Genomic DNA, 72089 nt, shown 5'->3' with positions numbered 1-72089 from the left:
GGAGGGATCCGGGACAGAGCGGTGCAGATCTGGGGGTGGCGTTTGGTTGGACGCGCGGGTGGATCTGATCCCGATCCGGATCGGATCTGCACGTGGATCGAGGTTCGTCGGGAAACTTCACCGGAGAAGAGCAACGAGACCGGCGGGGAGGCGCGGTCGCCGGGCCGGCGACGGGCGACGAGCGGCAGCGTGGAGGCGGCGGCGAGCTCCGGCGTCGAGCTGGGCGCCTCAGGGCGGCGAACGGCGGCGTGGAACGGCGCAGCAGGGCGGCCGGACCGCGTCGAGGTGGCGGCGGCGCGGCGAACTCCGGCGCCGGCGTCGGGGAAGAGGAGGTCGGGCGCGGGCGGCCGAACGAGGGAGCCGGGCGGCGCCGGTTCTGGCCCGTGGGGGCGAGGGCGGGCCTCCCGCGGGCCGGCGGGCTTCGGCGGTGCGGCGAAGTGGGCGCGGCCCACGTGGCGGCGCGGCGTGGTCGGGGGCGCCGGCGGACGTGTCCGGTCAGGCGGCGGACATGTCCGTCGGTGGCTGGGACCTGTTTTTTTTAGCTAGGGTTTGAGACGAGGGGATTCGGGATTTGGAGGAGGGGGTCTATAAATAGACATAAGTGGAGCTAGGAGAGTCCAAATGAGGTACGGTTTTCGCCCACACGATCGTGATCGAACGCTCTAGGACATGGAGCAGAGTTTGGTGGGTTTTGGGCCAAATTTGGGGGGTGTTGGGCTGCAACACACACGAGGCCTTTCCGGTCCCTCGGTTAACCGTTGGAGTATCAAACGAAGTCCAAATGACCCGAAACTTGACAGGCGGTCTACCGGTAGTAAACCAAGGCCGCTTGGCAAGTCTCGGTCCAATCCGGAAATGTTTAAACCCCACACACGAAAGAAGACTAGAAATGACCACCGGAGGAGAACGAAGCGCCGGAATGCAAAACGGACAACGGGGAAAAGCTCGAATGCATGAGATGAACATGTATGCAAATGCAATGCACGTGATGACATGATAAGAGATGCACGAAAAAGAAAAACAACACACGGAGACAAAGACCCAAACCCGAGAAATAAATATAACTTAGCGCCGGAGACGGCAAGAGTTGGATACAAATATGGAAAGTATATCTGGGGCGTTACAACACTCCACCACTACGAAAAGATCTCGTCCCGAGATCTAGGACTGAAAGAACTCCGGGTACTCAGAACGGAGGTGATCCTCGCGTTCCCAGGTGGCTTCACGGTCGGAATGGTGAGACCACTTAACTTTGAGAAATTTGATTGACTTGTTGCGAGTCTTGCGTTCAGTCTCTTCAAGAATAGCAACTGGGTGCTCACGATAAGAGAGATCTTCTTGGAGCTCAATGTCCTCGAAGTTGACGGTGCGGTCAGGAGTCTTGAAGCACTTTCGAAGCTGAGAGACATGGAACACATCATGAACATTTGCAAAGTTTGAAGGAAGCTCGAGTTGATAGGCGAGGTCGCCTCTCTTGCTGACAATCTTGAAAGGTCCCACGTATCTAGGGGCAAGCTTCCCTTTGATACCGAAGCGACGAGTACCTTTCATAGGAGAGACGCGGAGGTAAACATGATCTCCGATCTCGAAAGTCAAATCACGGTGCTTACTATCATAGTAGCACTTCTGGCGGGACTGAGCTGCTTTGAGGTTATCACGAATGACTTTGCACATTTCTTCTGCTTCTGTGATTAAGTCATTACCCAGCAGCTGACGTTCACCGGTTTCAGACCAGTTGAGAGGGGTACGGCACTTCCTGCCATATAGAATTTCAAAGGGGGCCTTGCCCGAACTTGCTTGAAAGCTGTTGTTGTAAGAGAATTCAGCATAAGGAAGACAATCCTCCCACTTCATGCCGAAGGAGATCACACAAGCCCTGAGCATATCTTCAAGAATTTGGTTGACACGCTCGACTTGACCGCTCGTTTGAGGATGGAAAGCTGTGCTGAAGCGGATGTTGGTGCCCATGGCCTTCTGAAAAGAATCCCAAAACTTGGAGGTAAAGATGCTGCCACGGTCTGAAGATATCACTTGAGGAATACCGTGCAGAGAGACAATGCGAGAGGTATAGAGTTCCGCCAATTGAGCTGCAGTGATCGACTCTTTGATAGGCAGAAAGTGAGCCACTTTGGTGAGCTTGTCGATGACAACAAATATAGCATCATTGCCACGCTTGGACTTTGGAAACCCAGTCACGAAGTCCATTTCAATGTGGTCAAACTTCCATTCTGGAATGGCAAGAGGTTGGAGGAGACCTGCTGGCCTTTGGTGTTCTGCCTTCACTCTTCTGCAGACATCACACTCGTTCACGAATTGAGCGATCTCGCGCTTCATTCGAGTCCACCAATAAGTTTGCTTGAGATCCTGATACATCTTCGTACTACCAGGGTGGATGGAGAGGAGAGAGTTGTGAGCCTCGTTCATGATCACCTTACGAAGTTCACCTTTGGGCACAACAATTCGATCCTCGAAGAAGAGAGTGTCCTTGTCATCAAGTCGGTAGCACTTGTACTTGGACTGACTCTTTGCAATACCAATCTTCACCTTTTTCACCATAGCATCAAGAAGTTGGGCTTGGCGAATCTGGTCTTCTAAGGTAGGAGAGACTTGAAGGTTGGCGAGGAAACCTTGAGGAACAACTTGCAGATTAAGTTTGCGGAAAGCTTCACAAAGCTCGGGTTGATAAGGCTTGAGAATCAGACTGTTGCAATATGCTTTTCTGCTCAAAGCGTCAGCAATCACATTAGCCTTGCCTGGAGTATACTCGATACTCGGATTGTACTCTTGAATCATTTCGACCCATCGAGTCTGCCTGAGGTTGAGATTAGGCTGAGTGAAGATGTACTTGAGACTCTTGTGATCAGTGAAAATATCCACTTTCCTTCCCAATAGAAGATGTCTCCAAGTCAACAAAGCATGCACAACTGCCGCCAACTCGAGATCATGAGTGGGGTAGTTCTTCTCATTAGGTTTCAACTGGCGAGAGGTATAAGCAACAACTTTCTTCTCTTGCATCAGTACAGCACCGAGACCTTGGAGAGAGGCATCACAAAAGACCTCGTACGGCTTGGTTTCATCAGGCGGAGTCAGAACTGGAGCAGTGATCAATTTCTCTTTCAAAGTGTTGAAAGCCATATCACACTCCGGAGACCAAACGTACTTGACGTGCTTCTGAAGAAGATTTGAGAGAGGCTTGGCGATCTTAGAAAAGTTTTCAACGAATCTTCTGCAATAGCTTGCGAGACCGAGGAAACTGCGGAGTTGCTTCACGTTCTGAGGAGGTTCCCAATTCACAATTGCAGACACCTTCTCAGGATTCACGGAAATGCCCTTGGCAGAGATGATATGACCAAGATAAAGAACCTCATCGAGCCAAAATTCACACTTGGAGAACTTGGCGTAGAACTGATGTTCTCTGAGCTTGTCAAGAACCAAACGCAAGTGCTTAGCATGATCTTCCTTGTTCTTCGAGAAAACCAGAATGTCGTCGAGATAGACCAAAACGAATTCATTGGTGTAGGGGTTGAAGATGAAGTTCATCATGCGAGAGAACGTCGGAGGAGCGTTTGCGAGGCCAAAAGACATGACGGTGTATTCATATGAACCAAAGCTTGTTCTGAACGCCGTCTTGGGAATATCTTGCTCACGAATACGAATCTGATGATAACCCATACGGAGATCAAGCTTGGAGAATACTTGAGCACCCTTGAGTTGTTCGAACAGCTCATTGATGTTGGGAAGTGGGTATTTGTTCTTGATGGTCTTCTTGTTTACTGGACGGTAATCAACACAAAGTCGACTCGATCCATCCTTCTTCTTCACAAAAAGAACACCACAACCCCACGGAGAAGTACTAGGCCGAATGAGACCCAATCTTTCTTGCTCATCGAGTTGTTTCTTCAGCTCCTTCAACTCTTCAGGTCCGAGCTTGTAAGGACGTTTGCACACAGGTTCCGTGCCAGGCTCAAGTTCAATAACGAATTCAACTGGCCGGTGCGGAGGCATTCCTGGGAGCTCTTCTGGAAAGACGTCTTGATACTCACAAACAACCGGAATCTGCGAAATAGCATCCAATTCACCCTTCTCATTGAGAGAAAACAACCGGATGGTATTATCCCGAGCGGCAAAGACAATGACATCCTCAGACGAATGAGTCAGTTGAATCTGCCTGGCTGCACAATCAAGCTGAGCTTTATGCTTAGAGAGCCAGTCCATCCCGAGAATAAGATCGATATCCGAGTTGCCAAGAACCGTAGGAGAAGCCAAGAACTTGTAGTCACCCAGAGTGATAGAAACATCCGGAACGATGGAGTTAGCCTGCATGCGCTTACCGGGAGAGACAACTTCTAAAGGACTAGGTAAAACTTGTGAGACCAATTCATGCCTATTTGTAAACGGTCTCGAGATGAAGCAATGCGATGCACCAGTGTCAAAAAGAACTTTTGCAGGAATATCATTAACAGGAAGGTTACCCATGATCACATCTGACGAGTCCTCTGCCTGAGCTGCATTCATCAAGTTGACCTTGGCGGACTTGGGGTTATGCTTGACCACAGCTGTACTTGCCGATCTGACAGGAGGAGGAGGAGGAAGACGCCTCTGGTTGGTACACTTGTTGGCATAGTGACCCTTCTGTTGGCACTTGTTGCACGTGACCTCTGAAAGCGGACGGTGATACGGAGCACTCGATCTTGGCGCTTGAGACGAAGACTTGTTCTGAAAGCCTGGGTTGGGTGGGTGGGAGAAACCACTGCCACCTTTGCTCTTCTGCTGATACGGCTGACGGAACGGAGGAGGAGGAAGCCAATACTTCTGCTGCTTGACCACTTGAGTAGAGGAAGACGGAGTAACATCTCTGGCACGCTTCCTGGAAGCATCACACCTCATCTGAGCAGCCTCTTGCTTCAGTGCCATGTTGTAGAACTCATCGTATCTCAACGGCTCAAAGAGGACAAGAGCGAGCTGAATTTCCTCACGAAGACCACCCCTGAACTGATAGATCATGCTCTTCTCATCAGGAACATCCTGCTTGGCAAAACGGGCGAGCTTCTGGAACAACTTGTTGTAGTCATAGACAGACAAAGAGCCTTGCTTCAGATTGCGGAATTCCTGACGCTTACTCTCAACCACACTTTGAGGGATGTGATGAGCGCGGAAATCTTGACGAAAATCATTCCAAGTGATAACACGTCCACCTCTGGAATCCTTGTACTGCTGGAACCACTCTGCAGCCTGATCTTTGAGCTGGAAAGAAGCGAACTTGACGAAATCTTCAGGCCTGACGTTGCTGCATTCAAAATGCTTGCCCAGATCCACTAGCCAATCGTCAGCATCGGTAGCCTCAACACAACCGCTGAACGTCTTTGGGCCATTAGCAAGGAACTGGTTCAGTGTAGCAAAGTGGTGCTGATTATGGCCTTGATTCCCTTGACTGCCTTGATTGCGCTCTTGGAGAATTTGCATGATCAACTGTGTGTTTGCATTAGTAGCGGCCATCACAGCTTGCCATGCTTCCGGAGGAGGCGGAGGTGGAGGCGGATCAGGATTCGGAGTCGTGCGCGTTGGAGGAGCCATCCTGAACAGGTTGACCACCATTAGCACACTGATAGACAACAATATAGAAGCTGAATCCAACGGAATGAAAATTGCAACATATAGTCTTCACATCCGAACAGAATGAACGAATGCATTTCTCTTGAAGTGGTCACATATCCATAAATTGAGAAGCCACGAAGAATTAAGGTAGAGAAATAAATCAACAAGGTACGGATCAAGAACGAATAATCGGTAAGAAATCCCAATCTCAAACCAATATCCGTGGAAGAAGAACTAGAGCTACTAGAATTCCCACCTATGAAATTCCCGAACCTTTCTGGTTATGCAATCAGGTGTTGGGGATACAGGGGAAGCACAATATCTCACCCAAACTAGCAAATCCTACATCCAGCTGTATCCATCCTTCAACACATAACCAGGAAAACTTCGGAAACCATCTACCTCAACCTTCGAAAAGCATCCGTTATACAAGTTATGGCGATACTCCCGAACTCCCGCCCCAGTACTGGGTGGCGTCGAGGTTATCTCACCAACGAACTGCATAAAAGAGATTTCGATGTCGCGCACATATCTCAAGTATACCAGAATTGCAACGATAAAATTGTGACGACAACACCTCGGAGCTCAACTCCCCGGGACACTGCCACAACCCCTAAAGACAGGAGGCACCAAGAACAATGTTCTCGTCACAAAACCATCGGAACAAAACCAAGATACTCGCGTGATCCTAAAAATTTTTTAGTGAAATTTGAGAAGAGAAGAGTCAAAACTCTACGTCAGGATGCCTTACCAGAGCGATGAGGAGACTGGGAAGTAAAAGAATTCCTAAGCTCTCCGATATATAATTCCTAAGGACTCAAAACATTTTTCTAGACACAACTCGGCTGCTAAAAACGATCAAGCAATGGGGCTCCTAAGGTCGGGGATGGCTCTGATTACCAACTTGTAACGCCCTCGATGCGGCTATAGCTCCCACGTGTCGAGGCACGACTTAGAGGCATAACCGCATTGAAAGCAATGTCGCAAGTCAGGCAATCATTACAACATCCCATGTAATATATAATAAAAGGGGGAGATAACATAGTTGGCTTACACTCGCCACGTCACATCAGAGTGCATAAATAACATCCATCAAACAAACACTCATGGCCCGACTACGGCGCCAAAATAGAAAAGAACCCAACATGCGACAAGGTCCTGAATCGATAACCCCAACCAGGCACCACTACTGATCATCGGGAAAGGAAACATAATAACGCTGAGAGTCCTCGTCGAACTCCCACTTGAGCTCGTACTCGTCACCTGGAGCGGAATCACCTGGACCTGCATCTGGAGTTGTAGTATCTGTGAGCCACAAGGACTCAGCAATCTCACACCCACGCGATCAAAACTATTTAAGCTCATAGGAATGGATAAGGCAAATATATGTGGAGCTGCAGCAAGCGACTAGCATATGTGGTGGCTATCTATTCGCAAAAGAGAGCGAGAAGAGAAGGCGAAGCACGAGCGATACAAATATGATCAAGAAGTGATCCTATAGCAACCTACGTCAAGCATAACTCCAACACCGTGTTCACTTCCCGGACTCCGCCGAGAAGAGACCATCACGGTTACACACGCGGTTGATGTATTTTAAATAAGGTCAACTTCGGGTTTTCTACAACCGGACGTTAACAAATTCCCATCTGCCCATAACCGCGGGCACGGCTTTCGAAAGTTCAATCCCTGCAGGGGAGTCCCAACTTAGCCCATGACAAGCTCTCACGGTCAACGAAGGAATAGACCTCCACCCGAGACATTCCGATCAGACTCGGTATCCCGGTACAACAAGACATTTCGACAGGGTAAAACTAAACCAGCAACACCGCCCGAATGTGCCGACAAATCCCGATAGGAGCTGCACATATCTCTTTCTCAGGGCACACTCAGATTGTCCTAGGTACGGGTAGGCCAGCCCAGAGTTGCCCCTGGTAGCCACCGGTAGCTGACAGGTGGACCAACACTCAGAGGAGCACTGGCCCGGGGGGGGTAAAATAACGATGACCCTTGAGTCTGCAGAACCCAAGGGAAAGAAAAGGCTAGGTGGCAAATGGTAAACCAATGTTGGCATTGCTGGAAGAGCTTTACTTAAGACGAACTGTCAAGGGGTTCCCATAATAGCCCAACCGTGTAAGGAACGCAAAATCCGGGAACATAACACCGATATGACGGAAACTAGGGCGGCAAGAGTGGAACAAAACACCAGGCATAAGGCCGAGCCTTCCACCCTTTACCAAGTATATAGATGCATTAATTAAGTAAGGTATATTGTGATATCCCAACAAGTAAATAAAAGTTCCAACAAGGAACGGCTCCAATCTTCCACCTGCAACTAACAACGCTATAAGAAGGGCTGAGCAAAGCGGTAACATAGCCAATCAACGGTTTGCTAGGACAATGGTGGGTTAGGGGATCACATGGCAATTGGGAGGCTGACAAGCAAAAGGTAGGCATCGTAGCAGTGGCAAAGCAAAAGAGCGAGCAAACTAGCATAGCAAAGATAGTAGTGATTTCGAGGGTATGATCATCTTGCCTGCACAGTTGTCAGAGTTGACTGGATCCTCGCAAGCAAACTCAACGGGCTCCTCGGTAGCGAACTCGTCTCCCGGCTCTACCCAACAAGACAAACAAGCAACAAGGATACAATCAACCACGGCAAGACCAAGCAATATGATGAAATGACGATATGCTATGCGGGATGCGATGCGGGATGCAAAATGCAAGATATGACAGGAAATGCATGAACCTGGCATCAACTTGGAAAACCAAGTGTGCCACTGGATAGAGGGGATGAAATCGCTTGAAAACGATATAAAGATCATTGGAATCGGAGCTACGGTTTGGAAATGGCGAGCGTTTTAAGATATGACACCGGTCTGCGATTTACAGCAAGTAGGCATCTAAATGCAACGAAATGAACATGCTACAGCCACCAAACATGAAAACAAAATACATGGCAGTGATGTACACAAGATGGTTGACAAAACACTAGCACTGAGCCATAGGCAAATTCATCCATTAAGAGGTTCAAACAAGCATGGCTAAAACGCAAATGCAAAACAGATTTCAGACTTAGTGAAATTAACACTAGTCTGAAATTTCAGATCACGATGCTCTCTTCGGAGCAGCAAAACAACATGATAGAAAACCTGAACATGACAAGTAAGAACATGGCATGGAGCTACTCAACAAGCTTAAAAAACACCCAAAGTGACCTGGGGCCAAAAGGGTTCACAAAATACTCTACCGAGCTCACGAACATAGCTCGAACACAATCAGTTTTCAGACTTAGTGAAAACTGAGACATGCTGAAATATAACTCGCGAAGGCATGTAAACAAGCTCGATGCACTCACTACGGTGCAAGTCATGGCAAGGAAAGCATATAACCAGCAAGAAGGCACAAAGTGCTAGCTACACATGGCAAGAACGAAGGCATAGCATGCATGGAACACTAACGGTAGCATCGGCAAAATCGCAAACAAGTTGACGATCTGCCCGGATTAACAACGAAGCAAAAGTTGAGCTCGATTGAGTCAACCTAGAGCACTCCACATATGCAAACAAAGACATGGATGGATAGAGCATAACATAAATATTAAAACTCCCTTACTGAACATCCTCAAAAGAGGCACGGATCACTAGGAAACAAGCTGGACATATAGCAACATGAACTAAAATATCCCAGACTTAGTGAAATCACTAAGTCCCTGAAATCTGCAATCTCAGGTACCTCTCTTCGCAAGCTTGCACAAGACAACACACACATCCTAAAAATGCATGGGTGGCACCACTGGAAAGAAGACAAAATGCTTAACAATTCATCCCAAAGGGGCACAGGCATATCATGCACGAATTAAACATAGCAAAAATGACAAAAGTGCATGATGAACTAACGGATCTGCAATTTAACTCACGAAGCCCCCTTCTAACAGCATTTTGGGCAACAAGATGACCTCAAAAGCAAATGATGCAATGGAATGAAATGATGTACATGTCGAGGCGAAGATTTTGATATATCATACGCCCAAATCGGAGCTACGGTTGCAAAGTTACGGGACCTCGAACAGAGCAACTTGGATCAAAAATTTCCGGGACTTAGAGAAAATTTTACCTCCGCGAAAGTCAACGCGAGACGGAGGGATCCGGGACAGAGCGGTGCAGATCGGGGGTGGCGTTTGGTTGGACGCGCGGGTGGATCTGATCCCGATCCGGATCGGACCTGCACGTGGATCGAGGTTCGTCGGGAAACTTCACCGGAGAAGAGCAACGAGACCGGCGGGGAGGCGCGGTCGCCGGGCCGGCGACGGGCGACGAGCGGGAGCGTGGAGGCGGCGGCGAGCTCCGGCGTCGAGCTGGGCGCCTCAGGGCGGCGAACGGCGGCGTGGAACGGCGCGGCAGGGCGGCCGGACCGCGTCGAGGTGGCGGCGGCGCGGCGAACTCCGGCGCCGGCGTCGGGGAAGAGGAGGTCGGGCGCGGGCGGCCGAACAAGGGAGCCGGGCGGCGCCGGTTCTGGCCCGTGGGGGCGAGGGGCGGGCCTCCCGCGGGCCGGCGGGCTTCGGCGGCGCGGCGAAGTGGGCGCGGCCCACGTGGCAGCGCGGCGTGGTCGGGGGCGCCGGCGGACGTGTCCGGTCAGGCGGCGGACATGTCCGTCGGTGGCTGGGACCTGTTTTTTTTAGCTAGGGTTTGAGACGAGGGGATCCGGGATTTGGAGGAGGGGGTCTATAAATAGACATAAGTGGAGCTAGGAGAGTCCAAATGAGGTGCGGTTTTCACCCACACGATCGTGATCGAACGCTCTAGGACATGGAGCAGAGTTTGGTGGATTTTGGGCCAAATTTGGGGGGTGTTGGGCTGCAACACTCACGAGGCCTTTCCGGTCCCTCGGTTAACCGTTGGAGTATCAAACGAAGTCCAAATGACCCGAAACTTGACAGGCGGTCTACCGGTAGTAAACCAAGGCCGCTTGGCAAGTCTCGGTCCAATCCGGAAATGTTTAAACCCCACACACGAAAGAAAGGTAGAAATGACCACCGGAGGAGAACGAAGCGCCGGAATGCAAAACGGACAACGGGGAAAAGGCTCGAATGCATGAGATGAACATATATGCAAATGCCATGCACGTGATGACATGATAAGAGATGCACGAAAAAGAAAAACAACACGCGGAGACAAAAACCCAAACCCGAGAAATAAATATTACTTAGCGCCGGAGACGGCAAGAGTTGGATACAAATATGGAAAGTATATCTGGGGCGTTACACATAAGCTATTTTATGGAGTGTTCATGGCTAGTCGCAAGTTGAAGCATTATTTCTTTGGTCATCCCATCACTGTAGTCAGTTCTGCTCCTCTGGGGGATATTATTCAAAATAGAGAAGCTACAGGTCGGGTGGCTAAGTGAGCAATTGAACTTGGACCCCATGGTTTGAAATATGTGCCTCGAACATCCATTAAATGTCAAGCCCTTGTTGATTTCATCAATGATTGGACCGAGTTGCAGATGCCTGAGGATAAGCCGGATAATACATATTGGACTATTCATTTTGATGGATCCAGGCAATTGTAAGGATCGGGAACTGGAGTTATTTTGACTTCCCAACGAGGAGATAAGTTCTGTTATGTTTTAAGGTTGATGTTTCCTTGCACTAACAATGCAGCTGAGTATGAGGCTTTACTCCATGGTCTTCAGATGGCTAAGGAGATGAACTTAAGCCGGGTCAGGTGTTCTGGTGATTCAGATTTGGTGGCTCAGCAGGTCTCAGGAACTTGGGATTCCAAAGACCCGCTCATGGCGGTTTATCACCGGGCGGTTGATGATATTGCTGGTCATTTCAAAGGCTATCAGGTGGAACATATTGATCGCATGAAAAATGAGGCAACTGATGCTTTAAGCCAGCTGGGGTCTCAGCGTAAGCCGATACCACCTAATGTTTTTCTAGATGTTCTGAATAATCCTTCGGTTAAATTGCCTACAGAGGAGGATCTTGCTATCCCTGACCCGGAGGCGCAGTTGGTGGCGGCTCTCCATGCTATTTCCTGACTGGACTGTTCCATATTTGGCTTATATGACCCGGGGTGAGTTACCTGATGAAGAAACTTTGGCCAGACAAATAACCTGGAGGTCTAAGTCAATGACCATTGTCAATGGTGAGTTACACCAGTGCAGTGTTACAGGGGTGTTTCAACGATGCATCTCTTTTGAGGAGGGTCGCGAAATTCTAAGGGAGATCCATGAACTGGATTGTGGCCATCATGCCAGCTTGAAATCTCTCGTTGCTAAGGCTTTTCGTCATGGGTTTTATTGGCTGACGGCTCATGCTAATGCAGAAGATCTGGTTAGCAAGTGTGATGGCTACCAGAAATTTTCCAGACGAGCTCATGTGCCGGCTCAAGAATTGAGGATGATTCTAATTACTTGGCCGTTTGCAGTCTGGGGACTGGATACGGTTGGGCCTTTCAAAAGATCCAAAGAAAAGAATACCCAGCTTTTGGTGGCGATTGACAAGTTCACAAAGTGGGTTGAGGCTGAGCCGGTCAGTAAATGTGATGCTGCAACAACAGTTTAATTCATAAAAAAGGTGATTTTCCGCTTTGGTTATCCTCATAGCATCATAACTAATAATGGCACTAATCTGTCTAAGGGTGCTATGGAAGAATTCTGCCAACGGGAGCATATTCGTCTTGATGTCTCGTCAGTGGCTCACCCCTAGTCTAATGGTCAAGCTGAAAGGGCCAATCAAGAAATCTCAGAGGCATAAAACCCTGACTTATGGCCCCTTTGCAGAGGACACCGGGTTGTTGGGTTGAGGAGTTACCCTCAGTGCTTTGGAGTAACAATACTACCCCAGTAGATCCACGAGTTACACGCCTTTCTTCATGGTTTACGGAGCAGAGGCGGTTCTCCCTAGTGACATCCGTGCTGATTCACCCCATGTGGCGGCTTATGTTGAAGCTGATAATGAAAAGGCATGTCAAGATGCTCTTGACTTGTTGGATGAAGAACGCGACCTTGCAGCGGCTCGTTCAGCAATATACCAATAGGATCTGCACCATTATCATAGCCGCCGGGTTAAAACCCGGACCTTTCAAGAAGGTGACTTGGTGCTCTGGCTTATCCAGGATCAGACAGATATACACAAGCTCTCCCTACCTTGGGAAGGACCCTTTGTGGTCAGCAAAAACTTGAGTAACGGATCCTACTACCTCATTGATGTTCGAGACCACAAGAACTCGCGCACATCGGAGGAGGAGACTCGGTGGCCTTGGAACATTGCTCATCTTCGACCTTATTACACCTGAGCCATTGGCTCTTGTGTTGTACATATTTTCATCCATGTATATATTATGATCAAGTATAATAAAGCCGGCATCCCTGATAATTCAGGGCCTCTGTCGTTTCATTTCTGAGTATCTGAGTCTTTATTGTCAGTTCATAAGATCACTTGGGGGCTTCCTGCTCATTGAGTATAGCTGTGACTACCCTCTTGATCCGGCTTGTACGCCTTGATTAAACATTACTTGGGGGCTTCCTGCTCATTGAGCATAACTATGACTACCCTATTGCTCCGGCTTATATGCCTTGCTGAAAATTCTTGGGGGCTTATTTCTCAAGTTAAAGGTTACCAAGGAGAACTTGTGGTACTGCATAGTTCAAACATAGGTATCTTGCCTTGAAAGGCTTAATATATGTCACTTGGGGGGCTCCCTATTCAATGAACATAGCTTTGTTAACCCCTTTTGATTGGCTGATATGCCAGGTGTAAATCACCAAAATTCCGGTTTATCCTTCCTTGTTTGTCTGTCACTCCATCCAGGTAATCCTGGAATGACCGCCATACTCATGACAGTCAATCTCCTAAAGACCCTGAACTTGTCTAAAGTTACAATGGTGGTTAGTCATGTGAGGCCCGGCTTACATGTTTGAATGAAGGATTAACCTAGTGGTTGTGCAACCTATGAAAAGCACTTGATATTGAGGCTTGGCAGCCTATGAACGCCTTATTTTCTGATTTCTTGTTTTCTGAACATTATTTCAATTTGATATTTTTTACTATATTGATGTATGGTTTCACATGATTCAGGCCATGTAGCCTTAATCATTATGGCTCATGCTATGAGTATATCTAGGGTTTTGATAACCCGTTCTGGCTTTGGACGGTAAGTCACCAAAAATATTGAATTACGGGCTTGGAGTTGTATGCTATAAAGCTATGGAACTGTCCTCCTTAGAGGATATGGCGATATAAGCCGGAAGTATGATTTCATTCCATAGGTATGTTTTACTTATTGAATATGGATATGTGAGGTTTTGATAACCTTCCCTGATTATAAGACTTTGACAAAGTTATCATACCATATTGTGCTAAGCAATATAACCCACCCTGGTTTTGGAGTAAGTCGCCAGTATGTTGGAATATATTTAAAGGTTTTTAATAACCAAGCCTGGTTTTGGGCTTTAAGTCGCCAGCATGCTGTGATTGAGCATTTGATATTATTTTCATCACTTATGGTGGTGTAAGCCGGTAGTGTGAACTACAGTCACAGGTATAGTTTTACCTATTATTTGGAAATGTGAGGCTTCATCACTCGCCCTGGTTATAGACTTTAAGTCGCCAGAATATGATATTTTGAATATTGTGACCCGCCCTGGTGTAAACTGCCAGGGCACATGTTGTTCACTTATGTGCAGGTCACATAGCAATGCTTGTTATAACCCATCTGATGGATAAATGTGATGAAGTATGACTTATGGATTTTCATGCATCGAACGACAGTTTCAACATGTTTGCACGACAAAACATGCACGATGGCATGGCAGATCATTGTTTTTAACTAGCCTATTACAAGGCTATCATCAGGCCCAAATGGTTTCAAGTTTTTTCAAAAAATTTGGCGCCATGATTGGTGAATCGCCCTTCATATCAGTTGAGCTCATGCTGAGCGGAAGATTTCTGGTTAGCCTGCGCTGGTTCTTTGCCTCCATCTATCATCTGGAAATTAGATGTTTTCTAGTTGATGCCCGTTAAAGCTTGGAATTAGGCTTCATCATCAATGAGTTTAGACGGGTCAACTTCAGGGGCAAAGGTATGCTTACATGCTGGCGGGATCAGGTCAACAGCTTCATAAACCGGAGCTTTTTCTCTTGAGTTCTCTGTTGTATAAGCCGCCTGATATCATGAAAGGTTAGTCTCTTCGACCAATTTGGTGGCTAATGGGCACACCTCCCTCGCGCATACAACAAAGTCCTCGATGGTGAAGGGAGTCCCGTCCTCCTTATAGCTCGGGCAACCACTGACTAGCTCTACCGGGTCTAGCTCAGGTTGCCACGCTTTTGCTCGGCTCAAGGCAGTAATTGCGCCGGCTCTGGCGGATGATTGTTTGATTTTTGCAATCCTTTGTGGCAAGATAGATAATTGGTTAAGTACATCTTTGAGGAATGAAGGTGGCTCCTTGGTGTGAGTAATCACAGAAATTGTGTGCTGGGTGCCTGAATATAACTGCTCCACCAAAGTGTAAGCCGCCTTTAGCTTCACAAGCATGTCTTTCCCAAGATTGGCACTTCTGGGACTTGTAATGTAAAAGCACATGCAGTTAAGTCGCCAGGCGGGTTAAGCATTGTGCATTGGAATTTATTGAGATACTTCAACTTGCTTACCGAAGATAGCACTGGTCATCTGTGAAATATGACGCTTTAAACCAGACAGTTATGTGGCAATCTCTTTCAAAGGGGCCTCAGCAGACTCTGCCCTTTGCACTAAAGCAACTTTTTCTTCGTCCCAGGCTTTTCTATCTGCAGCAAACCCGGATTTCAGCTTCTCTTATTCATCAAGGGTGAACTTGAACTTGGCTTCGGCCTTCCGGGTCTCTGATTCTTGATGTTCAAGTCTTTTCTTCAAATCCGCCAACCGAGATTCAGCTTGAGTGGAGGTTTCCTGCATAGGCAAGGTTCAAGCAATCATAAGCAGATATGTTAATATGCACAAGTCCCAAGCCCTTTGCAAGCAATAGCACTTGGCACTTGGGGGCTAATGTGTGCAGAAGCTCTTTTTATTTATTCATGTTATGAACCGGATCAACTTTGTTAAGCTAAGCTGGCCCATGAGGGCTAGGTTCTAGAGTTATTTCACATATTGAGAATGAACTGGCTCAGCTTTGTCAAGCTAAGCCGGCCCATGAGGGCTAGGACCTGGAAGTTTTTTGTTCTGTTAATGAGAATGAGCCAGCTCGACTTTGTCAAGATAAGCCAGCTCATGGGGGCTACTGCTTGAAGCTTTTTAGTCGCTGCTAATTGAAGTCTTCGTCACTGTGCTAAATCTATCCTATGGCTAAGACTTGGGGCATGGAGGAACATATTAACAAAGGAAGTAGGAGTTTGTACCTCATATTTTTGGTGCATCTTTTTCACGAGGCCCATCTCAAGTTTGCGGCCAGCATGAACTTGGCTAAGATAGCCAGAGAGGAGTTCATTAACGCCCAGCTGAGAATAATTGGACAAATCAAACTTGACCTTCCGCCTCTGGACAAGTTCTTCCTTGGCAGTGTGTTGGCCAAGACTATGGGATTCCCCGGCTCTGTGTAACTAGTGCCAGTGACAAGAACATCTTCAGTTTCTTCAGCCCGTTTGGCAGGGCTCGGCGGTTTAACTCCTGAGGAGTCAATGGTCATTGGGTCCACATGAGTGTATGGAATTTCTGGTGGCACCTCATATGCGATGTTTTCAACATTTTGGATTGAAGCTTCAGATTCTGCCCGGTTTTTCTCCGGCTCATGAGCCTTGGGATCTTCAGTTGGCTTGATTGTCTTGGCTTTCTTGCTTGGTTTAGCCTTGCCACCGAGAGAAATAAAAAGGTCAATATGAAGTACTTACAAAGTTGAAATAATGAAGGCTAAAATCATTACCCAGGGGCAGTCTTGAAAGACGGCAGCTGAGTTTCAGTTGAGTCGCCAGAAGAGGAATTTGAGGTTCCCTGGTAGTTTGAGTCGGAAGGATTAAGTGGAAGGCGAATACAACCTGCCTTGGGATAAGAAGAGTTTGAAGTTTGAGGCACCTCTTTCTGGTGCTTGTGAACTAGGGTGTTGGGTAAGCTGGAGGATAACTCTCCACCCCCACTGTTCCAGGTCTGGCGTCGGGTCTCATGCTACTGTTGCTTCAAAAGAAAGTTTGGATCCAAGTAAGCTAAAGGATGTGAAAATGTCACTTTCTGGGTCACATGTCGAATTTTCTGTCTTGGCAAAGGCTCTGAGTCGGAAGAAATGATAGTTACCTCATCATCATCCGCCTGGCTGGCCTTCATATCATCCTAAGAGAGGTTAGCGTCAATAAGATGCATAAAGAATGAGCCAAGGGAGTCAAGTTCTACCTCTAAATCGTCATCATCATCATCATCGAGATCAATGAGTTCTGAGACATCAGTTTTCTTCTTGCACTTCTTAGAGGCCTTGGTTTTGGTCCTAGGCTTTGTTGCCGCCTTCTCCTTTTCTTGGTATTTCTTCTTCCAGAAGGCAGAGTCGGCCTACGCAAATCAAAGTGAAAATAAGGGATTTGCAGTTTATGTAAACAGAAAAGTAAGGTGTGCACTGATCACTTACAGGAGGAGGCGAGTTAAGAACGCAGAAAGGGTTCAACCCTGTTTTACTGCAGCTCTCTAAGGATTCCCCAAGCAAGCTCTTGGTCATATCATTGATGCCTTTATTATCCAAATGCACTAAGCTGTGGCGTAATGGATCCTTGGTGTCACCGGTGTATGTGCATATTAAACTAGGCCGGTGGCTGAGGGGTATAATCCTCCATGCAACCCAACATCACACTAGGTCGACGCTGGTCAGTCCATTGGCAAGCAAAGCTCTTATTTTTGAAAAAGTGGCTGTGTATTGGCCCGTTCAGCAGTCGTGAGCTGGCCTGGAAGGGGATGTACGGGGCTAAGCCGGTCCTCGTGGAAACCCAACAGAGGGTTCTCATCAGATGGAGAAGTGTATTGGTAGCAAAACCAAGTTTTGTTCCTGTCTTTGGGATGACTAGGAAGTTTGGCTGTAGGGAAAACTGCATCTCTTCGACGCTGAATAGAAATTCCACCAAGTTCTAGGCTGGGTCTATCTGTGAACTCATTTTGGCACTTCAAATAAAAATACTCTCTGAAGAGGTTAATGTTGGGTTCTTCTTGAAGGTATACTTCGCAAAAAACTGGGAAGTTGCAGATATTAGACACGAAATTGGGTCCGATGTCTTGAGGACGGAGCTGAAAGAAATGTAGCACATCACAGAAAAACTTCAACCCAGGCGGGGAGAAGCCCCTATTTATATGATCAGCAAATACTATGACCTCATTATCCTTAGGTTGAGGTTTGACTTCACCCGGTTCTGGGACCCACCAGTGGATGATCTCTTTGGCAGCTATGATACCAGTCTCAACATACTCCGTAAGCATTTGCTCCGTTACAATGGAGCGAACCCAGTTGTAGGAAGTGACAATATTAGTCATTTTTGGCCTAAAAAGAAAATAACGGCGAATGATAAGCCGCCTAATTAAGATGAAAAATTGTTATGAAGAGTTAAAGGCATTTTTAAGCCGGCAAGGTGTGGCCGAGTTTTGATAGCATTGATGAATGTTAGCGGTTTAAAAAGATTCAGATTTAAGCCGGTGCATGTCTGGTGGGTTACAGATTGCTACTTAAGCTGCCATGGAAGGCTAATGGTGTCTGGCGGGTTGTAGTCTATCTCATAAAGTTGCCCATACAATTGCAGTTGACAAATATCTATGAGCCTACGAGTATTTTTTTGCTAAGTGCTGAACAAACATGTTTTACAGATCAATTCTACTACTTTGGATCTACAACAGTTCAGAAAAGGAAAGTAAATTGTAAACCTAAAGTTGCGGCAGTGGAAGAACTCATGTGCTCAGATGAAAGCTTATACAGAGAAGGGGTTATTTGCGATTGAAAAGGGACGCTAAAGTGCTACCGCGCGACCTCAAGATCATATTCAGATCAAACTACAACAATCTAGAGGAAGAAGATGAAGGACAGTGAAGAACTCCGATGAACTGAGCAAACCCTAATGGAGATCTGTTACAAGGGAGGAGAAGTACTCACTGATGTTGTTGAACAGCGTAGGAGCGCCATGATCTCTGGACGCGTTCAGGGTGATGCAGCGGCCGGAGTTGATGAAGCTAGAGTCGGCGGCGACGGAGCTCGGGCGGCGTAGGAGCGTTGCAAAGAGGAAGATGAAGGCATGAGGGCAGGGGTAAAGAATGAGAAGATGGACCCCCTGCGCCTATTTATAAGGAGATGGATAAATGGCATGCACGGGAATCGAGGGGACCAAAAAATGATTATGTGGTTATGTGGACGCCTCGATTTTTGGGAGATCCATTAAGATAAAGATCCGTTGAAGATATCCTGGGCCTTGTGCGAAATTAATGCGAGATGACATCATGGCGGGTTAACACAATTCTGAGGTATGACGTCACGGCGGGTTATAATTAACTTGTAAGGAATCAGTGATGGGAGATTCTGTTAAGTCAAGTGATGAAGATTGATGTGAATGAGTTCAAATCAACCTGGGGCCTAATGTTGTGGATATAACTACTAGGTATGACCCGCCTAGGAGGGGCCGGATCATGCTACGGGCGACTTAAGATGAAGAAGCCCAAGAAGGTATGAAGATGGCGGTTCATAAAGCAAGCTTACTAAAGGCCCAAGACCCAGAAGCAACTTAAGGTCAAAAGGGATGAGCCGCCATATGTTTAACTTGTTCTGTAATGCAAGCGTTGTTAGAAACCAAGCCGGTAACGTTATGTGAGCCGTCCGGGACTCTGTAACCGCCAGGCTTCAACCTGTGTATATAAAGGTGAGACCCGACGGCAGGTTAACTCAAGAAACAATTGATCGAGCACTAGTTCAAGCATATTCGCTACCTGGTAGTCGAAACACAAGCAATACAATCGAAAGCAGGAGTAGGCTTTTACCTCATTGAGAGGGGCCGAACTTGGGTAAAAACTCCCGATGTCCTTTGTCCCGTTTAACCCCTTCAAGCTAACCTAGCTGCAATGGCTCCACACCTAAGTCCTTTTGCTAGGGCATCTGCCGTGTCAAATCCATGACAGCTAGCATGGTTCTTGGTTTGTCTTGTCCGAGCTACCGCGCCAGCCATCCATCTCGGATGCTATGCCAGAAGGCGGCGATCGCTTCTGCATCCGGACAACACTACAAAAAAATACACTTCCATGAAGATACGTGTTTGTCACAGTAGGTCACGTTTTCTGTCATGCATGTACATCCATGATGATTTTATGACATAATCAAGATAGTCATACCTGTGCTGTCGTAGAAGTGTTCCATGACAACACCAAAATTATCATCATGGAAGTGTTCACTTCCATGATGATAAATGACGTGTCATGGAAGTGCTTTCATCAAGGATAACCGACACGTGGCATCCACCATAACGGATCACCGTTAAGCTTTCGGGTCCTATTTTGGATTAGAGAACCCGTTAACAGCAACGACCAATGGCAATTTTCCACGTGTAAAATTCTCATTGGCCGGAGGAAACACGTCTCAGCTTGACATGGGGTCAGATAGGCGCCTATGATATGTCGACACGTGCGATGGCCCAACATTGGCCCATTTAGCTTACAAAGGCTGGTCCTTTTGACTTGGTAAAAAGCTAGCGGGCTGGCCTATGAAAAGCCTATTAACGGTCTATTCACATATAGCCCATTTTACGGCCCGGTAACTCACGACCCGTTATGGCGTTCCCAAAATCGGCCCAACAACATCATGTGGGCCGTCCAATATAATACCAGCCCGTTTCATTTTTGGCTCATATATGGCCCACGACGTCTTGCAGCCCATACGAGGCCTTTCGTATCATTGGGCCCTTTAGTGGGCCGTGGTGACTATAGCCCATAATAAACAGTAAATTTGTTTATTCCTAGTAATGGCCCATGATTCACATGGGCTGTTTCCAGTCCGTCTTAGCTTTCGGTCTACTGACAGCCCATACATTCTTGGGCTCCTTTTCGGCCCTCGATTACTTCCGGCCCATTACTGGCCTGTTCCCCTAATGTGCCAAATTCGCCCCATGTTTAAAATTGGCCCATTTGTGTCCTGTTAACCCGTGCGCCTTTTCCAGCCCGTCCTGTATTTTGGCCCATTAACGACCCGTTATGCCTGTGACAAAATTAAGCCTTTGCTGTCTTCTGGCCTGTAAACAACCCATTACCGTTCTGGCCCGATACCAATTACGCCTGTTCACGGCCCATGTCGGCTCATTTATCTGACGGCCTGAGGCCCACTGATTCTACGGCCCATTGGAGACCCATTTCTCCGATGGCCCGTAGGAGGCCCATGGATCCTTGGGCCCGTAGCAGGGTCAAGGTTACCACGGTCCATATATGGCCCATGGTTGTTGCAGCCACTAGCAAACCAAGGAAAAGGAAGACTAGGGAAATAAATAAGCCAGAAACTAACGCTAGGCTATTAAGGCAATTGCACAGATTACATCCACCGGGCATAAAAGTTCGCCAGTAGTGCAAATATAAGGAACACCCTAAACTATACAAAAATGGCTTGCTGTTTTCTTCAGCCGGTCGCTGCACATTAAGAAAAAAATTATGTATCGCAACAAAACAAATTACAACCATAAAACAAAAGGAAGGTTGGCATAAAAGTTAACAGTCCAGTAGATAAATGCACCACCAGAAGTTTAGAAGCTCAGTTCATTTGACCTGACTGTTACTTTTTCATGTTGTACTATCCAATGGAGCACCATAACCTTCGCCTTCATTTCTCCTAGGCTCTTGAACAACATAGCAAATGTATGATAGTCTGGTTTCAAAACCATCCATATCTTGACAACATTGAACAATGGCTATCCTTGTTTCACAAAGGGTCTCTGTTAGGGAATGGACTTGTGTCTGGAGCGCAAATATAACATTGTGTTGAGCTTGCATATCTTGATCATCAGGCAGTTTGGACGAGATTGCCTTAACAACCAACTCAGTATTACACAGGAACGTGCTTTTGGCACTGTTAGTGGACATGCACTAACCCACTGCAGCAACAAATGACATTCGGTTTTAGTTGCCTCGTCACTTTCACAAGGTGGCAGTTCCACCATTTGTTCCATAGCTTGCTTAAAAGTTGAGTTTTTACATTATTAGTACCAGAACAGAAGATATTAAGGAGGCAGCAAAAGAAAAAGATAGCTTTGGTCTATATACATAAGTTATTCTAGTGAGCCCGTGTAAAATATTTGTTTTATTTTACTGCAAAGTACATAATAAAACCAGGTTCCAAACATATGACCATGTACCATGGCTAATGTATTGTCTATTTCTTCACATTGTATTGATAGCTAAGAATAAAGAGACAAAGTTTATAATACGGTAAGCACAGTATGACATCAGTCATATCACAAAGGGCACAACTGAGAACAGACAAACAAGCAATTGTAACATTATGTAGACAAGTCCAGCACAGAGCTAGATTACAAATCAAGATCAAAGGAACATCACTCCTCTCTTTTAAACCTTGTAAGGTGCAATGATACGCTAAGACAATTGTTTATAAAATTAAAAAGAGTAATAGACATTAGCTGCAAACTGTGTAGTTCAATGTACAAGTCAGAGTAAGTAGTAGTTAAAAGTCATGAGGATTAAGGACTTACAACAGCGGCTTTGACTAGTGTAATCATGCCCTTCGTCTTGCTGGCATGACAGTCCTTGAAGATTTCCAAAACATTTGGTTCATGTACTTTTTGGTCCTTGCGAGCTTTCCTATGCATTTGGAACAAGTCAATATAGATATGATAATATGGCATAGCGAAAAGAGTGAAACAATAGCTAATTACAAGAGCCTCGCAATGTGTAATATAGCTACGAGATCCTGACGTCTGTTGGAATTTCACTTTCATACAGTTGTCCTTGTTCTTTGAACAGTTCACCTACAAGAAGATAGATTTGTGAGGCACATGCGTAAATAGGAGTTCAACATGTACTCTGATCACATATATATAACGTATTTGATACTTTAGATCAGACCCATGTTTAACGAGGCCTCTCTAGTCTTCATCCGATATATTTTCCACTTGAGATGTTTGGGCAAGTTCACTATTAGCCTTGCCTTCAAACTGAGTTTCCCTGCAGTTATACCGATACTGTCGCGGAACAGACTTGAAAACATGGGTGCATGCTTGTCTAGTTGCATCATCTTGGCTATCCAACTTGAACCTTATCTGTTGAAAATTATGGGAGTCTCATTACCAACAACCTAGAAAGTATGGGATAGAGCAAGACGATATTACTAATTTGCATACATAACCATACTTACAGATAAATGGTCGAGGAAGGTGTTGAACTGGGTTTCATCTTTGTCATTTCTATACTAAATCCATGTTGGGAGGATATGTGCATGACACCTAACTACAACCGCTGCCTCTGATACTAACTTGGCTGACTCTATAGCATCACGTGGCCTTTTTAAACCTACCTAAAAAAGGATCTCCATTCTTCCTCCTCTAGATTTAGTTAACCTATCGAGCATTATCCCTGCTGCCTGTTTCCTCTTGCGCCTAGGTGCTAGTCCAACAACGAACATAGGAAGTGTTAGTGTACATCAAACTGCGATACTACATTTTAAGAAGCATGCAACTGTAATTTGACTCCAACAACTATCTTCTTGCTGTTGAAGCTCACAAGGTTCATCTGATCTTGCAAACTCATCTTGTGTTAAGAGTGCTTCGGAAGTAGTGTCAGGTGGAAAGGGAGCTTGGGAACTTGCCCTTAGTTGAGTTGACAAACGAGTAACTCGTTCAGCTGTTGGTACCATGGAAGGTGTTGCAACAATAGGGCTGTCATTGCTTGTTTGGTGGTAGCTTTGGATTGTTTTGCAGCTGGTGTAGCAGGGGATACCGTGTTTGTACAATTTTCCGGTGGACTTTGACCTTCTATTACACTATCAGTACCAGCAGAATCAACATAATTCTTCCGCTTCCGTTTCCATGCGTCCTGACTACTAACACCATCCCCTGCCATTTTGTGTTCCTTCCTCTTTCTCTGTGCCATGTCAAGTCAAGCCGACAAGAAAAAAGAACAAAAAATTAGTTCTTCAGAACAAATTGATGCGTGATATAGACAAATTGAACTTTGATGTTAGACAACCACATGATAGGAGGATGCAATATGTATGAAAAATAGGACGACATGAGATAATCAGAACTATGATGTGTAAACTAAGCAGAAGGCATCTCAATAAATTAGAAGCAATGCAATGGAAGGTAGACACCATATGAAAGATGCTACAAATATTGCTCTACCAAGGTAACAATGTCTCATCATAACTGGCATTTAGACAAATGTGAAGCAGTACAAGAAATAAATCATATGCAAGATGCAAACAACATCACACTACCAAGTTAAAGGTCTCTAGTCATTAGTGCCATTGCATATTCACAACAGTGCATATTCACAGCTATGATGTGTAAACTAGGCAGAAGGCATTTCAACATTAGAAGCAATGAAAGCTAGACACCATATTTAAGACGCAACGAATATCACTTTACCAAGTTAAAATTGTTTTGTCATTAGTGCCATTTCAAAAAATTAGTAGTACAAGCTAGAAAATAATGCGAGATGTAAACTATATCAGACTACCAAGTTAAACATGTCTTGTGAAAAGTGATTGTTGTAGGTTACACAATACTAGTACTTTGATGTAAGATCATGGTGTGATAGGCATATATTGTATGTTCTAGAAACAGGAACATGAGTCTTATTCACAAGTATAATGTGTAAAGTAAGCAGATGGAATTCAACAAAATTAGAAGCAATACAAGCTAGACATCATGCATAACATGAAACCACATATAAGAACACCAATTTAGAGGGAGCACCTGTGATGGTGGACAAGGGGAGATGTGTTCATCATCAACACAACTACGTTGAGTGTCTATGCATGTGTTGTGTTCCAAATCTTGTTAGGGGGGGGGGGGATGGCAGAGTATAATCTGTAGAGGCCCTCCATTTCAGTTGTTTGCAAGGAGCACCTTTATCCACTACCTTGCTAATTTCCTTCTTCTTTATTGATTTTGCATTGTCAAGTAAAACCGACAAGAAAAAGTAATAAAATTCACTCCTCAGAACTCATTCATGCATGATACTGACAATCACTACCTTGATGTAAGGCAAACACATGATACGAGGATGGAATATGTATGAAAAACAGGACGACATGGCATATTCACAACTATTTGTGTAAACTAAGCAGAAGTAATTTAATCAAATTACAAGAAATACAAGCTAGACGCCGTATGCAACATGCAAGACGATATCACACTGCCAAGCTAGAGAAAGCACTTGGGATGCCGGTTTCGCAGGAAGACCGCCGTCAGTCCCTGCCTTAATTTCTCCTTCCTCTTTCTTAATTTTATTGCCTTGTCAAGTCAAACCAACTATAAAAATGAATAAAAATTCACTTTTTAGAACTCATTGATGCAGGATGCTGACGAGCACAGTAAGGCAACCACATGATAGGACGATTGAATGTGTAAGAAAAAAGGACAATATTGCATATTCACAACTATGATGTGTAAACTAAGTAGAAGACATTTCAACAAATTAGAAGCAATGAAAGCTAGACACCATATGAAAGATGCAACAAATATCACTCTACCAAGTTAAAGTTGTCTCGTCAAAAGTGCAGTTTCAACAAATTAGAAGTAGTACAAGCTAGAAAAGAATGTGAGATGTAACCTATATCACACTCCCAAGTTAAATGTGTCTTACAATAAGTGATTGTTGAAGGTTACACAACAATAGTACTTTGATGTAAGAACATGGTGTGATAGACACATAATGTATGTTCTGGAAATGAACATGTGTCTTATTCACAAGTATATTGTGTAAAGTAAGCAGATGGAATTCAACAAAATTAGAAGCAATACAAGCTAGACATCATACATAACATGCAACCACATATAAGAGTGCCAAGTTAGAGGGAGCACATGTGATGGTGGACTAGGGGAGACATGCTCATCATCAACATAGCTATGTTGAGTGTCTATGCATGTGTTGTCTTGCAAATCTTCTTGGGGGGATGGCGGATTAGAATCTGTAGAGGCCCTCCGTTTCAGTTGTTTGGAAGGAGCACCTTTATCCACTACCTTGCTAATTTCCTTCCGCTGTATTGATTTTGCATTGTCAAGTAAAGCCGACAAGAAAAAGCAATAAAATTCACTCTTTAGAACTCATTCATGCATGATACTGACAATCACTACCTTCATGTAAGGCAAACACATGATACGAGGATGGAATATGTATGAAGAGCAGGACGACATGGCATATTCACAACTATTTGTGTAAACTAAGCAGAAGTAATTTAATCAAATTACAAGGAATACAAGCTAGACACCGTATGCAACATGCAAGACAATATGACACTGCCAAGCTAGAGAAAGCACCTGGGATGCCGGTTTCGCCAGAAGACCACCATCAGTCACTGCCTTAATTTTTTCCTTCCTCTTTCTTAATTTTATTGCCCTGTCAAGTCAAACCCACAAGAAAAATGAATAAAAATTCTCTTTTTAGAACTCATTGATGCAGGATGCTGACGAGCACTACTTTAATGTAAGGCGACCATATGATAGGACAATTGAATGTGTAAGAAAAAAGCGCAGCATTGCATATTCATAGCTATGATGTGTAAACTAAGAAGAAGACATTTCAACAACTTAGAAGCAATGAAAGCTAGACACCATATGAAAGATGCAACGAATATCACTCTAGCAAGTTAAAACTGTCTCGTCATAAGTGCCATTTGAACAAATTAGAAGTAGTACAAGCTAGAAAAGAATGCAAGATGTAACCTATATCACACTGCCAAGTTAAAACTATCTTATGATAAGTGATTGTTGCAGGTTACACAACAATAGTACTTTGATGTAAGAACATGGTGTGATAGACAGATATTGTATGTTCTAGAAATAGGAACACATGTCTTATTCCCAAGTATAATGTGTAAAGTAAGAAGATGGAATTCAACAAAATTAGAAGCAATACAAGCTAGACATCAAACATAACATGCGACCACATATAACAGTGCCAAGTTAGAGGGAGCACCTGTGATGGTGGACTAGGGGAGACATGTTCATCATCAACACAGCTACGTTGAGTGTCTATGCATGCGTTGTCTTGCAAATCTTCTTGGGGGATGGCAAAGTAGAATCTATAGAGGCCCTCCATTTTACTTTTTTGGAAGGAGCACCTTTATCCACTGCCTTGCTAATTTCCTTCCGCTTAATTGATTTTGCATTGTCAAGTAAAGCCGACAAGAAAAAGCAATAAAATTCACTCTTCAGAACTCATTCATGCATGATACAGACAATCACTACTTTGATGTAAGGCAAAGACATGATACGAGGATGGAATATGTACGAAAAACAGGACGACATGGCATATTCACAACTATTTGTGTAAACTAAGCAAAAGCCGTTTCAAAAAATTAGAAGTAATGCAAGCTAGAAATCACATGCAAGATGTAACCAATATGACTCTGCCAAGTTAAAAGCGTCCCCTCATAAATGGCGTTTCGACAAATTAGAAGCAGTGCATGCTATAAATCATATGAAAGATGCAACCAATATCACTCTGCATATACTAAAGGTGTCTTGTCATAATTGATTGATGCGTGATACAAAAACATAGTTTTACATAAGGACATGCTTAATAGACAGATGTACTATGTACCAAAAATAGGAAGACATGTCACATTAACAGGTATAATGTATATACTAAGCAGAATAACACATGCAATTTAACCAATTGGAAGATTTACAATCTAGATACTATATGCAACATGCAACTACATATCACGCTGCCAAGTTAGAGCAAGCACATGAGATGGTGGTGTAGGGGAAATGCGGTCATCAACTATAGAACTACGTTGACTATCTTCATCTAGCATTGTTGTTTCTTGAGAATCATGTGGGGAGGCTGATACTGCATTCTTTAAAAGGGGATCTTTTCTTACAGTAGTCCATGAGCTTGATTGTCTCATCATAAGTGATTGATGAGGGATACATAAGAACATTAGTTTGTTGTAAGAACATGGTTAATAGACAGATGTAGTAGTATGTACCAAAAATAGGAAGGCATGTCATATTCAAAGGTATATTAATGTGTAAGCTAAGCACATGCAGTTTAACAAAATTGGAGGCAATACAAGCTAGACACCCAACTCGAGTGGTGAGCATGATTATCGAGGACCTGAGAGCCTGGTGGGAGGCGGGCTGCTTCCCCATCATCGTGGCTTTTTAGTTGGCTTGCAGGTGATGCATGTCTGTGCTGGGCTTGTCACTGGCTCGGCCAGTGCCCTGACTATCTATTTGGCTTCTGGTACTCCTGGGATGGTGGTTCATGTAAAAAGTATCTTCCCTTATCTTAATAAAGACCAACTTCGGCCTTTCGAATACAAGCTAGACAACATATGCAACATATAACCACATATGACACCTCGAAGTTAAAGCAGGCACCTGGGATGGTGGTTCATGGCGAGCAAGATCATCAACTCCATAGCTACGTTTACCATCTCCATCTACTAACACTGCACCCTTTAAAGTGCTGAAACGTGTTTTGATTAAGCACAAAGAAAGCTAGAGCGACTTCTCTCTTTTATTTCGTGCTTCTATCAACTGTTTGGCAGAGGCTGAAATACCCATGCATAAAAAACCAATAGTGAGAGTACGGGTGAAGTGTGTGCAGAACTAGTGCACTGTAAAAGTAGCAGATAGCAGGTGGCTGAAAAATAAATGACACGAGACATACGATAGCTCTACAACATTGCATGTCAAACAAAATTAGATTCTACTCCGTATGATTTTGTAATATATGAGCACAGGGATGTCCGGGAAATGCAGGTACTCCTCCAGCACACCACCATATGTGGTCCTATCAAAATAACAGTCGATTGAAAATAAATAGGTCAGTCGATTTTTTATGAACCATCCGATCTACAAGGAACGGGCAGATGGCCTTTGTCTACCTCCCGCTAGTCACTGTTGAGGATCTTTCTTGAACCGCTAGCAACCACCGGCCAAGACCCTTACCTCCGCCGCCCCACCCTCCCCTCAACCTCACACCACCGCCATGCTTGGCAGCGCCCCCGGCCATCCTTTTAAGCCCGACTGACCTCCAGATCGGGCGCTTGTAGCTCCTAGGCCCCACACACCCCTAAGATAAACACCGAGGCGCTGCTTCCCCAGCGTAATAAGCGGACTAGCACCTATTACGCTGGGGAATGCTTTCTTTAATTGGGAATCAACTGACCAGGAATTGAAATCCCGGGGGGCGACGGACCTCTAGCTAAGGTGAAATAGTATATGAGGAGAAATCTTGTGCATCACAAGTTACTAGGAACTTCTAGTATCAGGAAGACGGTGTGGGAAGAAGCAGTCAACTAGTGTCTTCTGTAGGATAAATACCATTCAAGCAGACATGTAAGATTTGCACGAATAAGGGAAGAGGAGTACCAGTTCTGGTAGCTAGTGTTGTGTCCTCCTGATATCACGGCAATGTTCTTCTTTTTAACGGGGGAATCGATGTTTTGGAGGAGGGTGGAGCCTTGGTTGAACCCATGGAAAAATTGTTGACTGTGTTGCGGTGGCCATCTATTAGCGGAGGGGAAGCAGATCCGAGGCAGCGAAGGACGACGTAGTGGGAACAACTCTGGTGCGGTGGGCGGTGGTGATGTTGGAGCGGCAGCGGTGAGGCGCAGGACGGCGTGGTTGCACTGGCTCGGGTACGGTGCATGTCGGTGCTACGTCTTGAGCTTGCGTTGGTTTTCCTCGAAGAGGAGAGGGTGATGCAGCAAAGTGTAGCGTAAATATTTCCCTCAGTTTTGAGAACCAAGGTATCAATCCAGTAGGAGGCTCCTCAAAAGTCCCACACACCTACACAAACAAACTGAGAACTCGCAACCAACGCAATAAAGGGGTAGTCAATCCCTTCACGGACACTTACGAACGTGAGATCTGATAGAGATAGTAATATATTTTTGGTATTTTATAAGATAGATGCAAAGAGTAAAGATGCAAATAAAGATAGATTGAAAGCAAATATGATAAGAGATAGACCCGGGGTCCATAGGTTTCACTAGAGGCTTCTCTCGAGATAGCATAAGTATTACGGTGGGTGAACAAATTACTGTCGAGCAATTGATAGAAAAGCGCATAATTATGAGATTATCTAGGCATGATCATGTATATAGGCATCACGTCCATAACAAGTAGACCGACTCCTGCCTGCATCTACTACTATTACTCCACACATCGACCAACTCCTACCTGCATCTAGAGTATTAAGTTCATAAGAACAGAGTAACGCCTTAAGCAAGATGACATGATGTAGAGGGATAAACACATGCAATATGATATAAACCCCATCTTGTTATCCTCGATGGCAACAATACAATACGTGTCTTGCAACCCTTTCTGTCACTGGGTAAGAACACCGCAAGATTGAACCCAAAGCTAAACACTTCTCCCATGGCAAGAAAGATCAATCTAGTAGGCCAAACCAAACTGATAATTCGAAGAGACTTGCAAACATAACTCAATCATATATAAAAGAATTCAGAGAATATTCAAATATTATTCATAGATAAACTTGATCATAAACCCACAATTCATCGGATCTCGACAAACACACCACGAAAAGAGATTACATCGAATAGTTCTCCACAAGAGAGGGGGAGAACATTGTATTGAGATCCAAAAAGAGAGAAGAAGCCATCTAGCTAATAACTACGGGCACCAAATTTCTAAGGAAAGGTCTATATCAAGAACGATAAAATCTACGGGCACCAAATTTCTATTTGAAACAATAAGAATATCATTGATCCTTCCCATAGGCTTTTTAATGGTGGAATCCGCAAGGTGCAAATTTAAAGAGCAATCATCAAGATCATGGAAACCTAGAATATCACATAAAGTTTTTGGAATCGTGGAAACACTAGCACCCAAATCACACAAAGCAAAACACTCATAATCTTTAATTCTAATCTTTATAGTAGGTTCCCACTCATCATTAAGTTTTCTAGGTATAGAAACTTCCAAATTAAGTTTTTGATCATAAGATTGCAACAAGGCATCAATGATATGTTTGGTAAAAGCTTTATTTTGACTATAAGCATGAGGAGAATTAACAACGGATTGCAACAAGGAAATACAACCTTTTAAAGAGCAATTATCATAATCAAATTCCTTGAAATCCGAGATAGTAGGTTCAATAGAAGTTGAGGATTCTCCAATCTATCTTTTACCAAATTTAACATCAAGCTCTAAAGATTCTGAATTTTTGGGACACCTTCTAAGCAAAGTTGATTCATCATCACTACCATCATCAAAATTCATATTGCAAAACATGGATCTAATCGGAGACGCATCAATAACTTTAAGATCCTCATCATTATTTTCATGGAGACTAGAAGAACACGCTTTTATACAGCTTTCTTTTTTAGCACGCAATCTAGCAGTTCTTTCCTTGCACTCGACAATGGAGATTCTCATTACTTTGAGAGACTCATTGATATCATGCTCAGGAGAAGAAGATCCAAGTTTAAGAGAATTAACATCAAGCGAAAGTCTATCAACATTCCTAGCTAAATCATCAACTTTGAGCAATTTTTCTTCAAGCAAAGCATTAAAATTCTTTTGAGAAATCATAAATTCTTTCACACTATTCTCAAAATCAGAGGGCATCTTATTAAAATTACCATAAGAATTATTGTAGGAATTTCCATAATTATTAGAGGGATTACTAGGGAACGGTCTAGTATTAAAATTTCCTCTATAAGCATTGTTTCCAAAACTATTCCTACCAACAAAATTCACGTCCACAGAATCATTATTATTCTCAATCAAGGAAGACAAAGGCATATCATTGGGATCAAGAGCAGTATTTTTAGTAGCAAACATCTTCATAAGTTCATCCATCTTTCCACTCAAAACATTGATTTCTTCTATAGCATGCACTTTTTTACTAGAAGATCTTTCGGTGTGCCATTGAGAATAATTAGATATAATATTGTCAAGCAATTTTGTAGCATCTCCTAACGTAATTTCCATAAACGTGCCTCCCGCGGCCGAATCTAAGATATTTCTAGAAGCAAAGTTCAAACCGGAATAAATTTTTTGTATGATCATCCATAAATTCAAACCGGCATCAATTTCATTCTTTCCCAAGACTGGGCAACATGCTCATGATCAAGTTGTTTAAAATTCATAATATCGTTCCTAAGAGTGATGATCTTAGCGGGAGGAAAATACTTAGAGATAAAAGCATCTTTGCACTTGTTCCAAGAATCAATGCTGTTTTTGGGCAAAGACGAAAACCAAATTTTAGCACGATCTCTAAGTGAAAACGGAAATAACTTCAATTTGAAAATATTGTTATTCATATCTTTCTTCTTTTCCATATCACACAAATCAACAAAATTGTTTAGATGAGTAGCGGCATCTTCACTAGGAAGGCCGGCGAATTGATCTTTCATAACAAGATTCAGCAAAGCAGCATTGATTTCACAAGACTCAACATCATTAAGAGGAGCAATCGGAGTACTAAAGAAATCATTATTATTGGTATTCGAGAAGTCACACAACTTGGTATTATCTTGTGCCATGGCAACAAGTAATCCAACATACAAGCAAACAGAAAAATGGCAAGCGAAAAGAGAGGAGGAGATTGGGAAAGAGAGGGCGAGGGCAAGGGTGAAGTGGGGGAGAGGAAACCGAGAGGCAAATAATGTAAATGCGAGGGAGATGGGTTTGTGATGGGTAGTTGGTATGTCTTGACTTGAGCGAAGACCTCCCTGCAACGGCGCCAGAAATCCTTCTTGCTACCCGCACCCCCTAATCGACCAGAACAACAAATATGTATCCCCTCCACCCCTTTTGGCATTATTAATGGAATATCCTTCACTATTTTACTAAAAATGGAACGAAACGAGATTGGATTGTTCCTCAGTTGAAAAGAGATGTCTTGAGCAATCAGAGAAGCACTTTGATAAACAGACTTGGTTTAGTATTAAGGTTCTTCTCTTCCAGCGTTTAGTATTCAAGTTCTTCTCTTCCAGCCCCCTGGCCCCTCGCTGACAAGTCAAGTTTTCAAAACGCCTAGAATAATCTAAATATGGAATCCTAGAAGACGAATACGAATATGAAACCCTAGAAGACGAATATGGGAGCCCAGAAAACGAATATGGGAACCCAGAGAGCTTGCGTTGGTTTTCCTCGAAGAGGAGAGGGTGATGCAGCAAAGTGTAGCGTACGTATTTCCCTCAGTTTTGAGAACCAAGGTATCAATCCAGTAGGAGGCTCCTCAAAAGTCCCACACACCTACACAAACAAACTGAGAACTCGCAACCAACGCAATAAAGGGGTTGTCAATCCCTTCACGGGTACTTACGAAAGTGAGATCTGATAGAGATAGTAATATATTTTTGGTATTTTATAAGATAGATGCAAAAAGTAAAGATGCAAATGAAGATAGATTGAAAGCAAATATGATAAGAGATAGACCCGGGGGCCATAGGTTTCACTAGAGGCTTCTCTCGAGATAGCATAAGTATTACGGTGGGTGAACAAATTACTGTCGAGCAATTGATATAAAAGCGCATAATTATGAGATTATCTAGGCATGATCATGTATATAGGCATCACGTCCATAACAAGTAGACCAACTCCTGCCTGCATCTACTACTATTACTCCACACATCGACCGACTCCTACCTGCATCTAGAGTATTAAGTTCATAAGAACAGAGTAACGCCTTAAGCAAGATGACATGATGTAGAGGGATAAACACATGCAATATGATATAAACCCCATCTTGTTATCCTCGATGGCAACAATACAATACGTGTTTTGCAACCCTTTCTGTCACTGGGTAAGAACACCGCAAGATTGAACCCAAAGCTAAACACTTCTCCCATGGCAAGAAAGATCAATCTAGTAGGCCAAACCAAACTGATAATTCGAAGATACTTGCAAACATAACTCAATCATACATAAAAGAATTCAGAGAAGATTCAAATATTATTCATAGATAAACTTGATCATAAACCCACAATTCATCGGATCTCGACAAACACACCGCAAAAAGAGATTACATCGAATAGTTCTCCACAAGAGAGGGGGAGAACATTGTATTGAGATCCAAAAAGAGAGAAGAAGCCATCTAGCTAATAACTATGGACCCGTAGGTCTGTGGTAAACTACTCACAACTCACCGGAGGGGCAAGGGTGTTGATGTAGAAGCCCTCCATGGTCGATTCCCCCTCCGGCAGAGTGCCGGCGAAGGCTCCAAGATGAGATCTCGCGGATGCAGAAGGTTACGGCGGTGGAAATTGTGTTTCGTGGTGCTCCTGGATGTTTTCGGGGTCCATAGGTATATATAGGAGGAAGAAGTACATCGGTGGATGCCCGAGGGGCCCACGAGACAGGGGGGCGCGCCCTACAGGGGGGGCCTCCTATCTCCTGGAGGCTCCGGTTGTTTCTTGACTTGCACTCCAAGCTCTCCGGATCTGATTTGTTCCAAAAGTCACGGTCCCGAAGGTTTCATTCCATTTGGACTCCGTTTGATATTCCTTTTCTTCTTAGGCAAAAAACAACAATATGGGTTGGGCCTCCGGTTAGTAGGTTAGTCCCGAAAATGATATAAATATGTAAAATAAATCCCATAAACATCCAAAAGGGGTAATATAATAGCATGGAACAATCAAAAATTATAGATACGTTGGAGATGTATCAGTCGGCGTCCTGGAGGCAGACCGGCCTCGCCTTCAACTACTATCCGTGGAGGCCGTAGCGGTTGCGGTGGACGACGATGTTGGTGTATCGGCTCCGGCGTGATGGAGGAGGGTGGCGGTTGATGGGTGGGATGGGGTGGCGGACGGAGGACGCCAGGGTTTGACGGCTGGTGGAGAGGTAGTTTTGGCACCCACGGAGTGCGAATGGGGAATTGGACCAGTGGGGGGGGGGAGCTAAGGGGAACCATGTTTTGGTCTGGGACGCACTTGTTTTTTTTAACAGATGGGACGCGCTTGTTTGAAATTTTGGAAAAGTGCAAACTTTGCCCCCTCTTAAATTTCAGACCAATTTCGGGTCGGGGGTAGGACGGTAATCCCAGGTGTCCCAAATAGTGGGCAGGAGTGGTTTTGGCCGAGCGCATGTGTGTTTAGGCGGCCATGATGTATGCATGTTTTTCGGAGGCGGTTGCGCGTGGCATCTAGATGAAGTTACGAACCTACCCCGGTTTAGACCTTTGGACGTCGAGCCAGGAGGTTTCTCGGGGCGGAGTTAGAAAACTAATTTCCTTCTATCAAACATTGGTCTCACGCGGTTTCGGGCGAGTAGAGGCTCTTTTGGCGCTTCGTTCAAAATTTTGAAATAGAAGCATTCACGTTCAGAGTACTCTTGAACCTCATTAAATTGACCTAAATAGACAACGTTAAATTTGACCTTGTATGTTTGAAAAGCTCATTAAATTATGCGCTTATTTTTGAAATTTTGACACTTGAATATCCTATAACTACGATTATTTTGGAATGGAGGAGGTAAATTTGAATCTATTTTGTACACAACTATTTGGTACAAAAGTAGAGCAAAGATTGGTGCCCCCATAATTTAAGTATGATTTACAAATGCCATGATCTCGAATTCAAATAATTGAATGGACTGCATGTTGAATTCGAACTTTTAAACCACCTTAAGTTGAATTCAAATGTATGCTAGTTCCTAGCTATCTATTTATAATGTTCATTGTTTTACTTTTGGATGTATAATGTTCTTTACACACACAACATGAACTATAATCACGTTTATATTTGAATTGCTAAAGCGATGCATTGTCTGGAGTTTAGAATACTTACTCTATGGATCAATTATGTCGAATAATAACATAGACATGCTCAAATTTGATAGAATATAGATGTCTGATGGATCAACGACCGTTCCTTTTGCAAACGCAAATATCATGATCCCATCCTAATATTTGGATATAATTTATATTTTTAATCAATGTGTACATCAGTCTTTTACGTGTAGTTTCACTCTCTATAGGCCCCTCCGCACACACACGTTAACTTTCTCTCTCAAACATATGCGCACATGGTGTATATTCACCGGTGGTCTCTCACACATGCTCACACACTCTCTCCCGAGGTGTATTTCTCGCACACACTACTATGGAAAACCCTAGTAGTAGCACAGGTTTAATTCCTACTAGTAGCGCGGGACACCGTGCTACAAGTAAGGCGCTACAGCTATTACTTAGCAGTAGCATGCTTGACCCACTCTACGCTAAGACGTATAGCCGCAATGTGTGTTCACTCCCGCGCTACTGCTAATATAAACAGTAGCAGCGTGTTTACACTCCATCGCTACTAGTATTCTTTTGGGATTATTCCATCTGTGCCCCCAATTCCTTAGTTGTGCTCAGTTTTCCCCACTCGCTCATTTTGCCTTGGTTTTGAGCAACTTTTCAGGGGCAAAAGTGAGGAAAATGTGAAGGCAAAATTTTTGAGTCATGGGGAAAAGTGAGTAAAAAGTTAATGAATGGGGAAAAGTGAGCACAACTAAGAGACGAGGGGCATAGATTTAAATAACCCTATTCTTTTTTATTTTTTTATTTTTGGTGTATTTATACACCGTTATACAAATTTTGGTACAATACCAATTATGAGGTTTATATCATTATGTACATAACAGTGTGTCAAATGAAGGTGGATTAGGTTCAAGTGGAGGCAACATGTGGTGCATGTCAAAAGTATACTACTAATCCAAACTTGATCTAGTTTGGACTAGTAGTACTTTCGATGTGCACCACATGTTGCCTCCACTTGAATCTAATCCGCCAACACAAGCTATTTAATCATCATCATAGTCATTACCACCAACAGTAGCTATTTAATCATCATAGTCATAATGAAGCATATCATCATCTTCAAACTCATTCTAGCTAGCTAATCACCACTGACACTAGCTGGGGTAGTGATATGTCCATTTTGCATCATGCTTTTATATCGATATTTATTGCATTATGGGCTGTTATTACACGTTATGTCACGATACTTATGGCTATTCTCTCTTATTTTACAAGGTTTATCATGAAGAGGGAGAATGACGGCAGCTGGGATTCTGGCTGGAAAAGGAGCAATATTGGAAACCTATTCTGCACAGCTCCAAAAGTCCTGAAACTCCACGAAAGTCTTTTTTGGAATTAATAAGAATTATTGAGCAAAGAAAGTACCAGAGGGGGCCCACACCCTGGCCACGAGGGTGGGGGGCGCGCCCTCCCCTACTGGGCGTACCCCTATCTCGTGGGCCCCCTGGTGGCCCTCTGTTTCCCATCTTCTGCTATATGAAGGCTTTTACCCTGGAAAAAATCATAAGCAAGCTTATGGGACGAAACTCCGCCGCCATGAGGCGGAACCTTGGCGGAACCAATCTAGGGCTCTGACGGAGCTGTTCTGCCGGGGAAACTTCCCTCTGAGAGGGGGAAATCATCACCATCGTCATCACCAACGATCGTCTCATCGGGAGGGGTCAATCTCCATCAACATCTTCACCAGCACCATCTCCTCTCAAACCCTAGTTCATCTCTTGTATCCAATCTTGTATCCAAAACCACAAATTGGTACCTGTTGGTTGCTAGTAGTGTTGATTACTCCTTGTAGTTGAGGCTAATTGGTTTACCTCGTGGAAGATCATATGCTCACATCCTTAATGCATATTAATACTCCTATGATTACGTACATGAAGATGCTGTGTGAGTAATTACGTTTGTTCCTGAGGACATGGGTGAAGTCTTGCTATTAGTAGTCATGTGAATTTGGTATTCGTTCGATATTTTGATGAGATGTATGTTGTTTCTCCTCTAGTGTTATGTGAACATCGACTACATGACACTTCACCATTATTTGGGCCTAGAGGAAGGCATTGGGAAGTAATAAGTAGATCATGGGTTGCTAGAGTGGCAGAAGCTTAAACCCTAGTTTATGGGTTGCTTCGTAAGGGGCTGATTTGGATCCACTAGTTTCATGCTATGGTTAGGTTTACCTTAATATTTCTTTTGTAGTTGCGGATGCTTGCAATGGGTTAATCATAAGTGGGATGCTTTTCCAAGAAAGGGCAACACCCAAGCACTGATCCACCCACATATCAAATTATCAAAGTAACGAACGTGAATCATATGAGCGTGATGAAAACTAGCTTGACGATAATTCCCATGTGTCCTCGGGAGCACTTTTCTCATTATAAGAATTTGTCCAGGCTTGTCCTTTGCTACAAAAAGGATTGGGCCACCTTGCTGTACCTTATTTACTTTCATTGCTTGTTACCCATCAAAAATTATCTTATCACAAAACTATCTGTGACCTACAATTTCAGTGCTTGCAGAGAATACCTTACTGAAAACCGCTTGTCATTTCCTTCTGCTCCTCGTTGGGTTCGACACTCTTACTTATCGAAAGGACTACGATAGATCCCCTATACTTGTGGGTCATCAGGTAGATATCTTATCACCACCAACACTAGCTAATAATAATCATCATAGTCATTACCACCAACACTAGCTATTTAATCATCATAGTCATAGTGTAGCACATCATCATCTTCAAACTCATTTCTAGCTAGGTAATCACTCCTGCTGCTCTCTCTCAGGTAAAATAGCATAAAACATGTGTAGCACTCCTGCTTCATCAAGTTGGAGCATGCAAATGAACCTATCTGCTAATCGTGGGATGCGCTTCTGATTGCTGCCCCCTAGTACTTCTCTGCGATCCTTCACAATTTTGCTCCAGTCTTTCACTATTAAGAATTCCTCGCTTTTAGAAATACTGAATGCACTAAAGTGCATTGTAGGATGTCTTGGTCGTAAGCTAACCATTCTCATGTGACCATTAGTCTCGATCCAATGAGGCACAACATTCATCGGGAGTCCCTGTTGAAGAACATCGTATAGTAACATACTTAGCAATGAAGTTTAGCTTAAAAAATAATGTATGCAAAAGATGCACTGAGGACAAATAGTAAAAAATTTACCATCTTTCCTAAATAGATGTGACCGTAGTTCAGTATGAACACTATTGGTCGCACATTTTGAGTACTAAGATTTTTAAGTCTAGAAAAATAATTTGTCTTGACACTATGAAGATCCTCAAGCCATGAAACATAATGACCTATCTCCTCACAGTTTAGTTCAGCCCCGGGACAGTGGACGGTCATGTCTACCAAGCGTCGGACATGTTTGCTTGAATAGAAATAAGTTGTCAATAGAAATTAGTTGTCAAGTATTTTTGAATAAACAATATCGAAGACATAAATATGGTTGAGAAACTCACATAATGGTATAACTGGAGGCGTCTGCACATCGACTCAGATGTCGATATTACCTTTAATATCATCTTCCGAACAAATATCAAAGGTGATAACCATATCGGGTTCAAATGCATAAGTCTTGAATAGTGCTTGCCAAGTTTTGAATTGAAAATAGGTGTAGGTGTCTGTGTTGTATAATTTTGCGTGGAAAGTATAACCATGCTCGGTCTTCAAGTAAACTCTCTTTACCTCCATAGTAGTTTTCATAGGACTGAAACCTATCTTATCCAAGACAAAAACTCTTGCATGGCAGGGGATATGCTAGTACAATAGTAAAAAAAATTATAAGTTGAAGCAAATGAAGCAGATGTCATGCTTAATTACAAAAAAAGACTTGTCGTTGTGACTTACTGTATCCACTTCGAAGTTCTTGTCCAACTTGATGCTGAAGCGCCTATCATCATCTAGGAAGATTCTGTCGCACATGCCACACTCGTCTTCGCAGTATTTGCAAATACCGAAATCCTTTTCATCGTCAGACATTTCCTATGTTCATAGTTGAAACATTAATTGAAAATCGATCGAAGGCAACTACCAGGATACTCAACACACAAATCCAGGGCACTCAATATTTCCTACATCTTCTGGCAGTTAGAGCGGATCATGAGACAATGTCTGTGGCAAGGCAACACGGATAATCCACGTCAGTCTCTTGCTGCATGGGATCTAGTTTGTTGCCCTAAGGTTTCTGGTGGTTTGGGTGTTCTTAATTTGACCATCCAAAATGAGGCATTACTTCTTAAGCATCTCTTCAAGTTTTTCAACAAAGTGTATGTGCCTTGGGCATCTTTAATTTGGGATTCATATTATGCTTTGTCTCCACCTCAAAGCACACAAATTTGTGGTTCTTTTTGGTGGCGTGACGTCATGCGCTTATATCCCAATTTCTGCAAACTTGCTATCCCTCATGTCCACGCTGGGGACACAGTGCTTTTTTGGCTCGACCGATGGCAACTGGGCAATCGTGCGGTCTTGTTGCATGAATGTTTCCCGAGGCTTCGCTCTTTTGCTATTGATGAGGCAATCACAGTTAAGGTTTTTTTGGAGCAGCCGGATATCTTGGAGCACTTTCATCTGCCTCTATCGCAAGAGGCCTACTCAGAATTTACTCAACTACAAGCCCTCCTGCCTTTGATCAACCTGGATGCTGGGAGCAAGGATATTTGGAAGTGGCCTTCGAAGTCTGGTGACTTTAGGGACAAGTTATATTATGACTCTTGCTTCACGCACATTGTGGTTGACCCCATTTTCAAGTGGATTTGGAAGTGTGCATGCACCCTAAAGCTAAAAGTTTTTGGTTGGCTTCTGCTAATGGATCGTTTGAACACCAGGGACATGATGCAACGCCGGCAGTGGATCATCCAAGATGATACTTGTGTGCTTTGCAACCTTGCACATCATGAGGATCGGGCCCATCTTTTCTTCGCTTGCAACTTCAGCCAAAGGGTTTGGAACTATGTTGGGATATCTTGGACTGTCCTACCTAACCAAACCACTTATGATATGGCCCAAGCAGTTAGAAAGGATTTTGGTCTCCCTTTCTTCTCTGAGGTGGTTTTTGTGGCTACTTGGAATATTTGGATCCAAAGGAATGGGAAGATCTTCAGAAATGAGCAACCCTCATTTAGAGCTTGGAGGAGAAACTTTATTCATGACATCTCTCTTCTCTCCCACAAGATTCGGTGCAAATATAAGGATAGTCTTATGTCTTGGATAGCTAACCTTACCTAGTTTATTCTCTTGTAAGTATTTTATTCTTCCTGTACAGTTGTAAAGTTGTAACTTGAACTCTTTTTATTATTTAATAAAAGACTGTGAGGCTGTTGCCTTGCAGTACATAGTCAAAAAAAATCACGGAAAAATCCGGCATGACCTTTGCTAAAATAGAACATATCGAGCGCCTGAAATTTGCCGGAACGGAAATGAATCAACACTCCGACAAAACATAGGCCATTCGGAGGTGTAACCTGCAAACACGACCAGCCACTTGGGCAAGCACATATCCTATTTTAGCAACACAAGATATACATTTCAAAATATCTTATATTACTCATATTGACATGAGCATTCAATAAGCAAAACCAAATGGTAAAATAAATAAGTATTCAAATTAGCATGCATTCAATAAGAAAAAGTAAATCATCTCTTGCATCCGTACATCGTCAAATATTATCACTAATATATCCCAAATAGTATCATACATATAACATCACTAATACAACTAAAACCCTAGCGAACGACGGGTATCAGCCCAGGTGGTGGACACCCAAAGAGAAGGAACCATCACAGGATCATAGCTGCAGTGAGATCCCTGGAGAACCTGCCAGGTATTGGAGAACCTATGCTCCAATGCAACCAAGTAGCGATGGACGTGCGCGTCCTCCTCGCTAACACGGTGACATACCACCTTCGTGGGGTCCTCAAGCCTCTGGACCGTCACTGGCCCACGCAACCGCCACCAAAGAAGGTTCGGGTCAACGACGGGCTGATTCCTCACCAAGCTGCGCCCCCTGGTAGGTAGCGCCTCCTAGTACCATCCCGGCGGAGCCCAGTCCCAGACATGGCCCATCTGGTCAAGCAGGTGTCCTCCGCTGAGTCGACGACAAGGATGCGGGATAGGCATCGTCGACGTTGATGCGGGAATAATTGCTTTAACTAAAAAAACAACAACAAATGTGACCTGTTCAACTAGTTCTTACTAAAAAACTTACTATAAATAAAAATAAACTAGTACCTAATTAGTACCTAGTTCTTACTAACTAATTAGTACCTAGGAACTACTGCCCTAATTACCATCTAATTTGATGAACCTAGGGGTGGAAAGTGGTAGCGGATAATCCGAAATTTGATGCAATAGATGAACCCTAACTAATTTGATGCAATTAAAATTTGAAGAACCCTAGGCAGAGGTAGGGGAGGGGGAGGAGCAAGCGTGCTCACCTTGGGTGCCTGCGGCGAGGGAGGGGCAGGCGGCGTCGAGGTCGGGGTCAGGGCTCGGGCGCGCGGCGGAGGGCGGCGTCGAGGTCGGGGTCGGGGGTGGCGTTGAATCCGAGGTTGGGGGCGGTGTCAAGGGTGTGCGGAGAGCGACGGGACAGCGCGCGGTGGCCGATGGGCGACGGCAACAGCGAAGGAGTTGGGATTTGGGGGAAGTGGCCGTGGGGAAGAATGAACCTTGCGGTTAAGTCAAAAGTAGCAGTAGCGCTTTCCAGGAAGTGCGCTACTACGAAGTTAGCTATAGCACTTCCCTAGATACGCGCTACTACTATTCGTTTCTCTTTTCCCCTTTTTCATTTATTTTTCTTTACATTTTTCCCTTTTTCTATTTCTTTCATTTTCATTTACTTTTCTATTTGCTTTCCATTTAATTTTATTTCCTTTATCAGTAGCGCCTTTCTGCGTAAATGCGCTGCTACAAAGCATGTAGCGGTAGCGCTGTTCGCCGTAGATCGCTACTACTATGTGTAGCCTATCAGCTAAGTAGTGGGAATTTTAGTAGTAGCGCTATTATCTTCAGGCGGGCTTCTGCTACAATTGTATCTGTAGCGCGGTTTATGCGAACGCGCTACTGCTACTTAGCACTAGCGTGGTTTTTTAACATGCGCTACTGCTAAAATTCTGTGTATAAGGTTTTCCCTAGTAGTGACACATGCTCTCGATATCACCCTCCCTCCCTCTCGCAACCATTTATGACAATTTTCACTAACCTTTATCACAAGCACTCTTCCTCTCACACGCATACGCATACACAATCCCCATCGACCCTTTCTCTATACATAGACCTGGCTACATGTCTCCCGCACACACATTATCTTTAGGCAGGTCTCGCACGCATTGTCTCCACCTCTCTTCCTAATTGACGAATATGATTCCAGCAAAACATTCTGTAGGATGCCCCTTAAAGTTAGGTTGGATGAATGGAAATATCACATACAAGGGGTTACCTAAGTTCGAGGACCTAGGGTTACAAATCCTAGCCGACTTTGTCAGTGGACATAGAGTCCTTCACGACTCTGGTATATTTGTCTTATACGATTAGTCCTCCATGGGCCTCCCTGAATGCGTCACGGGCCGACCAATGTGGCGCAGGACGGAACTGACCCAAGGGCCTCACCTCGGTCCCCAGACCTCACGCGATGCTACACCGTCTACCCCTAGGTCTCGTTATCTTCTCACACCCACACATACCAACAGAGACACCACACATTTTTTCTCTCCTCATGCTTCTATCCCCTCCCCCTTGCATGTACACACTCAAGGGCATCTCTCGCCGTGATGTCCTATTCGTCTCTCTCTCTAGACCTCTCTATTTTCTTGTGCTATCTCTCCCACGTCACCCCCAGCTGGGCCCTCTATCCATGCCTCTCTTAAATTACACACATACCCTCTCTAGACCCTACAAAATACGTCAACTACACGTTCACACATGTTACATCTTATCACGTGCCCCAATGATCTAAAAATCCCTCTCTTCACGTTTACTTCGCATACAACATTCCTTTTGAATAAAACCACACAAAGTATGGCCAAAAATTTATTTTAGAAGTTCTACATATATACAACATTACAAAGTTATATGGAGTATGAAAGTTAATTTGCATTGCATGGTGCACCCAATGATATTTATTCCGCACTGTGAATTTTTATATTTTTATACTATATATAAAGTTAGTCATAATAAAGAGAAATGAAGAGCATCTCTCTCTCCATCGCACAGACCCCCTCTACGCCCCTTTCACGTATGCACACAAACTATCTCTAGGTCCTCTAAAAGTAAGCCCCCAGCACATTCACTCATGTTTCATCTTTCTCTCGTGATATATACAGTGATGATCATTGTATTTGAAGAGAAAGCATGATACATACATTGGGCTTTAGAATCCACTCATTACGGTCACCATTTATGTTTTGTGGTTATTATACAGTCGCGGGCTCACCGTACAGCTCTGTATTTGTTCAAGACACGACTAGTTGACCAGTTAAACGCTCCACGTGGCACCTCTACTATTGCATCACATTATCTCACTACCATTGGGTCCACCTATCGGCGTGTATAAGAATGTAAACAAATGATAAAAAAATATTGGACGGTAGTTCGAAGACCGCGGGCACAGTGGACAAGGTGGCCTTGTATTGGTATGCTGAGCCGTCTATTTTAACACACAGGAGCTGGTGTGGTGATTATACACACATGCACGCATGCACATGAACTTCATGCACGCAACACTCACACGTACACACGCCGCCACCCACGCACGCAACACTCACACGCACAGACGCACACATGCATGCACACACCACACGACTAACACACAGGCTCACGCTCAAGTGCTCAACCTACACGTGCATGTGCACACATCAGGCCCTGACAGACACATACACAACTAGGTGGTTCCCACACACAGGTTGGAGTCTTGTCGTGCCTGCGTAAATTTGTGTTTATCTTACTTTTTTCCTATGCGAACTGACAGGTGGGACCCACAAGGAACATGGTCAATTTAACCAGTCAGCATAGTGCCACGCAGACTATTTGGCTAGTCAACAGAGTGCAATCCGACGCTGAATGGTGAGCAAGTGACCGTATAATCACCGCAAAGCATATATAGTGACCATAATGAGCGTATTCTGAGGTCTGGTGACTGTATTATGCTTTTCGCTTGAAATAAACTGACCATCAGTGTATTTATCTCTTCTCTCGCTCTCTCTATGGAGCCAAGTAGGCCAACGTGCCAGTGCCTAAATTGGCGCACGCCACCCCATTATTGTTGTACTGGTTTCATAAGAGCGAACAAGCATTCATGTCTACCGTACAAACTGTAGATATGAGTTAAAATGCTATGAATACAAATACAAATATTTGAATCCACTTTATGCCCAATTTCTCTCTATAGGCCCCCCAAAAGTACATCTCTACACGTTCTCCCATGTTACATCTAACAACTATGCAATACAACACTACCACTACACTCTAACACAATAAATCATATGAGTTTTTAGTTTTACTAGATCTCATATTGTTACTTAATTTTCAGTTTTCATACATTAAAATTGCCATTGAAATGTATGGCTAGTATCATCTACCGCGTGGGAAAAATCCCACCCGTGCCTATTTAATCGGGTTTGTATCGATGGATCGTGCGAAACAATAGAACTATTGTAGTACTACAGTACAATTAACAGTTCACTGGGCCACCCTGTCGTGTAATCCTCCATCGTAAGACTGGATCGCTCGCTTTCATAAATGTCCTAGTCCCTTTCGCTGACATGGTGGACATCAAGCAACCGAGTCCACGTGCCATACCGAAATAACAGTGCAGAGCAGCAGGGGTGAAGCACCCCGATCATGGCGCCGACATAGTATTAGCAATGAGGCGTCAAATCACAAAGCTGCACCTTTCCCGCAGTTAAGTTGGAGGGCCAAAGTGATGCTAAAAAAGAAGTTGGAGGGACGAAGCGACCATCATTTCACTCGTTGTTCAATCTGCTTGTCCCTCATCTTGTTCAAGTTTACCACGTGTTGCTTCTGCCATTGTTCTACCTCATGTGGGACGGAGATCGGTTTGGTAAATCACTGACACGTGGGACCGCATGTTAGCAAACCGCCAGACCAACATCCTCTAAAAAATAAGAAACCTTCCGCGCGGCAAAATCACCTTCTTTTTACTAATCTTGATATATTTTTAGATCAATATAATCAAGATTTGTACAGATAGCACACATGAGCAAAACGAAGTGGTATGGTTAAGGGAATCCACAATGTGTAGACAAATGTGAAAATAGCTTTTGGCACCAATGGGAACCATTGTGTAGGGTGCTACCAAAGCCAAAAAGAGTGAACCAAAGCTCCCTAATTGATTGATTGAAGGAATAGAAAAATGCAACTTCTCTCCTCTTTCTGATATGCTTGGACACATGTACAATATAGAGAATGGAGTCTACTCCCCTGTCCCTTCTATCACATATCACAAAGCAGTGAGGTGTTAAATCACAAAGCACGGACGAAGCAACCATCATTTCACTCTTCGCCGACTCTGCTTCTCCATCATCTTCTTCGAGAAACCACCTTACCACACTAAGCTGGACGGACGACCCTATTGTGTAGTAGTACATTTACGCCTCCTTTGGTTCAACGGACTTCCTGGATGCAAAGAAGGCAGTTGTCTTGGCTTGCAGGCGGCACTTGCGAACGACTTATTGTGGTCTCCTCAATGGTGTGCTCCGTTGAACGGACTTCGCCAAAGCCACAACATTCGAGATATCATCGACGTCACCACAATGGGGAAGGAAGCCAAATAGTTACTACCTCCATTTTTTGTATACAAGGCCAATATCAAAATTTGCAGAAGGCCACTAATACTAATCGAGGGAAAATTGATGGGGTTTGCCTCGTACTAGAAACCAAGGACATTAATATACCCTTGCATGCATGCAGAAGTGAGAAGGTTGGTTTGCATGGCGCTACATTAATCAAGCAATGAGGAGTGAGATTGTTAGCTCTTTGGGCGTTGGAGAAAAAAATATGCATTAATTGACATGTCAAATGAAGATTTGTATCGATTGATCCCGCGAAGGAAACCCCCCCTTTTCTTTTTAACACAAGTAGTATGTACTTGTATCCTGTTTGGGTCTAGGCCTTGCATTGCCATACTTTGGCACACATTTTGCCAACACTAGTATAGCGAGGTGCTATACAAACGCTTTTTAACCCCTTTTCCACGATGACATTTGGAACCGTCACCTAGTGAGTGACTGTGATAGGGGGGTCCTGCCCACACGACCCAGAAACCATCGGGGATATGCCCTCCTGGCACACACGCTCGGCAAAATGAGGTCGTGTGCGACCGACGAGCGATCAAATATGGTTATACGTATGGTAGTGCTAAAAATATTCAATTGTACAGGCAAAATCATTTATGGTCGTACATTCATTCCACACAGTCAGTCCCCGCTAAACCTTTCCATTCGTATATACACCCCCCACAGTCGCTCCAAGGAAAATGTTTCTGTTCGCAGGTACATCACACACAATTTTCCCTGTTAAATCGTTTGTGACAGCGTTTCCATTGCAACCGGTATTAACAATTTTATCGTTTGCGTTATTGAATGCATCACACACGGTACATAGAAGAAATTGTGTGGCAAAGCTTGTCCATCATACACAGTTTTTATGTGGTAAATGTTTGCGCCATGTGGCCTAGCGCAAACAGTTTTCAAAAGGATGTCGTGTGTGATTGTTCATTAATCCAACACGGTTTATTCATAGAAACTGTGTGTGTTGCCTGAGGTCATCGCCCATGGTGTTTTCTCAATAACCGTTTGCAATAGAAAAAACCCAATTAGCAGGCTAATTATCCTATTATTAATAATCCATTTATTAATCTAATTGAAATTTCATATTAAGCACACAATATATTTCATTTTCATAATTGAAATACATCAGAGTACAACATCATATAGCTTCAGCACTCAGCTACCCCATTACACAATTGCACCAGCACCTAGTTTCACATTCAACATATATAACCTTTCAAAATTAGCATCATATATGGTACATAGACATATGTACCTCATCTGGAAAACTGCAGAAGTAGAAGGCGAGTATTGAGCCGTCAATGATGTTGAAGGTCTTTGTAACTTTAGATCAGTGCCTGTGGATCATTGACCGTCCATCATTCGTCCTCTTCAGGAACACTTCAATATTGAACCGTGGGTGTTGTATGAATACCTTCCTCACCTCCTGACCATCCAAGTGGTTTGAGAGGTAATCATCAGTGAATTTCTTTGGAAAGGCCTAAAAACAAGGATGTGCATAAATATCTTATCTATATTGGAAATGGGGCAAAGGAATAAAAAAGGCAAGGTATAATACTTAGTACCATCCTGTAGTGAACTGATGTCTTGTTCATTGTGCAGACAAAGATCTTGTTGTTTTTTTCGCTAATTTCTTTATCCTAACAATCTTTCTGAGTTTCTTGACTTGACTGATATTCATGGACAACTCATTTCCCCATATGCAAAAGGGCCGAACAGTGGGTCAAAACCTTTGACAGCAAGACCTACATGTTCAAGACCAAATTGTTAAAAACCTAAATATTAGAATGGTTCCTGCAATCGCACAATAATGTGCTATTAGACAAAGGATCATGCATGTGCAAACCTCGATCGTAAACCTCAGTGCTTCCCATTGTTTCCCTGCAACACATATAAGGTAGTTAGTGATTAGGTTAAGTGAGGGTTCGTATGCTATTAGTAAAATATGTTGATGAAAAATAAGCACATTGCAGATTCATCAGATTAATTCAAGCCACATGGAAAACCCATTTATCCAAACCAAGCATGATTAAAAACCCATTTATCCAAACTGAGCACCACATTGCACAATATAACATACTCCTAATAGAAGATCACACAGTTAACCAAACCAAGCATGATTAAAAACTTGGAAATATAGCAATTGTATTTGTTTCTCATGTATTTAGTACATCAAAATTCGATTTACTTCTCACATGGTATACAATAACAGAATGCACCCACAACAATTGAACATCGCATTGCGGAATTGAACCAAATAGTTAACTAAACACCACAACAAATGAACCAAACATTAACTGAGCACCTCATTGTACAATGTATAACACACTAGAAGATCAGACAGTTAACCAAACCAAGCATGATTGACAACTTGGAAATATAGCAATTGTATTTGTTTCTCATGTATTTTGTGAAGAAAAAATCGATTTATTTCTCACATGGAAGACAATACAAAATTGCACCCTGAAGAATTGAACATCACATTTGCAGAATTGAACCAAACAGTTAACTGAACACGACAACTAATTAACCAAATAGTTAATAAGTGAGCACCACATTGCACGACATATAGAACATATACACTAGAGCAACAGATTGCATGGTAAAAGTAGATAGCACAATTCACTAGAATTTGTTAAGGAAAGGCAGTAGCTAGCAAACTAAACATGGGTCCTTATAGTGAGCTAATAAGACAAGCAACTCCTCATTGTCGGAGATATCGATGACGATTGGCACCTTGGATATGGAAGAGGGCGAGGCCTCCGCATCATGGGTGCCCTCATCGTAGTGGTGAGTTGCCTGAGCCGCTCCGGGCACCAACCTGCTGGCTCTTGAGTTGAGGTAAGCACGTGCACGCTGAGAAAACATCTCGTAGTCTTCATCGAAAGCTCCGAGGGTGGCATCGAGAAAACGCCATGAACTGTGGTTCAAAGCAGTCAACCGCATCGCGGGATCGGTGCGCGAGGCATCGACGGTGGCCTCGACGGTGATGTACTCCTCCAAGATCTAGGGATCAGCATGAATGGCAGCCATCACAACCTCATCCGCGCTTGTGACCGTGATTTGCTTCTCTGTTGCCAAATGCTCCTTGTGCTCCTGGCTATACTGCATGCACCATGGCTTAGGGCGACGCTTATTTGGTGGAGGGGTTGGTGATTTGGATGTAAGGTGTTGCACCGGTGGTCAGGGCATGTGGAATGTGGAAGGAGGATGTCGGTGCAAGGACGACACCTATGGGATCACAAGAATCCCTACTATGGTTGCGGGGCGCGGGATTGTGAGAAGGGCGGATCAAACAGATAGCACACGGGTTCTTTTATCCAGGTCCGGGCCGCGAGGATGTGTAAAACCCTACTCCTGCCTCGATGGTTTGTTTATCTGTGTTCTTCAGCTAGCAATGGGGCGTGAGAAGCTCCAAAAAGCCGAATCCCCCTCCTGGTTTCCTTGGGCCTCCTTTTATAGGGAAAGGGGTCGCCACAGTGGCACACAGGAGGTGGAAAGGGCACAGTGATACGAGTTTATCCCTCGCATTACATGACAAGGCGCATTTAATGCATCGTGCTTAGGTGTCCCTGCTTTATCGGGGACGGGGGAGAGCCCAGTCTTGTCCATCGCCGATCCCTTTCGCGTCGACACGTGCCATGGCCAGCGGTGCCCGTGGTGCCATGTAGGCAGGCAGGTAGCTGAGGTGGCGTAGCGGTGGGTCTGCACGAAGATCCGCTTGCCGCCACGCAGGTGCCTGCCGAACTGGCTGGGTCGGCAGCTGCATGCGAACGGTGGTAGAGGTTGGATTTGGCGTGGGCCTGATGGTGGCCCTACGGGTGTCCTTGGCAAGGGCCCCGCCGTAGCCCCGGCAAGGGTCTTGCCAGGGCCCCGGCAAGGGTCTTGCCGTGGCGCCTGCTATCATCCCCGGCAAGGCTCTTGTCGGGGGCCTTGTGGTCCTCCTTGGCTGGGATCCCGCCAAGGGTCGTCATCTTCTATAGTGTGTATCTGATCTTGAATGTCTTCACAAAGATCTGCATGACACCACGGGGATGTCTCCCGAATCCTTGCCCCACGGGGGCTGTGGACTCAAGGGTGATTTGCTCCGTAGGTGTGGGGCGAGCTGCCATGGCAAGGGTCTTGCCGGGTTTGCTAAAACCGCCCCCGGCAAGGATCTTGCCGGGGGGGTACGCTTCGTCCCCTTTGCTCTTTGTGGTCTTGGTCTTGGCGTCGTTCTGCTCCTCTCGAGCTTCGGCCTTACCTTGGCTCACCCCCTTGCCTTGCTCGGTGTGGTGGCGTCCATGGCTTGGACTGCCCGTGCATAGTTATAGGGGTACGAAAAGTGTACCCCTCCTTTTGTACACCGACAGGAGCCCCCGGGCCTGGGCCACACGTAAGCGTAATCGCGTCATTGGGCTAGGCCCAAAAACGGTGCGCAGGCACGCGGGGTAGTTTTTACCGCGGTAAGTTTGTTCGCGCGCTGCGCTTCCCATGCCTCCCGCGCGTGGCTCGGTGTGGGGAGGCGTGCGTGACATGGGCGGCATGCGTGGGGCTGAGCTCTGCGCGCATGCGTCACGTCGTAGTAAAAGGGGCGGTTCGCGCCTTCCCCATAAACGGAGGGAGGCGTGGAGTCTCGGCCCATTCACTGAACGGGGCCGGGGCGTGGTCTTCAAGGCGCCCACCCCCTACGATCACGGGGTGGGGAGAGGTTACCTCACCCGTCGCCTTGGTCCCGCATGCCTGCCACATGGTTCCCACGCGCTCAGGGTGGCGAACGGTGGAGGCGGGGAACCGGGCCGTCGCGGGCCGGGGCAGCGAGTTGGTCCCAGTTCCCTGCGCCTTTCGCGTCTTGATTGGCTGAGTGGGGTGGCCGAGCCCCCATCCCGGCTCTTTATAATGAGCCGGGGAGAGGAAATGGTGTCCCGCACTCTTCCATCTTCTCTTTCCTTCAGCTTCTGCTCCTCCCTCCCTCCATCCGCCATGGAGAGAGGGAATCCTGGCTCTTCAACGGTGGCGGCGAGGGTCGCCGCTCGACAACGCGCCCTCCCTTCCCCTTTATCCGTGGTGGCTGAGCAAGCCGCAAGGGGAAGGGGGAGGGGGCGAGGCCGCGGGCGAGGCCGTGGGCGAGGCCGAGGTGCTCAGGGAAGAGGAGAACGGGGCGGCGCGCCGGTCTCGCCTTCGCCAGTAGTTCCTCCTCCCATGGAGGGCCATGTTGGGGATGACCCTTGCGAGTTCTTCGTCAGACTGCGCCGATCGCCTCGCTGTCGTCTTCGTCTCCCGACTCCATTCGCGAGCGAGATGGAGCTGGATCCACTGGAGTCCTTGCGGTTGCACATGAGGGGCTGTTGGATCAGCGGTACGCGAGCTCGCGTCGACTTCCCAGCCCCTCACGTGATGTATCTTGGCCGAGGGTGGAAGACGTTCGCTCATATCCACCGCTTGACGGCGGGGCTCACCCTCCATTTCAAGCTGATGGAGGGCGGCCTCCTCTCCGTCAAGGTCTTTGGGTGCTTCGGGACTCGGGCAAGGTGCTGCGTGGAGAGCTCTTCTGATAGCGAAGACTCCTCCTCGGGCGGGAGTGACGAGGAGGACAGCGGCAGCGACGACGAGGGTAGCGGGCGGCAGGATGACGGGTCCGACTAGGTGTCGGGCGCCGCTCCGTGCGGCACCGGCGATCCCATCATCCGTGTCGCCGGCTTCCTGAACTTCTCGGGGTCGTCTCCTTGGGCGGCTGGCGTTGGGAGGCTGCGGAAGAGGAAGAGGGCGGGCGGCAAGGCCGTCAAATCGGAGTACGCGGGCACCGACGCCTTCGACGCGTGCTGACGTCCTGCCGCCTCGTCTTCGAGCTCTGCTTCCGGCGCCGCCATCACCATCCAGCCTTCGGACGGTCACCGAGATGTTCTCTTGGTGCCTCCTGCCACCCGTAGCTCGCCTAGGCGCTCCCTTTTGCCCTTTTCGCCTCCTTGACCTGCCTCCTGAGGAGAGGGACAAGAAAGGGGTTACGGGCACCTTATCTCTTTTTAGTTTGTAAGCCTTTAGGCTTTAGCTGAATTTAAAACTTGTAATCCCACCATTCATGTTTTTCATTCCCTATGGGCTGTACCTGAGTGGAATGTTTTTAATGAAAAAGGGATGCTTGCCGGGTCATTTGTTTGCGGGTAGAACCCACGACAAGGAGTAAATCCTTGATATCCTCAAGATAAACATTTCCTTGCCCGGCAACAGGCCCTGCCGTCTTCCCACTTCGCTCGACCCTTCTCACGCTTTCGGCGGAGGCAGGGATGAGGTGGGTTCAGGCTCCTCGTTTCATCCTTTTGCCGCCGCGACTACGACTAAACCTGGCCCCAGGAACGAGCCCTAGGGCCTAGAGTTTTTAGGGGAGCACGGTAGCTTTGGAAAAAACGAGGTTTCACATACCTCAGTCCATGAGGGAATGCATGATAAGGGATGAAGAACTTATCTGAAGTTGTAGCCCCCGGCAACTCTGGTTTGCCGTGGGTAAATCTTTGTACTTGCAGCCCCCGGCAATACTGGCTTGCCGGGGTCTAGATGCCGGTCTGTCCCTCTTTTCTTTTTCGTCCTCAAGTGATCCGGCAAGGATATCTGTGAGTCCTGCGAACCAAAGAAGACAAAAGAACAGCAAAGAGACGCACACTCGACCTCTAAGCTAGGGGTTAGTCGCCGCTTAAGCACTATCAACCCTAACCAAGGACGAGACTTGACCTAGCATGCATGCTATAACTTAGGGCGCCAGCGCTTCATTTATTTATGCTCAGGGTCTGCGCCTGGCTTTGTACAAAGGGTTACATGCATCATCGGCAATGCTCATACAAAAGGTGGATTGCCGGGGGCCCGGCAAGCCGCGCCTCACGGGTAAAACTTGCGAAGATGCTCAATGTTCCAGGAGTTACTCACCGGAACAGCATCTTCGGTCTCCAGGCGGACTGCGCCGGGCCTGGTGACTCGTATTACCCGATAAGGGCCTTCCCACTTTGGCGTCAACTTGTTGGAATTCTTGGGCGATTGAACGCGCCGAAGGACAAGGTCGCCTTCCTCAAGGCTCCGGGCATGAACCTTGCGGCTATGGTAGCGGCGCAAGGCTTGCTGGTAGCGTGCTGCTCTACAGCCGCCCGAAGACGATCTTCCTCAAGGAGCACTGCGTCATCTTGCCGCAGTTGCTCTTGCTCAAGCTCGTCATAAGCGAGCACTCGAGGTGACCCGTATATGAGTTCAGTGGGGAGAACTGCTTCCGCCCCGTATACCAGGGCAAAAGGTGTCTGGCCGGTGGCTCGATTTGGCGTCGTCCTGATCGACCAAAGAACCGTCGGCAACTCATCAATCCAGTGCCTTCCACTCTTGTGCAGCCTGTCAAAGGTCTTGGTCCTCAAGCCTCGCAGTACTTCAGCATTTGCCCTCTCAGCTTGACCATTGCTTCGCGGGTGAGCAACGGAAGCAAAACAGACTTTGCTGCCGAGGTCTTGGGTATATTGCATGAAGGTGCGGCTTGTGAACTGGGTGCCGTTGTCGGTGATAACCCTGTTAGGTACGCCAAAACGGCACACTAGTCCCTTGAAGAACTTGACGGCTGACTGAGCTGTGACCTTCCTCACTGCCTCCACCTCTGGCCACTTTGTGAACTTGTCGATTGCAACGTACAAGTACTCAAAGCCCCCGACAGCGCGGGGGAAAGGGCCCAGTATGTCGAGCCCCCAGACCGAGAAGGGCCAGGAGAGAGGAATGGTTTGAAGGGCTTGGGCTGGCTGATGGAGCTTCTTTGAATGGAACTGACACGCTTCACACCTGGTGACTAGTGTCGTCGCATCCTGGAGGGCGGTGGGCCAGAAGAAGCCTTGCCGGAATGCCTTGCCGGCAAGGGCCCTTGACCCAATGTGGGATCCACATATGCCTCCGTGTATCTCCGCCAACAGCTCCAGTCCTTCCTCTCGAGGGATACACTTCAATTTCACACCGTTCGGCCTCTTTCTGTACAGGACGTCATCGACGAACTGGTACATGGTAGAGCGACGGGCTACTTTCTCCGCTTCTTCCTGCTCCTCAGGAAGTTCCCCTGTTTGGAGGAATCGGACGGTATGCTGTGCCCATGCTGGAGCCTGGGGCTCGACGGCGAGGGCTAAAGGCATTTCCTCCGCTATAGGAGCGGCTGTCTCGACGGCAAGAGCTTGACGCTCCGCCGGAGCCAGTCGTCCCGTGGCGGGCTCAGTATCCTCGGCAACATCCTTGCCGGCGGCTCCGGGGAGCTCGGCGGGAAAGTACTTGCCGGGCCCTGATTTCCTCCTCTTATTCTGCTCTGTTGATGGATCAACGGATGGCTGAGTTAGCTGAAGCACAAAGGTACCTGGTTCCACAGGTAGCTTGAGGGCAGCGCGTTTGGACAGGTAATCGGCGATATCGTTCTCCGCTCGGGGAACGTGTTCAGCCTGTATACCGTCGAAACGCTCTTCCAGCTTTCTCACTTCATCGACGTAGGCCTTCATCAACGGGCTCTGGTAATCCTTGTTGACTTGCTTGACGACAAGCTGCGAGTCCCCCCTGACGATGAGTTTCTTGATTCCGAGGTCCGCCGCGATCCTAAGACCGGCAAGCAGCCCTTCGTACTCTGCCGTATTGTTGGTTGACACCTCCCTGGGGAAGTGCATCTGGATCACGTACTTGAGGTGCTCTCCAGTGGGCGCGACAAGCAGTACGCCAGCCCCGGCGCCTTGTAAGGAGAAAGCTCCATCAAAGTACATGATCCAATCACAACTTGCTTCCTTGCCGGGGAGAGCAGTCTCTTGGGCTTCTTCGTCAGGCGTTGCGGTCCATTCTGCAATGAACTCCGCTAGGACTCGACTCTGAATTGTCGAGGTACTTTCAAACTTGAGGCCAAAGCTGGACAGCTCCAGTGCCCATTCCACAATTCTTCCCGTTGCATCCGGATTGTGCAATATCCGCTGCAGAGGGAAGCGAGTGACGACAGTGATCTCGTGTGCCTGGAAGTAGTGACGCAGCTTCCTCGAGGCCATAAGAAGGCCGAAGAGCAGTTTCTGCACGCCGGAGTACCTCGATCTAGCCCCCTGCAGGAGGGAACTAACAAAGTAGACCGGGTGCTGCATCATTTTCTTCTTCGGCGGCACGTCAACTGGCTGTGTCGTCTCTGCATTGGTGGTGTCGGGCTCTGCCGCTGCCATATCCTCGTCGTTAACCTCTCTCTGTGCCACCAGCGCGGCGCTGACCACCTGGTCTGTTGCCGCCAGGTATAGCAGCAACGACTCCTGTGGCCTAGGCGCAACTAGTATTGGCGCGGAGGAGAGGTACTTCTTCAAACCTTGCAATGCTGCTTCGGCTTCTGGCGTCCACTCCATCGGGCCCGCCTTTTTCAGGATCTTGAAAAAGGGAAGGGCGCGCTCGGCAGACTTGGAAATGAACCTGCCCATGGCGGCGACGCAACCAGCAAGCCGACGCACATCCTTGATTCGCTTGGGTGCTTCAATCTGCTCTATAGCTTTGATTTTGTCCGGATTGGCCTCTATCCCACGTTGTGACACCAAGAACCCGAGAAGCTTGCCGGACGGGACGCCAAAGACGCACTTCTCAGGGTTCAGCTTGAGATTGATCTTGCGCAGGTTTGCAAATGTTTCTTGCAAATCTGGTATGAGGGTTGCCCTGTCCTTGGTTTTGACCACTATGTCATCCATATAAGCCTCCATATTTCTATGGAGCTGGGGTTCAAAACCAATCTGGACCGCCCTTGCAAACGTCGAACCAGCACTCTTCAACCCGAAAGGCATCCGCATGAAACAATATGTACCACATGGGGTGATGAAAGTTGTTTTCTCTTCGTCTTCTCTTGTCATGAAGATCTGGTGGTAGCCGGAGTAGGCGTCGAGGAATGACAGCAGATCACACCCAGCCATGGAGTCAACAATCTGGTCGATGCGCGGAAACGGGAAGGGGTCTTTAGGGCAAGCCTTATTGATATCTGTGTAATCAATACACAGTCTCCACTTCCCATTTGCCTTGCGCACCATGACCGGATTAGCCAACCACGTCGGATGGAGCACTCCTCTTACCAAACCCGCTGCTTCCAGTTTCCGGATCTCTTCAGTAATGAACTCTTGTCGTTCCAAAGCTTGCTTTCTGACCTTCTGCTTGACGGGCCGTGCATGAGGGCAGACAGCAAGGTGGTGCTCAATCACCTCCCTGGGAACGCCGGGGATGTCGGAAGCTTGCCATGCAAACACATCGACATTCGCCCGCAGGAAGGTGACGAGCGCGTCTTCCTATTTGTTGTCAAGGGTGGAGCTTATGGTAAAAGCTCCTCCCGTGCTGTCCCCATTGACAAAGACCTTCTTGGTTCCCTGCGGCACAGCCCTGGGCTTCTTGTTCCCGCCGGTGGAGCTCTCTAGCACGTCCTCGACGGTAGCGCTACACTCCGAAGAGGTGCACTTGCCGTTGTGGGTGTCCGAGGTCTCACCGGTCTTCTTATTCTTCTTCCCTCCCGAGGTCCCAACGACAGGAGCAAGTGCCCTAGCGGCGGCAGCTGCTGCAACTGCTTGCTGGTATAGTCAGTCAGCGCAAACTAGCGCATCTTTCTTGTCAGAGGGGATGGTGATGATCGTCATAGGTCCTTGCATCTTCAGGGTGTTGTAGGCGTAGTGTGACACCGCCATGAACTTGGCCAGCGCTGGGCGGCCAAGGATCCCGTTGTAGGGCAAGGGGATCTTGGCAACATCGAACACGATCCTCTCCATCCTGAAGTTCAGGTCGCTTCCAAAAGTCACGGGCAGCGTGACCTTTCCCTTGGGTTGGCCTCTTCCCGGGTTGACCCCCTGAAACGTGCCTGTCTCTTCGAGGTCTCCATCAGGAATCTGCAGTTTCTCGATCATGGCACGCGAGATCAAATTCAGACCGGCCCCGCCATCGACTAGCATCTTCGTCACCTTGAGGTTACGTATTGTTGGTGAAACCAACAATGGCAAGCACCCGACCGCAGTAGTGCGAGCAGGGTGGTCCTCAGTGTCGAAAATGATAGGTGTGCTGGACCACTTTGGCGGCCTTTGGGCATCAAATGACGGCTCTGCCGCTATAATCTCTCGCGCCCACTGTTTAAGCCGGCGGTGAGAAGTGTGGAGCGAGGCGCCGCTGTCGATGCACATGGCCTCTGTAGCTTTCTGAAACTCTTGGTCGCCGGATTCGTCGTCCTCTTCGTGATCGTCGTCTTCTGGCTTTCTGTCACGGCCCCGGGCGGGCCTCTCCTGTTGCTTATCCTTGCCGCGACGTCCCGCCTGGCCGTCATGCTTCTTGCCGGACCCCTCAGCACCGTCTGGGCCCTTCTCCTTGTCCCGCCTCTCATACTCAGCCCTCTGCTTCTCAGCGAGGAGCTCAACCTGTCGGCAGTCCTGGAGAGCATGGCCCTTGGTGCGATGGATCTTGCAGTATCGCTTGTCGGAGTTTCCCGGCTTCTCGGCAGCCGCCAAGGCCTGGCAGGCGACACACCTGGCAACCTCCTTGCCGGGGTCATCTGCCTTGGTTTTCTTGGTGGAGCCGGCGTCTTCGGATCCCTCGATGGCAAGCACGGCTTTTCCTTTGCGCTTCCTGTTGCGGCGCCGGCCTTTCTTCGCCGGGGCGGCAGTATCCTCATCTGAGGAGTCGGTTTCCACGCCGGCATCTTCGCCGGGGTACTTCCTTCCCTCTTCGGCTCGGGCACATTTGTCAGCAAGAACATAGAGTTCTGCTACATCTCTCACCTTGTTCATTGCCAGCTCTTCGTGCATCTTGCGGTTACGCACGTTCTGGTGGAACGCGCAGATGATGGCGGTAGGGTGAACATCAGGGATATTGTACTGTACCCGGATGAACCTCTGAATATACTTGCGGAGACTCTCGCCTCCCTTCTGGGGAATGACGCGCAGGTCGCTTGCTTGGCCATGGGCTTGGTGGCTTCCAGTAAAGGCGCCCACGAACTCATGGCACAAATCCGACCAGGAGGAAATAGAGTCTACCGGCAAGTGCATCAACCATGACATGGCATTGGGTTTAAGCGCCAACGGAAAGTAATTCACAAGCACCTTATTGTCGCGGGCTCCGGCAGCTTGCATCGCGATGGTGTAGACACTGAGGAACTCGGACGAATGGGTCTTGCCACTGTACTTTTCACCCACGTCGGGTTTGAAGGTGCGGTGAGTGGGCCACTGGAACTGCCGCAGCTCATGGGTAAAAGCTGGACAGCCTACCTCGTAAGGTAGGCCTCCAGGGCTCCCCGGTGCTGGGTGGCTCACAGCAGGCCCTGCTCGCCTGTCTAATTGGTGGCGCGCTCTGCGCCGGCGCTCGATAGTGGTTCGAGCATCTTCATGTTCTCGTTCCCGAAGAACTTGGCGCTAGTCATAGTGGGCCCATCGGCCGGACGATGCTACAAAGATCTCGTCGCCCGTGACGTCGCGACGGGCTGGCGTCCGCGGTACCGGGCGAGGAGGAGGCGAGTGCACCATGGTCGTGGCGCTGCCGGCTCCCCTGCCACTGGTGCGCGGGACTCCGTCGGAGCGTCGACCCGGGGGCTCCACCGGACTTGGTTCGTCTTTGTTGGCCATCGCAACAAGGCTTCGGATAGTGGCTCTCCATTCATCGAGTTTCCCCGTGGTGGGAGGGAAATCGAGGAGCAACTACGCGCGCGCCAGGGCTTCTGCTGGCGTTGGTGGCAGCGAAACCGGCACAGATCGCGACGCGCTTTGACTTCTGACCATGTCAGAAGGAGTTCTATCACGACCCCGCGGTCGCATGCCATCTTCACCAGCGCCTCAGCGGGTGGGCAGGTCTTCTAAATCCCGGGAGCGACGCTCGGGGCTCTTTCCGCGGCGATGCCCGGGGTACTCGGCGTGATTACGCCGTTCGTCGCGCGCCGCTTGGGAGGAGCGCGCCGTCATGTCAGCGTGGGAGTCTTGGAAGCCCTCGCGTCGCCTTCGGGTGGGGTGGCAGCGATCCTGGAAGGCCCCGCGCCACCCGTGGAGGGCCTGGCTCCATCTTTGGATTTGGCGGCGTGCGGCCCGTTACCAGGCGCATGAACATTGCCGCCTCCCAAACTTCGGCTGCTGGGACGGTGTTGGTGTTCGCAAACGGCGCCATGGGTCCTTTCTGCGACCGGTCCGCTGCTCGCCCGCATCGGGACGGAATGTCCGGCTCCCGACGGGCCAACCGCCACCGTCATCTTCTTCTTGGGCGCCATGACGATGAAGAAGCGTTGAACTAACGGCTAGAGCCGATTCTCACAACCGCTTCCCCTACCTGGCGCGCCAAAGATGTCGGTGCGAGGACGACACCTATGGGATCACAAGAATCCCTACAACGATTGTGGGGCGCGGGATTGTGAGAAGGGCGGATCGAACAAATAGCTCACGAGTTCTTTTATCCAGGTTCGGGCCGCGAGGATGCGTAAAACCCTACTCCTGCCTCGATGGTTTGTTTATCTGTGTTCTTCAGCTAGCAATGGGGCGTGAGGAGCTCCAAAAAGCCGAATCCCCCTCCTGGTTGCCTTGGGCCTCCTTTTATAGGGAAAGGGGTCGCCACAGTGGCACACAGGAGGTGGAAAGGGCACAATGATACGAGTTTATCCCTCGCATTACATGACAAGGCGCATTTAATGCGTCGTGCTTAGGTGTCCCTGCTTTATCGGGGATGGGGGAGAGCCCAGTCTTGTCCATCGCCGATCCCTTTCGCGTCGACAAGCGCCCTGGCCAGCGTTGCCCGTGGTGCCATGTTGGCAGGCAGGTAGCTGAGGTGGCGCAGCGGTGGGTCTCCTCGAAGATCCGCTTGCCGCCATGCAAGTGCCTGCCCAACTGGTTGGGTCGGCAGCTGCATGCAAACGGTGGTAGAGGTTGGATTTGGCGTGGGCCTGATGGTGGCCCTACGGGTGTCCTTGGCAAGGGCCCCGCCGTAGCCCCGGCAAGGGTCTTGCCGTGGCGCCTGCTGTCATCCCCGGCAAGGCTCTTGCCGGGGGCCTTGTGGTCCTCCTTGGCTAGGTTCCCGCCAAGGGTCGTCATCTTCTATAGTCTGTATCTGATCTTGAATGTCTTCACAAAGATCTGCATGCCACCACGGGGATGTCTCCCGAATCCTTGCCCCACGGGGGCAGTGGACTCAAGGGTGATTCGCTCCGTAGGTGTGGGGCGAGCTGCCACGGCAAGGGTCTTGCCAGGTTTGCTAAAACCGCCCCCCGTCAAGGATCTTGCCGGGGGGGTCCACTTCGTCCCCTTAGCTCTTTGTGGTCTTGGTCTTGGCGTCGTTCTGCTCCTTTCAAGCTTCGGCCTTACCTTGGCTCACCCCCCTTGGCTTACTCGGTGCGGTGGCGTCCGTGGCTCGGACTGCCCGTGCACAGTTATAGGGGTACAAAAAGTGTACCCCTCTTTTTGTACACCGACAGAGGAGGAGGATGAGGGTCCGGTGTGGATTACCTGCCTGGATAGATGAGGCCGAGCAGCATGAAGGAGGGTCGCCGGCGAGGAGGCGGTGCTGCAAGCAAGGAGTGAAGGTTTCCACTTGGAAAGGAAGGCGGAAACAGGGGTAATGTGGGTTTTGGTGGAGGGCGGGGAGGTAGATATTTATGCTGAAGGCAATTTTTTTGAATCGGTTTAGTGAAAATAGTAGCACAGAAAGGGTCATCAGACACGCTCCCTTATTCAGCACTGTGTATGATATGTGATCATCACAAACGATTCAGATAGCTTAACCCTTGTGTAATCAGTTTGAATGTCAAAAAAATTTGTTCGAATTTCCCTGGTTACATGGTCATCCACGTTACTGCATAATTTGCATACACAAAGGAGACTACAACACACGACACATCTTAATCGAGCAATTTCAATAATTAAACAAAGCTAGCTGACCTAAACATTACTCTAACAAATTAAAGACTAGCGCTCTTAATTAAACAAAATGAAGAGTACTACTACGGCTGGTGCTCATCGATCTCCACCGCCTCCTCCATGTCTAGCTCATGCCCGACGACCCCTTGGGGAAGGGGCCCCATGGCATCCATCACACCATACTCGGCAAGCATCTCGGCATCTGCATCCACCATATCTTTGGAATAGGTCGCCAAAAGCTTGGCGTGGGCGGCCGCGATACTGGCTTGGGTGGGCTCCGTCTTGGCAAGATATGCCGCGCAGGAACGGACGACTGCTCGAATGCTCTCGCCGATTGCCAAATCTTCGGCCGTGGGTGCCGACCGTTGTCGGAGAAGCTTCGTTCGATTTGTGTGGTGACCGCCATGAGTTGGGCGTGGGTGGCCTCGACATGGTCGTGGGCGGCCTCCAACTAGGCTAAGGCCGCCGCTGCAAAACGAACAACTGCTGTGCCTCTCTCACCAGTTGCTATGATCGAGGCACATGTTGCTGCCGCCACCTGAGAAGCAACAATGGCCATTTGGGCTGCCTTGGCCGCCCAGTCGCAGATTGAGGCCGCACTCATGAAGCTTGTTAGCACGTGCCTGGCGGTTGTGACCGCGCTCTCGCCGGAGTGGGCCGCTGAAGTTGCCCTCATGAAGCGTGTCCTGGAATTGTCACGACAGATGCCCTAGCATGAGGACTTAGGTGTGAAACCATCGCAACATAGTTATCTTGAAGGGGTTAAACGGGACAAAGGACACACAGAGTTTTACCCAGGTTCGGCCACCCGCAACAAGGTAAAGGCCTACTCCTGCTTTAGGTTGTATTGCTTGGGTTTCGATTACTAGGGAGCGAATACGCGTGACCTAGTTCTCGACTTGTTGTTTCTTGCCATAACCCGCCGCCGGGTCACCCCTTTATATACACAGGCTGATGCCTGGTGGCTTACAGAGTCCCGACTGGCTCATACACAACATGTCCGCCTCGGTGACAGAACTAAACTTTCCTTATCATACAAGTTAAACATATGGCGGTTTGTGACCATGGGCCTGAAGTCTCCTTCGGGTCTTGGGCCTTCAGTAGGCTTGCTTCATGAAACGCCATCTTCAACATCTTCTTGGGCCTTCTCATTATGAACCGCCAGTGGTATGACCCGGCCCCTCCTGGGCGGGTCATACCCAGTAGTTATATCCCCAACATTAGGCCCCAGGTTGATGTGAACTTGTTCATATCAATCTTCAATACTTGACTTAGAAAAAATCCTTCATCTCCAGTCCTTATGAAATGTTATAACCCGCCATGACGTCATTTTGCACTAATATCACACGAGGCCCAAATCTCAATATACCTTCATTTTTAATGAACCTCCTCAAAATCGAGGCATCTGTGCTATCACATAATCATTTTTTCAGCCTCCTCGATTCCCGCGCATGACATCCATCCACTGTCTTATAAATAGAATCGTTCATATTGACTAAGTTGACAAAGCCCTCCGTCCCTGTCAACTTAGTAGGTCCACAAGGCAGCCTCCCACCATGGTGGGTCCCACCTAGCAGGGGAAGTATTCATTTTTGTGTGTGTAATAAGGAGGCACTTCTGGTGGGTCCGAGCTGACAGCGGGGGGAACATTTTCTTCGTGAAATACGGTGGTCTGTCCGGTGGGTCCCAGCAGTTAGGGGCAAACGTTTTTTCACGAAATACGGTGGCCCGTCCGGTGGGTCCCAGCAGTCAGGGGGAAATGTTTTTTTCGCGAAATACTGGTGGCCCATCCAGTGGGTCCCTACTGTCAGGTGGAGGAATAATTATTTTGCGCGTATTAAGGAGGCACTTCCTTGCGGCTGCTGTGGACCCAGCTGTCAGCCTCTCCATGTACAGTACTCTTCCGATGGAAGTCGGTCGTTGACCACATTGATCACGCCGCGTCGAGAGCACCACGGCGGTGGACGACAGCGGGGCCTAGGAAGGGGACGACGTGGAGCAGGGGAAGACGTGGCAGTGGATGCCCACGCGGAGAGGAGTACTTTCACTGGTTCGGCTGCGGTGTGAGGCTGCCGTCGCCGCAGAATAACAGGGGGAGTGGGTGAGTGGAGGGATGGCCTGGCCAACGGTGGGTGAGTGGAGGGAGGCCTCCGCGGTAGCACAGCCGGCCACGGGAGGGAGGAGCATGCGGCACGACCAGTGCTGCTTTGGGCGGCTGGCGCAAGAAGACCAGAGGTTGAAGAAGCACTACGGCCGTTGGATGGACATCATTAACCATGCCGCGCCGAGAGCACTAGGGCGGTGGACGACGGCGAGGCCTACGAAGGGAACGACACGGAGCCAGGGAAGACACGGAAGTGGCTGCCCACGCGGTGGAGAGTACGAGGGTTGACTGGTTCGGCTGCCGTCGCCAGAAAATAATAGGAGGTGTGGGTGAGTAGAGGGATAGACATGCCAGGGATGCGAGTATGATGGGGCTGTGAGGCCTGCCCGACAACACTGTCGGGCACGGGAGGCGGGAGCAGGCGGTTCCGATGGCACTGGTTTGGGCGGCTAGGGCAGGAAGATCAGAGACTGAAGAAGCACGATTGCCGTTAGATTGACATCTAACGATCTGACGCTGGTAGAGTCGATTGTTGACTAAGTTTCTTTTTTGAGAAACCTTATGTACGCATGAACTTAGTAGGCCCACAAGTCAGCCTCCAAATCTGTGGCAGACAACATAAAGCCCATTTGCTATTTTTTATAATTTGCAGCCCATTTGCTAATTCTTTAGTAATTTTTTACAGCCCATTTTCTGCCCAGGACCACGGTCAAAAAGTTCAACCTTATTTTGCATATTTCGGTGGAGTCCGAACTGTTGTAATCCCAAAATTATAAACATTTTTTAAGAACTTATTGATTTGCCAAAAAAATGTTTTGTTTTTGTAAGCAAATAAGACGTGGGACAATTGAGTTGGTTTAAGGGAAAACCAGTGTAAAAATATTAGCGCTGGGTGGGGAAAACAACAAAAATAAGGATGTAAATATGAAAAGGGAATTTTATTTGTTATCAATATAATGATACGTGTATATGAACTAGTAAAACAATAGGTAGAGATTAGAAAACGGATGTAGGGCGTGCGTTTCAAGAGGAAAATAGAACTAGGTTGTGTGTTTGATTCAGTAAAAAAACTACCTGCGGATGTTGTAAGACAAAATATAACTAACGCTAGCGGGGTAGAGGCCAGTAGATACCTACTGGATCTTTGTGCCCCGTTGTCGTTATGGGTTGGGCCTGTTAAAAATAAAACCAACCCTGGGCAGTCTACAGCCCAGTTGAAACTTGCTCGACCTGAAAAAACATTATACGTGCTCAATAAACGAGAGAATTCTGCAAGTACAAACTGATAACTGGGATGCAGCACGGATATTGTTTTTTTATTGTGATAATAAGTGCATGCACTTGTTTCAAAAAAATTGGAGAACTGGGAATTCGAACGGCAGGTGCTTATGCTACCCATCAAATAAAAATCAGGTGCCTGAAAATTCGTTTCGAAACAAATGATTCAACTTTATATCCATGTCGACCCTTGACATGATGGTTGGAAGTAAATGCAAGTTCGTACCAAAAGATCGTTAACAACAATACGAACTTTGCAGACGACAAGGTAGTACAACTACCAATACCAAACTAACTTATAATCTTTTTACTCCTGGCCCTAGTGTTCGTCTAGTAGAAAATCTTTCAGAGGACCATCTCCCGCTCCTTCTCTTTCTCCTGGTCCCTGAGGTGGTACTGGTGCATCACCCAGTTGGTCCTCTGCTGGTCGAAGTTCTTGTTGGTGTGCAGCACCAGAACCTTTTTTGCTGCCCGTCTGCCGGCTGTTGACTATCACCGGCAAGGTATTGCCAGTCTTGTGCCACATCACGTGCATGCCGCACGCCGAGTCTATCTGGCGACGCGTCCACGTGCCCCTTTTGAATGCCCTGGAATTGCGCTGGAAGAAATGCTTCCTTAGGCCACTCAGTGTGATACCTGCAATATTGTGGAATACAGGTTTTAGTGTACGTAGTTGGCATTTTCATAACATCTTTGGCATGTTGTAGTCACTTGTTTCACTTTTTATTAACTGTCAAATTGTAATTGCTTCACCAGGTCTGCGTCTAAAAAGAAAAATAGAGCTACAAACAAAGGAATATGTTTGTGCAGGTAGACGGTCGATCGGTGTCTTACCTGGAAGTTTCTCAGGTTGGGTGTAGCATATGCCATGCTCGTTGTCGATGGTTGGTATGAACAAATCGATGAGAGACTGAAATCTCGCACTATCAGCACTCACTTTGGCCTCAAGGTGCTCGATCAGCTTCTGATCCATGGGATCGAACTTGACGCGAGCCAACAGCACCGGCCAATCCTTCTTCGACTTGCATCGGTAATTCCAGTTATATGATACTCAATGTATAATCAATCGATTGTTTTAAGTGAATGATGGAAGATTTCGACAGACAAGTGGTACTCCAAATCCGAAGTCCAGAATACCCGAACACGCCGCAGGGATTCTTGTGTCACCTCACACGCAGCGTGTTGTCACGTCAATTCAATGTGTGGACATGATGAATAATTTGATCGACGTATACTAGTACTGCTACTGTACTACTTACTAGTCGTATTTAGTGTCACAATTTATACATAGGTTTAACTAACAAGTATGCACTTGAAGCCTAACTGATATATATATATATATATATATATATATATATATATATATATATGGCTTCTGCACAGCATATCCATCATCATTATCAGTACATCCTACGCAGGTGAGTTAGGATGCACTTGATCCCAGGAAGGTATCTACTATCCTTCAAACCAGATGAGTGCTTCAAACTAACAACAGTACATAATATCCAACAAAAGAGGGTCGTGCTACAACAGCAGAATACATGGCTCAGTCTAGATATCAGCACGAATCAAGTTGTCAATATTTGTTGTTGGCATGAACCACATCGCCGCATGTCGGGTTTGCAAAAGCCATCCATCGCATGGAAGCTTGATGCCTTTCACACACTGAAGATTATCTGGCAACAAGTTGTGTCGACGAATCTCTGGATATGGTGATTCATGAAACCCATGGTATGATGTGTAAACACAGTCCCCCCTCGCAAATGGAAGTTGCATAGCACGGTAATCATCACCGGAGATATGATCGATGATTGGTTGGATGATCGGATAATTGAGCCCGAGGAACAAGGAGTGGTTGCCGAGGCTGTAAACCCGCCTCCAGTTGAATACGCCTGGCCCAACGGAGCTGGGATCTTTCTCGAACATGAAGCAGCCATAGCCATCAATGTCACGAATGCCCCATGCATTGTACTGCATGTGGTTTGATGTAATGGTTTGGTCAATTTGGTATGTGCGAATGAGCATCAAATGACCGCCGTCAGCTGAACGAGCGATAAACCACCACCCATCGGCTGGTACGATTCTAGGTCCTGGAATCATGAAGGCCAGCGCATTTGCGTCTGCTACAAGAATTCAAATTGGAGACCAAAAGGACAAAAATAAACAATCATGTTCAGAGTATGTGTGGAATTAAGATTATTATAATAGTGACACATATCATAGACAGAGAATTGCAATGTCGTGGTCATAATCATACCCCAAGTTAAAAAAATAAGCCAATGGCTTTCATATTCTAGCAATATGTCGTGGTTCAAACATCATGTAACAATGAGAGGAAAACAGCTATGAGAGCGCCTACTCATATTCTACCATAGCACTTACTACTACTGTTCTCATATCAACTCTAAGCAATAACATGCATTGTTATAAAAATCTTGTAAACAAGAGTAACATATAGCAATCATGATGTTATGCTCATAATATGTATTCTAACAATCATTAGATGCCAATTGTTCTCATATCAACTCTAACAATAACATGTGTGGTCATAAAAATCTAGGAAATGAGAGGAACATATAGCAATGATGTGGTTATAGACATGCTATGTATTCTAAATTTGTAACAAATGAACAGGTAGTCGTATTCATAAGGTAAAGATGAGATGAGATAGAACAATTACACGACGATAGATTCCACCAGTATAGGCAGCCAATCTGTGCGTCGACCGTGTAAGCGATGCCATCATGCACTATAGCATCAGACAGAAATTTTGCCTCAACAGGATTGATGATGAGCCATAACCATGTATGGCGACCGGATTCCAGATAGACTAATCCCATTTTGAACAAGGCAATGAGCTTGTAATCCATGTAGTCTTCTGATGGCGTGGGCACTTCGCAGATTACAACTTTCTGCAAACAGAGGTCGAGCCAAAAGTTTGACGCGTCTCGTGCGTAGTAGGCAGGAGTGTCCGGCGGGCCGTGAGGCTCGATGGCGGCGGTATCCAACGATGGAAGGGTGATCTCTCGCTGGGTGTAGATATCCATGAGATGCCACGAACTACCGGAGTGGTGGATGAGGACGATCCAGTTGGCCTTCATGCCCACCCAGTAGTGGCCGCGCATGAAGGACATGAGGACGGGTAGTGGTAGCATGTCAAGGGGCACCACGTCAACCTCCGTAGGATCGTCAAGTCGGTGTCTGGGCCACCCGCGAGTATTGGGCATCAGCAAGCAGGGTGTCTTGAAAAGAGCCAGTCGGTTGCAGATGAGTAGAAGGTACAAAGACACCGAGCATGCGGCCAGACGGATGGTGCTGAGTAGGTCCATACGACTACAGATCTGCTCCAAGAGAACATCGGGGAGGGAATTCCAATCGCGGATCTGCGTGTCAGCCAGTTCTGCCATTGGGGTTTTCGGTGCATGCGAGCTAGTGGGGAAGTGGATTCGGGCGGGTGAGCGAAGAAGCTTCTCCTCGTGTGGCTGAGTAGTGAGCGGGGGGATATGGTACGTGCGAGCTACCAAGGAAGATGGCGCAGGCGGGCGAGCAGTGAGTGGGGGTAAATGGTGTGCGGCCGACGATGGGGAAGAGAGGAGGAAGAAGAAGGGAGGAGGAAGAAGAGTGGAAGACGGGGAAGAAAGTGCATTAAATCTCAATTCTACTAGTACTACTACCAGGATATACCGTCCTTCGGAGTGTAAATTGTTACACTGATGACATGTGGGTCTACCACAAGAATGCCCATATGTTAGTTAATGGAGGACAGAGGTGCGTAGGTGTATTTGCGGAAGCATGCTCTACTGGCAAACATGATGGCAGTACTGGGTAAGGCTTATTTAGTAACACCAACACGCTGGTTCAGCTTATTAATTACGTGTCCCATCTGCTGCAGCGTGTATTGTCACTTCATTGCGAAGACTAGTTGAATAGTTCTCTCTGACCGAGGTGGAGAATAATGGATCACGAGGACTTCCTTTCTACAGTATCCCTATGCCTCTACGCTCACTTCACTCATTTTGCTCCGTACCTAGTCACTTGTTGAAATCTGTAGAAAGACAAATACTCTGTATTTGGGAACAGAGGGAGGCTTTTACTCCGTATCTGGGAACAGAGGGAGTATCACCATATGGAGGGAACAGAGGAAGCTTGAAATATGAACATGTCAATGGGCGGGAGAGCCCCATGCATGCATGCATGCATGCAACATGCAACACTCACACGTACACATGGACGAACACAACACTCACGCACCCATGTGGCGCACAGACACCATGCAACACACACGCTCACGCTCAAGTGCTCAACCTACTCCCTACGTCCGTGAAAGACTTCACATTTAGAGATTTACACATTGACCAGGGCATAATTAACGCCCAAAAGTATCAGACTTATGTGTGCATGCGACCATTGAGAGAAGAAGATTAAACGAAGGCCGTTGCATGCTGTAATTAAGGATAGACATGTAGCCTATACCTACAACACAAGTTGGTGCATTAGTCAATCAATATCGATTTAGATTAAAGGCTAAATGCATTGGAAGTGTAGATGTACATCATGTACTACACTCTTTGTTTTAGGCTGGCCATAGTGGGGGTGACATAACAAGTATCATGTACTTGGGACTCGCAAACATGCTTATGTGGCAAAAAATTAAAGAAGAGAGAGAGGGTAGTAGTAACATAGGTAGATACCGTAACATAATAAATGTTATGCTACTATGTGTCATGCATGGCAATAAATGAGACCATCTATGATACTACTTTATGATACTATGCACTATAGATGTAGTATCATACACTAGTATCATATGCATGATACTAGTATATGTTACTCTCCACTATGACCAGCCTTATAGCCGATGTACACTCTTTGTTGGAAGACCGAGGGAGTACACATGCATGCACTCACATACACAACCAGGGCGGTTCGCGTGCAAGGGTTGGACTTGTGTATGCCTGCGTAAAGTTTTGTTTAACTGATTTCTTTGCTCTGCCAACTGACAGGTGGGACCAAGATACTAGGTGACAATTTAACCAGTCAACAAAGTGCCGCGTCGACTATGTGGCCGGTCAGTAGGGTGCAATACGGTGCTCTACGATGAGCTAGTGATCGTATAATCACCGCAAAACTATATATAGTGACCGTAAGGAGCGTATTGTTACATACGTTGACCGCTAGTGTATTTTTCTCATTTCAAATTAAGCCATATTAATCGTAAAGGATGCAGTATGGACTACTACTAGTACTAGTACTGCTTTGATGTGTCCCGTCAACTCGCCAAACAAGGAGAAGCTTTCTTACTATGCCTCTCCCTCGCCCACGCGTGCGGTGGTTCATAGGACGAGGAGAGGGTTTTGACTACAGTGCCCTCTCCTTCTCCCTCTCCCTCTCCCTCGCCCTCGCCCTCGCGGTGGACGTGCAACAGTTCAATCAGTGTCAGATTGCCAGAAGCATATTGTACTGTAGTATCATCATTGTTGGACCTTCCGAAGAGGCGAAGAGCCAAGTGCAAGGTTCACACGAGTACGAACTGTTGAACCTCCCGAAGAGGCAAAGAGCAGAGTGCAAGGTTTTATAGGAGTTGTCGTCCTAGTAGGAGTGTACTACAACTATAGTGAACGATGCTACTGTATGATGCCGACACGTCACGTATATCCAAAGCTGTGCCACCTTTTTTTCCTCAAAGTGTGTGTTGGAGCCCGTGCAACAACCACACTAGTTGCACGTACACATAACACATTTACTAGTAATAAATTCTAAAGGACAAATGCTAGTATGCCACATAAGTTCATCTCCAATTCATGTGATAAATTTGTGCACGACTAGTCCACATATATTCACAGCGCTACCGTTCACAATTACCGTACTCCACTTACACGTTATAGATGGGCTACATGTCCTCCTCCAGGTTCCAGTCCCAGGTGTTCTTCATGGATGGCACGATCCATAGCGGTGGGAAACGGGAATCATTCTCGCAGCTTTCTAGTCCGGTTCCACATGATGGAGACTCATCCAAGATGAAGCGGCATAAATTAGGGATAGCGTGTCCCAGCATGTCGTTCATCCGGCGGTGCGCAATGAAGACACAACCATGCTTCATGAATGGCAGGCCTTGCATGTCGTGCATGGAAGGTGGCATCCGCTTCACAATGGGGTAGCTGTCCCCGATGAAAAGTGAGTACTCTCCAAGAGTGTTCCTCGACACCCACGTAGCATCACGGGGGTCGAACTCGGCGCCGTTCATCTGGTACACGCGGCATCCTAGATCTGGACACATGATGACGTACATAGTCGAGGTCCATGCGTAATAATGTTGTGCTCAAATATGGCGGTCAGTAATACTGTGCAGCTGATAGTACTACTCCGGTATAGAGGAAGTAAAATAACCGGCTTATTATATATAACCACTCTTGGCTGCATGGATGAGATAGTAAGACATGGAAAAACAAAAGTGGTGGCAACTAGTGGGTTCAAGTCTTCAAGGGCCTAGCTAGCTATACGCGTCCTCCAAGGTAAAAAGTACTCCTACTAGTACTACTAAGTATACTACAGTACAACAATGAAAGAGAAGGCGAGAGTGTTAAAAAATGGAATATCTGGGTAGATGGTGACGGTCCGATCGTGGTAGATTGTGTGACCATGTTGCACATCAGTGGTACCATGGGTAACGACTGCTAAGATAGTTGATCCCAATATGCCAAAGTCAGCTACAAGGTTCTAGGTTAGAGCGAATCGCAGATGCAAATGCACATCCAGGATCGGCCATCTTATTTTGATCGGGGGATGACTGGTCCCTGCAAAATAATGGAGTACCGTTAGGGATGCAAATGATGATTTGTGCATTCCGTTTGTAATCTCCCATATCATAGGATGACAACCAGATGAAACAAGTCCCCTGGCTTGTCACTACGAAGATGCGGCCTAGATGGCGCACGACGTCTTCAAACCTGTAGGGGGTACAAATCTGCCGCCACCAACATGCGCCAGCCTCTGCCGTTACTGCCTCTTGCATTGATGGCAATCCTTATGTCGAACACCGCGATGAGATAGTAATCGTCATAGCCGCGTCGCTTTGTTGGCGGGTCCGCAATTTCTATCTTGTTCAATCTGATGTAGGCATCATCATATGTATTCAAGCCCAGCCAGTCCGGAAGGCCGATCCCAATGGTGGAGAAGGGGTCTACCAGAACGGCCGCACTGCTGTGGATGTTGTGCAAAATGATGGTGGTATCCGGTCGGAGGTATGCAAGCCAATCTTCGTTGGCACCTGACCCAGACCTATATATAAGACGGTGGGCATCGGAGAAATTACGGGATGGAAATGGAATAACTAAGTACTACATGATCAAACTCCATTGCTGACCTGCTCATCGGACAAAATCCGACTACCTCTCAACGTTGGCAACTCTAGCGGAGTCAACGTGCAACCATGGCCAGGGATCGGTGGACTGTTTGAAGGATTGTCCCATAGAAGAACCTTCTCCTCAAGGAAGCATGGAAGACCAACAAGCATGGCCTTTTCCCAAGCCTGTTTA

Source organism: Triticum aestivum, chromosome 4B (assembly GCF_018294505.1).
Source record: "Triticum aestivum cultivar Chinese Spring chromosome 4B, IWGSC CS RefSeq v2.1, whole genome shotgun sequence".
In the NCBI taxonomy this organism is placed as follows: Eukaryota; Viridiplantae; Streptophyta; class Magnoliopsida; order Poales; family Poaceae; genus Triticum; species Triticum aestivum.
Note: the sequence above shows the minus strand (reverse complement) of the source record.